The sequence below is a fragment of the Tasmannia lanceolata genome, unplaced genomic scaffold, assembly GCF_043159265.1.
Source record: "Tasmannia lanceolata isolate RefF3 unplaced genomic scaffold, GAP_Taslan_0.1 ptg000002l, whole genome shotgun sequence".
Taxonomy (NCBI): domain Eukaryota; kingdom Viridiplantae; phylum Streptophyta; class Magnoliopsida; order Canellales; family Winteraceae; genus Tasmannia; species Tasmannia lanceolata.
Genome location: NW_027518679.1, coordinates 24,772,794 through 24,844,570, shown reverse-complemented (window position 1 = coordinate 24,844,570; position 71,777 = coordinate 24,772,794). Strand labels below are relative to the sequence as shown.

Genomic DNA, 71,777 nt, shown 5'->3' with positions numbered 1-71,777 from the left:
CAAAATTATCCTTGATTTCTAAGAAATTTTTACTCTTGAACCTTGAAATTTCATTTTCCTTAGAATGTTTTTTCATGGAAAAAATTCTATTTCCAAGAAATATTTTATCACTACCCATAGGTCATGTTTGGATGCATTGATTCTATTGACTCGATACTTAGTTGACCTCATCTTTCACTAAGTCAATCCCATCTTCTAATGAGTCAACTCCATCTTTCACCGAGTTGACCTTAGTTGATGCTATCTTTTATCGAGTCAACCCAACTTCTATATTTTTGTTGTTGATTCTCTTTTATCCTACTTTTTCATTTTCTTTTCTAATTTTCAAGTGCCTTCCATTTTATTAGGCCTAGATTCTTCTTTTTCTTACCTTCTTTTCTTTTTCTTCATCTTCCTCTTCTTTTTCCATCACCTTTTTTCCTCTTTTACCTCTTCCCAGCGGCAATCAAGATGCAACAAAGGAGGTGGATATGAAAAAAAAAATTTGAAGGAGAAGAAGCGAGCAAAGTGGGCTTTTGGACTGTACGACACGCTATATGGGTGCAAAGAGTTGAAACCACCAGCTAACAATAAGGCCACGTTTGGATACCTCATGTTTTTGTATTTGGATTTGGATACTAAATACATTAATCATCGTCATGCTCATGTTGAGAGAGAGAGAGAGAGAGAGAGAGAGAGAGAGACATATGCTACTGTAGCAGGGTCGAAGAGCGGCGAGGGTGAAGGTAATTGCCACAAATATAGATTTCCAAATAATGTCTTGCAGAACAGATTTGAAAATCAATTTTTTTTCACTGTTGTAGCTGATTTGGAAATCTATGGATCTGATCCAGTTCCAAATCTCAACTGCAAATGTGAGAAAACCAATTCTAAATCTTGTGGGATCCAATATCCAAACATGGCCTAATTTCATACTCAAAGCACAATTAATTCGTATTCTAGCCTAACAAAAAAGGAAGGGAAATGATATCAGCACAACCTATTTTTAACAATTGCAACGTCCTGGCTTGTCTTTTCTTTTTTAATGGGCTTAGGTGAACTTTTTGGTTGTAATAAGCTTTTGACTCCTCTTTAAAAACTAAAAGACAATATGATTTAGTGGAAATATCATAACATGGTTGTTATGATATCATTTCCTAAAAGGAAAGGCTAGAGAAAATGATATTTAGGTGTTTTTACTGTGAAAATAGGGTGTTGGACTTATCTATGAAACACACACGATTCTTCAAAAATGGTCCATAAAAGACCCTAATGCCTTTCCTGACAGAATCAATACTTCTCATGATTCTCTTCGTAGCCACCTTTTTTTTTCTATTTTAGTATTGTCTTCGAGAGAAATTAGGGCTGCATTTAATGCATTTCACATCCCCTATTAATGTAGGGGACGCTGGAGTGCTGCACAAGGCCACCTTGGCTGTCATCCTGCCCTTTCTGACAGAATCAGTACTTCTCATGATTCTCTTCGTAGCCATCTTTTTTCTATTTTAGTATTGTCTTCAAGAGAAACTAGGGCTGCATTTAATGCATTTCACGTCCCACATTAATGCAGGGGACGCAGGCGTGCCGCACAAGGCCATCTTAGTTGTCATCCTTTGGTTCGTTTGAACTTGTGTTTGAACCCAAAAAAACCTTAGGTTCATTTTAATCTTCGCCCGCAATAAGCAGAGACGGGTGGATCCTTGACACTTGGACATATTTTGATGGAATAGTGGCGTCTTTCTTAACTGATGGCTTTGGTTTGGTTTGAACATGTGTTTGAACCCAGAAAATCTCGGGTTCATTTAAATCTTGGCTGTCACCCGTAAGTAGAGACCGTTGGATCCTTGACAAGTGGACATATTTTGTTGTACTTGAGATATTCCGGTGGCGTGCTCGAGATTCTGGCGGCGTACTCAAGATTCCGACGACATACTTGATATGTTTGAACCAAGAAATTCTGGCGGTATGCTTGATATGTTTGAACATGTGTTTGAACCCATAAATTCTAGCGGCGTATTTGATATTCTAGCATTACTCGAGATTCCGGCGGCATACCCGATGGCTTGACCCAAAGGAGTTAATACATAGACCGAATACCGCCAACGTTCCAGACAATCTTTAAAATTCGTGCGCGCTTTACGTAAGGGATACGTGATAACTGCATCGTCTATTTGAAAACGCCAGTGCTATCCCCGTTATTTAATGTGTATAGAGATAAGCGTGGAGATGAAGTGAGGATTACTTGTGCAATTCCGTCATCGTCCCATGCATTAACGGGGAACGAGATATGCAGTACACGCAGCTCCATTTCTCTCATTAAAAATACTAAAATAATGAAAAAGGGGCTGCAAATAGAATGATTGAGCTGTACCGCCTTGCACCAAATACGAGGAGGCTTCTTGGCTCTAATCCTATCAGGAAGGACTTCTTGAAGAATCATGTGTGTTTGGTTGATAAGATAAAAGGTATCCGCGTTCCTTACTGTGTTGCAATAAATATCCGGATGCCATGTTTTTCTCTTTTTTTTAACAGGTGGGCAACTTGTAATTTTGCCAAAGTTGCTTGGTACTTGTAATTTTTCCTCTAGTTTCCTTTCAACCCTACTCTACTTGTCTAAGTGCAGGGAAACTCTATCTTGAATATTTTTTTCCATAAAAATCTTACCTTAGGCTTTAGCTAACTCACGTTTCTATTTCTTTTCCCAAGGAATCTTTCTCACCTTAGAAATATTTTCTCACCATTCTTTCTTTTTCCCTGTCCAAGAAGCTTTTGGGTTCTCTGATTGACACAACAAGGTAGTGGAAAAAGAAAACCCTTTTCAAGTTCTTATATTTTTCTCCCTTGATTTTTCTAGAAAAGTTTTTTCTAAGCGGATAAACATTTCCCCCCTTTTTGTTAGAAAAATTCCAGCATCTGGAAATAAATATCGGCCTGTTCTAACTTCTAACCCCTTAGAATCTCCTTCATTTATTTTTTTTTTCTTTCCAGTTTTCTTGCTCTTTTCTTGAGAAAAATATGGTTTCTTTTGTTTTGAATTTAATCTGTTTCTGGTTAGTGGGTTTTGCAGATTGTTCAGTAGCTGAAGAAGAGAACTCTCAGAGTTTTCAGGTCAGTTACCATGTCATCTGTTATTGAGATTTATAGTTAGGGTTAGGGTTTTGTTGTTTCTTTATTTTATATCTCTTTATGGTTTCAAATTTAGGGTTTTGGCCCTCAATATCCTGACTCTTTATTTGTTTACCCTTCTTGTTGTGGCTTCTGTTTCATTGTTTTTTGGTTCCTATCTGCAGTTAGGGTTTGCTTGGCTGCATCCATTATTTTTTTGATTTAGAATGGATCTATAGAAGGGATGTTAAGAGTGAAAATGATGGGTAAAAATTATGGGTTTGGGTCCTAAAATAGGTGATTGCATTAAGAAAACATTTCTACGAGGTTTATGATATGTTTGTAGTGCTGCGGAATATGCAGGGAAGCTGTTGAAGGATCACGGGAGGGTGTAACATTAATATTGGGACAAAACAAAAGGGGCACGAGGCATGGATTAGTTTGAATGGTGTTTCTACTGTTGGGAATTTTTCTAATGGGTATTTTGGGTAGAAGATAGGTGAAAAATAATGCGAGAGGTTTTGGGTGAGGTTGATGGAGGTTTGGGATTCCTGAGAAGGTGTATTTATATATATATATATATATATATATATATATATATATATATATATATATATATAGAGAGAGAGAGAGAGAGAGAGAGAGAGAGAGAGAGAGAGAGAGAGAGAGAGTTGCTGCGCTCGAGCACAGAAACAGGGTGGGGCCACATTTTGGGTGGGATCCAAAGCATTCATTTGATGGGCCCTTTCATGGGTAGGGTGTCTACCAAAAATCAGCTCCATTGGATCACCTTAGGGTGTCCATTTGTGGGGCAAAAAATGGACAGATTTGTGGACAAATAGTATCTGTTCATTTGCGCAGAAACCCTTCTTTCATATATATATATATATATGAAAGAAGATTAGTAGAAGCAATGAATTAACCAAAGAAGAGGTAATCTATTTATCTCAATGCTTCACACCATGAGTTTCTTTGGAATCTAACCAAAGAAGAAGCTTTTTCTGCTAGAAGCCTCAAGGACTAAACTAATAGCAAATGAATGTAGTGTTCCTTTCTCACAAACCCAACATAAAAGTATTTATATCATACAAATAAAAAATCTCAAGGACTAAACTACCCCTTTCTAAGGACTTAAAGACTTGCTCCTACTTAAATTCCTGTAATACATGCATGGGGCTTAAGTTAAGCTATTTTGATGTAAAAAAAAAATTCTAATACCCCTAATATTAAAAAAAGGACTCTTATACCCCTACGACTTAAAAGACTTAAATGACACACTTAAAACTAAATAAGACACTTTTAACATCAATGAACTCGTTGCACCTAAAAAAAATCTGTGATTGCTTTCATGTAAGCACACCCCACGAATATATATCCTGTTTATACTATCTGTATTATTATTATTTTTTGTTGAAAACTATAGGGTTGTATTGGCGCCATAAATGGGACATGCATACATGCAAAAGTTGGTTTTTGAGAGCCGGTTTTATATCTTAATAGAAAAGGGTTTTCATCTCATAGAATGTTATGACTGCTTATTCATTAGAGCATAAGTGTCTTTAGCTGGTTGCAGGGGGGCGATGGCACATGAAAGGGAAGGGGGACAATTGCCCCCCTTAATTTTTGGGAAAAAAAAAATATACCTTATTTTTTAGAGGAATGCTAGCATCAAGCAGCTAATTAGCCGCTTGAATGTACTCTGGATCTGATTGGTTACAAATTCGCCAAGCTAGCATTTTTCTTGCAATAAAATCCGTCTCTTTAACTAGAGTTAAAGAAAAATCCGTAATTTGTCGCTTTCCCTCTTTTATCGGTTATCGATATGCTATTTTTTCGTGCCAATAAAGAATCCCTAATTACACGGTTTTCCTCTTTAATAAGTTAGTTTTAACGTCCATTTCAAAACAAAAAAAAAAGAGTTAGCTTTAACGTCGTTAAGGCAATTTTTTAGTTGTAATGCAGTGAGAGATTGATTGGAATAAGCTTTAACTACATCTTCGCTTGAGAGAGAAGATTGGGATTATCTTTACGGGATCCACCAACATCCAAACTAACATATAGCTTCTGGCCCCTCACCATGTGTAGTATGGGATTGGATCCATTGATCTGATCAGCTCACGAGTATGGCCCATTCCCGTTGCACCCACATTGATTGGATGATCCTGGCCCCTAGATCCATTAATCGTCAATTATCTTTAATCCAAGAAAAGTTAAACCACTGAATTTTTGTAAGCCGTATCTTATGGTTGAGATATCCTTTTGACATAGGACGAAGACACCTAAGAAAGTTCAAGGGAAGGACACCATGGAAATAATTGAAATGAAAGGGAGTCGGTCTTTATTGTAAATGATTGCAAAGGCTTAATTTTGTGTGTGGTCCCATGGATTCCCTTCCGGTACCCTTGACCAAAAAAATTACTATAATTTTTGCCCCCCTTGTGCAAAATTTCTGTCATCGCCCCTGGCTGGTTGGGAAGGGTCCGCATCAGATGAGTGGTGCTACATTTAGCGCTTCCAAGAGAGGACAAACTTATCATCCCTAGTAGATATTATATATTCCGTGTGCAATTTACATCAAATCCATTGCATACTATTAATGATATCCAATCTTTGTCTGTGTGGTGAAATACTATCTTGTTAATGCATGCTATGCTAATATGCCTATATCCCTTGCGCTTATCCGGTCACTCTTTACCACCCAAGTAAATATAGAACTAGAATTCCCATCATGATCAACGACGACTTTAATTATCAACACTCATTGCGAAATGTTATTAAACAAGGATTTGCAGTACTGAAAGGCTATGAATCTCAGTGGAGTATTGGAAGATCATTTCACAATATAAGGAACCGTTAAGTTACTCATGCAACACAAAAGTCAAGGTAGGTATAGCCTTTTGTGTCCTACATAATTACATCAAGATCGTGTCGGTTATGATGTTATCGACAATAATACTAAGTTAATCAATTAGGAAATCCTACACGATCTTATCGACAATAATACTAAGTTAATCAATTAGGAAATCCGACACTATCTTATCGACAATAATACTAGGTTAATCAATTAGGAAACATAGGACCCTTTGAAGGAAACCTAACCCAATTTAGCAAGATCCAGAATATAAGAAAGAATTTAGTGATCATACTTCCAGGATGGTATTCCTGAGAGACCGTGGGCAAAGATTACAATAGAAAATTGTACTTGATGCAATAAATTGTATTTTTTTGACCATATGATAAATTGTTATATTTGCATGATGTCCTACTATTCTATTGTGACTTTTAATCTAATCTTTCTTTTTCTTTCTTTTTTGGCAGGGTTTTTCTTTTTAGGTTACTATGTTTTACAAATTATTTAGTTTTGGCAGTATGTATTTATTGGTCTGTTACTATTATATGCATGTATTGGTTAGTTGTGGTTGATCTTCATGTGCCACATTTCAGAAATGGCTGGTGAAGTTTCCAACAGTCAAAGAAAAAGCTTCACATGGTCGCCTGACATGGACCACTCCTTTTGCGAAATATTAGTACGCCAGGTACAACTGGGGAAAAAGGGAGACCATGGTACATTCAGACCGGAGGTGTGGGATTTAATTGTTAAAGAGTTAAACATCTCATGCAACCGAAATGATATTAAGGTTGATTATTGCAAAAATCGACTAAAGACATTGAAGAAACACTATGGTGCTGTTAAGGACATGTTACAACTAAGTGGGTTCAGCTGGGATAGTGTAAGAAAGATGGTAATGGCTGATAGGCACATATGGGATGAGTATTTGAAGGTAAAAACCCTTAGAACTTGATGTACTTGTTATAACCTAGGTTTTAAATTTCGGGTGCGGTTTCGGTTTCAGACATAGCCGAAACTGAACTTTCGGCCCATAAAAAAAAGCAAATTTCAAAGTCACCGAAATTTCGGCCAAAATTACCGAAATTTACCAAATTCGGCCGACCAAATTTCGGCCGAAATTTGGGACTCATGGCTGAAATTTCGGTTCCATGTGGTTTCGGTTTCAGTCCCAATCGAAATCCGAAATTTCTATATTTCGGCTGAAATTTAAAACCATGGTTATAACATGCATAATATGATGGAATTGAACGTGATAGGACTTTTTATTTATTTGTAGGCTCATCCTGAGGCAAAATTCTACCGGAGGAATAGTGTGCCAAACTTCGAAGATTTGTGCATCATTATTGGTAATGATTTGACTGAAGGTAGAAGATCCAAAACTAGTGTTGACTTACAAATTGTCGATAACGTCCAGGGCTTGCTGCCTGGCCCAGACGACAAAATCAGGAATGATGGATTTGAAGAGGAGGATGATGATATGGGAGGTACGGGCTCTTCATCGATGGGTGATGGTTCCTCATTTTTACGAAGATCTCGTTCTGCTACGCAAGGCCCATCAAGATGGTCTAAAAAGAAACGAAAAACCACCAACGACATGTCTAAATCATTGGCCGCTTTGGTCGTTGCCATAAAAGAACTAATCTCTAATAAGGAAAGCCTAGTGAAGAGGGTAGTGGATGAGATTTTGAAGATTCCAGATGTCGACACTTCATTCTACGAGAGAGCTAGAAAGTTCTTGATGGCAGATGAGACTACGCCATTGTGGTTCTTGAGCCTCCCTGACGACATGAGGAGTATTTGGTTGAAGGATGCACTTGGTATTTGAAGGGAAAGGGTGCTCCCATGTCTTCTATATATTTTCTTTCTTTTTTAAGGTTGTGAAAGTATTATTTATAGATATGGACATGTTAAATGCATTTTACTTTTTCAAATACAACTTAAATTTGATGTGTGAGCGTGATTGATTTTATTAGATGGGGTTTGAAGATGTGATAAATCTTGCCTTTTATGGTTACAACAATTTATTACTCATATTTTTATATTTGTATATGTTATTATTGTTCTTTGCTTTTTATGTCAGGAGACCATGTATGGATATATTATGTGGGTAGATGATTGCTCCTTTATAAATATTCATTTCTATTGGTAAAATAGCATTGTGAGGTACACCTCATTGATGTGTGTTTGCAAAATCTCTTTTAGAGTCAATGCTCAGAACAAAATTTTATGTGCTTTTGTTGTCGTCTGGAGTGTATGCAATGTAAGAGTAATATCATTTACAAATAAATTAGTTTAGAGGAACTAGATGTAAGGCATGTCATACTCTACAAGATGCAGAGCATCATTTGGAAGATATAAACACATTGTTTACAAGAAGCCATTGATGGTAAATTTTATGTAGGCCATGGGTAATCCGTTGTGTTTCCCACTAATAATTTTTTTATTCCTTCATGTTTCCCAATAATATTTTATTATTATTTTATATTACTTCAGATTTCAAGTAAGGTAATGGGTGAAGAGTCAGTTGTTTGATAGAGATTTTAAGAATTTTGTAATTTAACTTGTTTTAATGATCAATTATCTGTTAACCAGTATTTTGACAGATTTTTTTTAATAGCAGTATTTTGACAGATTATACTGCATTAGATTTTACATACCATAAAGGGTTCTACCCATGAAATATTACTACTGGTATCTACCCGCACCCACCTTAATTTCCAATGGGCCCTATTGATAATCAATCCATTGTTTGAATGTGGGCCTACTTGGCCTATTTGAGTTTCTTTCAAGAATTCATAGATATAATTGAGCCAAACAATATGCGGGTTCTGGATGAATTTATTTCTTCCACGAGACTAATAAAGGATTGTATGCCTCCTTTTCCCATAATTGCAAATGTAAAAAATGACTAAGACATCAAAGAATTTTGACCAATTAGTTTGGTAAGTGAAGTCTATAAGATCATTTCCAAAGTTCTCTGAATGAGAGCAAAAAGGAAATGGCCAAGTTGGTAACCACAAATTAGTGGATTTGTAGGGGGACGACAAATCTTGCATGGTTATTGCAAATGAAATAATTGATTCTGTTAAATGATAATCAAACTTGATTTGGACAAAGCCTATGGTTGAGTAGAATGGCATATGTTGTTGCACAGCTTTGAATAAATGGGTTTTGGGGTTGAAATGGAGAAAATGGATCAAGTGGTGCTTATCTTCAATTCATTTCACGATCTTTATAAGTCCAATGTGGCCACTTTAAACCTTTGAGAGGTATGAGACATGGGAATCCTCTGTCTCTCTCTTTCCAAATTTATGTCCGGACAACGCTTTCTAAGGCATCTCCATCCAGCATTCCAAAAATATTACCTATCTTTGTTTTCAATAGCAGATTACACTTCCACTCCCGGGAACACATCAATTAACACCTCAATCCTACGTGAGCAACAAATTTCTGGAGCTAACTGAGAGTCTCAATGATAGCCAAATCCAGGCAGTGGGAGAGGCTGGTGAAATCAATAGATTTGCATTACTTGTCAATGTTAAAACTGAAACGGAATTTGAAGTTGTGAACCAATCTGAAGTTGCTGCAGTTCAACATCACATTGAGAAGCATTATGAATGAAAATAGAATCAGAAATTAATTGTTGATAAACAACAGGTTTATGATGATGGAACTCATAAAGTCCTAATGTCGATCGATAGTGTAGAGACTCAATCGACTGATTGTGGCTTCAATCGAGGGTTTGCGTTCTCAGATACTATAATATGAGGTTCCCTCTTTAGGACTTGATCAAGGCTTGATCTGGATCTTCTATTGTCTCCTGGCTGTATCATTATCAAACTTTAACATAAATAGTGTCTGAATTGAATCCGACTCTCTTTTGGCAACGAACATAATCAATGATGAATTCTCTTGCCCTTGAAAATCTAGTAATGTTGTGGCTGATATTAAGAAATGCATTGACAGTATTGGAAATTTTAGAATACTTGGAGAGAAGCAAACATGGCTGCAGATACTCCATCAAAAGAGGTTCTTTCCTTCCTATACACGACCTTTGTATTCCTTTTCCCTCCATTCCCAATGATCTTCCACTGATTATTTCATATGATTATAATGGGGTGGAATACACCAGATTGTAATTCTTCTTCTCTCTTTAATAAAATCCTGTAGGGGTCCTGAACACTAGCTTTTTTGTTAAAAACAAATTCTTTCACTGATATTTCGATATCTTGAACTTTTTTCTCTTAATCTCCCTAAATTTCAGGGTTGTTTCATCTGAAGTCTATCATACAGTTAAATTCTTTAATTCTAAATTCCTCAGAAATGTGAGATCACATACGTTACTTAAAATTTTTGGAAGGTTATACTCTTCAGATATTCTCCTACAACTGAAAAGCCTAGGTTTTAAAGTTGCAAGTTCTGAATTTTCAGCTTATGGTTAATCAGCTGATTCCCAGAATTTTCAGAATATTAAGATGGTTCAGAATTTTAAATTTTCTAACAAGATATTCAATGGTGTGGTGAGATTTCCTGGGATTTACGCTTTACAGCCCTTGCATCATCATCTCTCCTTGAATTAAATCCTCTACCAGAAATGGTTGTTGGTGGCTTTGGACTTTCTATCCTGATGATGGTGACAAGATTATGGAACACATTTGACGCCCCTGGTTGACTTTTTTGCTTAATTCTCTTCTATGGTACTCTTCTGCTGTAGTCAATGGTGATATGTCGCTTGAAACGATTGTTTCCACCTGTCGTTCACATCACGTTCTATATTAATAGTCACTATTTTTATGGCCTAAAATATTCATAGAAAGGATTAACTCTGACAAAACATGTCTTTTATCGAAAATTTTAGAGCTATTGGAGCTGGATTTGGATATCCAAGCCAGTTAATGTGGTTTGAATTGTAGGGATTATTTAAGAGTTTGATTGAATTATGATTTGTTTAGCAGTTGAAAAGTATGTACTTTCTCAGTTAAAATCAGAAACCAAGATTTCAGTTGTTCAGTTATATTAGGAAAGCTTAAACCTATCATATGTTAAATCACAGTTTGAGACTTAGTAGTAGTTTGAGTAGTGGTGCAAACTTGGTCTATATATGGATTCCAGTCACAGTTACTCTTCATGTTCTTCTAATATAGTTTTTAACTCTAATTTCCGTGCTTGTTTTATTTCTTCTCCCGTGCTTGTTTTATTTCCAATTCGTTTGAAGATACCAAGAAGAGCTCTATATCGGTAATTCGGGATGGGATTTTATTTGCAGAAACTTTCCAGATTCTGAAAATTTGTATGCTTTAATTTTCTGCAAGTGACTAATCAGCAGATTTCTAGAATTTTTGGAATAGTTAGAAGGTTTGAAATTCCAAAATTTTGAAACAAGGTTTTCAGCTAGGTGCTGAAATTTCATGGGATTTATTAGAGGCTTATGACTGTAAATTTGGTTTACAGGCCTTATTTGCAATCTTCAACTCTCCTTGAATTAAAAGTCTTACCAGAAATGGTTGCTGGGTATCATTGTGCTTTCTTTTCTTCTTTTCTAATCAACATATCAGAACAAGCTCAGAATTCCAGCAGCCCATCATTTCTTATGCTTGGATGTATGTTGATTTTTCCAGAATTTTATGAGAAACACTACAATCTCTATAGAACTCCTACAAGCATGTTCTGTATGGCATTCAATATGAATTGAGAGGTTTTATTCCCACAAAACAGGTTTTTATAGAAAAAAGAAGTCAATGTGATTAATGTTCTCAGGAGTTTTAAGAGTTTGATTGATTTATGAATTGTGTAGAGGATGAAAAATCTTTATATCCTGAGTTTTACCGGAAACTAAGAATTTTAGTTTTTAAGTTATATTTGGAAAACTTAAACAAGTAGATGGTATCAGTGGAAACTTTCTAATTGGATGAGAAGCTTACATCCCCAGTTCATAGTTAGTGGAAACTTTCTAATTGGATGAGAAGCTTACATCCCCAGAAACTCGCTTTGGAAGCTAAGTTCTCGCTTCCCAAATTTAGTCGCGGTTTTTTCCTCTCATCTTGGTTCAAATCATGATTAAATTGCTAACAACCACGTGGCGTTGTATTGGCTACACCATCTATTATGGTGTGGGGCCTACACTGGATGGATGGTCATGATATGATCATCACTTTAATTGGGTGGTCTTAAAATAGATAGTTGAAATGGGAAATGATCATCCTTGTAATGGGAATATACCATATATATATTTGTTAAAAAAGCTGATACTGCATTCTTATTGCCAGCGACCATTGCAGAAGGCATTTTGCGGATGGGCTGTTGCAGGTGAGAGTGGCCACCTTACTAATGAAGACAAAATCTGCTGAAAAGTGATCTGTGTGGCCGCTCTCACCTGAAGCAGCCCACCCGTGAAATGCCTTCTGCGATGGACCGTATGAAATTCACTTGTTATATATATTTTTTGTGAGGAATGATAGAATGAAGGGTACCCTTGAAAAATCAGCTCCAAAGCGTTCCTATTGGTTGATTTTCACACATTCCACTTTTTTCGGCGCTACACTTTGGAAAAATCAACCAATAGGGGCGACCTTGGAGGTGATTTTTGCAAGGGCGTGGCGCCCTTCATTCTATCATTACTCATTTTTTTTCCTGATGACATAGGGTATCCCTGCTCCATTTTAGGGCTGGACCCTTTGCTATATATTTTAACTGTACTCCCTTGATTTTTTTATGGCACATCACTTTATTAACCACTTCTCTAATTGGCAGTTGACAACTTCTAGTGATTATTAGCGGCGGGGTCTTGCCGCAAGACCCCGCCGCTAATAATCCGGCTATCGGAAACTACTTGAACCAAACAAAAACAAATAGCCTCCGGTAACCCATGGAATTTGCCCAAACGAGTATGTGCACAGATCAAGAGTGTATGGAAATAAAGAAAGAAAATAAGAGAGCAAGAGACACAAGAGATTTACGTGGTTTGGCACTTTGGCCTACTTTAGAGGCAATACGGCAAGTAAACTTCGCTATCAACAATGGGAAATTACAAACAAGGGTTAAAATCCTTACCTCTCCAACAATGGTGAAAACCACATCAACACCCTCTTCTTACAAATCAAGCAAAAACACAGGTCTCTCTTTACAATGTCTTCACAACCCAAAAACACCATAAAAGGAACCCCAATAACCTTGGATTACAGCCAAGAGAAGAAGAAGAAGAAACCCTTGGAGAGAGAAAACCCTTTTCTTGTAGAGAAAAGCCCCAAAATTCCTTCTTTAGAAGAATAACCCAATTAAAGATAAAACCCTCTTTAGTAGACATAATAAACACATTCCAAGAATGCCCCTCCAAAAGAAAATATTACCAAGTGATTTTATATCACTATTCCAACAATATGATTAGGAGAAGATTGATTTATTTTCCTATATCACCTATTTCAGTGATTTCATAGGGTTCCTCCCATTCCTTTCACTCCTTAAACAGAGGGCTGCCTAGAGGAAGATTCTCTTAAAAACAAACATGAACATGGTGAGTTCTCCATCTGGTTCTTGTCTTCCTTTTTTTTAATGTTTATATGCTTTCTGTTATGTTTTATTAACACAAAGGAATCAAACCCACATGGAGAATGGGAAGGGAGTTTTTGGTGTATGAGTTTTTAGTAACATTTAACCTACCCATTTTGTGCTATGAACTTTCTTTTTTGTAGCACTTTTGGGTTTATGCAAAATTATTTTTAATTTTTTTGGGAAATCAATTTCATGATTTTGGTTGACTTAGGGGCTGTTTGGATACACGGATTTTAGAATCCATGTTTCAATTTGAAAACAGTGTAAAAGAGGGTTCATGATCTGGCTGTTGTATGCTGTCCTAACCGCGTTTCTTGGATTTGAAGGTAAGATACCCAGGTTTTAGAAATCTCTCCCACATCCTGAGATTTCTAAAACCTGGAAATGTGGGATGATCTGCTAGGCTCTTGTTGACTGAAAAAGAGCAAGAAATCAGAAAATGACAGCTGGTCTTCTTCTTTGAAAAAATCCCGGATTCTAAAATCTGCATATCCAAACAACGGCCATTGTCTATGGGATTCCTTTTTTTCAAAATGAAAATTTATCTGTTTTCAAGTGAAATTACAGACTTACTAGACCCTTGATTTTTTTTACTTGGAATTTATTCTATATTTCTTCCCCACACCCAAGCACCCCATTTATATGGTTACTTGAAAGTAGAGTCCTGCAACATGGATTTTACACTCAATCAGTGGCCTTCCATTTTGAACTGTTGCTCCATTCAATGAAGATTAGAGGGATGGTTTAGTAATTGCCTGTATTATTAGGTACATAATCATAATATTCCCTTTAGATTATGGTTGTTAAAGTTACTGTATTATTAGTTTTATTTTCCAACTTGTGTTGCAAGGATTGTGTGGCATTCATGACATGTTAAATAATTGGGCTAGTTTAGTATGGGATTTGTGGATATTTTTGGGTTTTTTGTAATTACTTTTTGGGTTCTGTGGATGTTATCTCTTACTTGAGAATTCAGCACAAATTCAAGCTTAATGCTGCTCGAGAATTGGAAATGGAAAAAAATGGGGCTATTAGTAGTATCTCTCTTTCCATTATATCCATTCAATTGTTGGTTAAGGGTTTACACTCTACCACAAATGAACTGCTTGGGCCACCGAAAAGGTCTCAATCTATGATCTTGCAAAATCCCACATTTTTGGCTTTGTTTTTTGTTTCATTTCAGGCCCAAACTACAATGAAACATGTTGCAAATGACTACAAATCAATACATAACCAAGCCTTATCAACATCAAGCTGATAACAAATCATCTACCTTTGGACATACAGAAATTTAAGTCCGATTCCTCGGTTTCTTTCAGCCTTTCAAGGGGCATTAGATTTGTTTTGGTGCTAAGTAGACTAAAACAAAACACCCATGCACCAGGCCAGGTCGGTGCTACATGTAGCCATGTAGCGCACACATTTGTGTTCATACTACGTATCTTCAACCTAAGCCCCAAGTGGTTAAAGGTTCCCAAGCTAAGCTAGGCATGTAGTAATAGCAGAATACAATCTATAATGCCCAGTTTTGAGTGGAAAAATGACTGTAAAACTATCACAAGTAAAACTTTACAGCAGTAGACGAGGCAAGCGTAATCCATTCCAATTGCGGTAGAATAAAGCTTGATAGAGGTCATCAGTACCGTAGGGAGTAGCGTAGAGTAGTGGTAGATGAGGCAGACATAGTCATACTGAATATTCACAACAAATAACAACAGCAACAAATCGCCGATAACCAATCACTCTAAACAAAAAACAACCAACAACACCAACACCAACAAAATAGCCAACAACAAATCACGAACAAATCACCAACTAAACACCAACAAACAACCAACAGATCATTACGTGTTGAGGGAAGGGGCGACAATGAGAGATGGTGAGTAATACGTATAAGCAGTGTTATCTTTGTAATTTATCTATAAGATCATTACTATATTATCAAACACGATGTGTTGCGAGCGTCGAGAAAAAATGTGAGAAAGGCAGTCTTACAGAGCAAGAACACAATATTTACATGCTTTGGCAGTATGCCTACATTGGAGAAGAGTTTCACTATTTCAGTTTAGGGTTACAAAACTCTCCATTTTGATCAAGGAAACACAAAACAAGGGATGGAGGCATGGGCGGATCTAAGGGGGTCATGGGGGGCAATTGCCCCCCTAAAATTCTGATTTTTTTCGAAGTCTATAGGTTATTTACCGATTTTTCTTAAAGGTGCCCCTTGAGCCTACATTATAGGAATTAACCCTCCCAACGAGCCATCTCTTTCACTCTCTCTCACTTAAAATCTAAATAAATGGCTAAGATAACCCAGATACATAACTATGAGATTTTATATGTTTGGTGCAAGTATTTTTCAAAAAGTACAGCGGGCCCGCTTAATAAGACGATCCAAATTGTTCATTTGTTGGGTCATAACATACACAGGATGCATCGCGTAAATCATCTCCATAGGATGATCCTAACCCTTCAATCTATAATGGAATCACCTGTTCAATCTATAATGGGTGATTCCATGATTCCGTTATAGATTGAAGGGTTAGGATCATCCTATGGAGATGATTTATGCGGTGCAGAACATGAGATGTAAATAGTGGGCCCCACTACATTGAAATTGAAATATGAGGGGTAAAATTGTTGTCTCTACCTTAAGTGTGGGTTAGGGGGAGATGGTGGGCTCATCTATCAAAATTGGAAGTGCAAACCGGTGGACCCTAACATGCTTCAACAACCACTTTACGCCCCCCCTAATTTATGTTAAAGGGGGTGTATTCTTCTTTCCGCGCGGGGGTGGGGGATTAAGGGGTGAATTTATCACTGCCCATCTTCTATCTCATGATCTTATCTATAATTTTATCAAAAGAACTCAAAAAACCCAATGCATAGCATGTGTGGGACCTATCATTTTACAACATATATTTTGATAAGCTCCACCCTTCATTTTACACCGATTGTTAGCATGAGTGTGCGCACCATTTTACACCTCAGGTTTTGATATGGCAGGGCCCACCATCTCTACCCAAACCATGGTTTTAAATTTCGTCTGAAACCGAAACGTTCCAAAACCAAAATTGGCAAAGCATACCAAATTTCAGTCAACCCCAATTTAGGAAATTTTGTCTGGCGGAATTTGAAAAAATATATTAATTATTTATTCCTTTCCCAAATTTCGGCCCAAAAAGTCGACATTTCGTGTGTCTTTACCAAATTTCAATTGAAATTTCGGTTTCGGCTGGGTCTGAAATTTATGCCGAAACCGAAATTCCAAACCATGCCCAAAACACATGCATATAGTGTGGTACTGTTTTTAACTCATGAGTGGGTCCTCCATCTCCACCAAAGTAATCTTGTTTTTTCTTTTTTTTGGGGGGGGCGGGGGGAGGGGGGGGCACTATTTTTTACGCCATGTTTTGATTAGAGTGGGTCCCATCAACTCCACTCAATCCCGTGCAGTAGGTAGGTCCCACATTTTCAACCAGGTCCATGCATAGGGTGGGAGAGCCCACATTTTACACCTCATGTTTTGATGGGCGTGGGGTCTATTATTTAACGGCCAAGAATGCTAGTTTACAAATTACAAATAAGTACCAATTATGCTGGCACCTAAAAAAGATTTGTGTGCCTGTTTTGCGTTCAACAACCATTCAAGCCTTGGGCCATCTTTGGCAACCATGAAAAAACATTCCATGGATTATTTGTTGGGCTGCTTGTGAGAGATTGGCAAAAGAGGGAGCTACTTGAGAGGATGGGAGTGAGGGGATCATAAAAAGCTCCTAAAACAAGGAAAACAAAAACCCAGTTTTAAATAGGTAATTTTTTTTCAGCATTTTTCATGCTCTCTCCACTTCCACCCACTCAAACCTATCCCTTACTGTCCTTCCCCGCGGATCCGCCCCTCAGACTATTGGACCCACTAGTATTCCTTGGAATAATTTTTCATTGTTGCCAAACATGACCTTAGATTAATGCGCAGCGTCATGTGAATACACTACACCTCACTGATACACTTATCTAACTAGTTTCTTAAAGGATGTTAATAATCCCTAAAAGGTACTAGCTAGCAACAAATCAGAGAACCGTTCTATTTTGGATGACAATAATTTTATGGAAAAGTTTGGAAAGGAAAAATATTTCTAAAATTTCTTACTTTTTTTTTTTTACGCACGAAAAAGATAATTGGAGCCAACCCTATTCAAATTTTATATAGACGAACTTACCATTTATGATAATATTAGTCCAAATTAACCATAATCATAACATTTCCCTCTAAATTGGGGAAATAAAAAAATGTGTGATGATATTTCCACCCCTTGCATTACTTGCACGCTCCCCTCATAACCTGATTTGACATAAAGTTGCCCACTTTTCATGTCAAATCAGGTTATAAGGGGAGCGTGCATGTAATGCAGGGGAGTGAAAATATCATCTCCCTAAAAAAAATTCCCAAGAAAATTTTCCCCATCAGAAATTTTTTCCTTGCAATCCAAACAGAGCCAAAGGAGCGTGGAAATCACTTTCCCATAAATGAAGTTTCAGTGCAATACATTCTCCTTACCCATCAATTCCACTTTCCCAATGATCAGCAAAATCTTCTTATGTGTTACTACAGCAATAACAAGAACTCTTGTACTATCCGTTCCATCTTCAAACAAGTGCATGGGTGCCTGAACTTTTCACTTGTACCGCCTTTTTGTTTCGCCGTAAATAACAACCCCGATAACTGTCATCGAATATCCCACCATTCCAATAAGCGAAACGGGATTTCGAAAGATGAATATAGATATCACGACAGCCACAGCACCTTTTGCATTGCCCAACACCTGAAATGAAGGTGAGAGTTCAACTAAAGTGAGCAGTGAACACTATAATTTGAATTTTGAAACAAAAAATTTCATTGAATCAAATGTTTGATACACAGAGACACATTTATGAAGACGACATACATAAAATTGCAGGTTTACATACAAAATGAGTTCAAAAATAGATACTCAAGTAAATAAACAATAAAAAATGAAAAATCAAATTTTCAAAGAAGCATCTGATCTATATAGTATCCCCAGACAAATTAAAATATCTGAGCCATTATTGCATAACAAGATACACGCAAACAATGCAAGAGATATCAGACCTGTAGTGTTAGGGGACTCGTATGCTTAGTCACCAAGAAGTTTGACAAATTCACTGAATACGCCATTGCGGAATTCACTAGAAGAAGTGGCCACATGAACCTATTGCTTCTTCCCAGTGAAACAGTAACATCTAATACTGTGGGTTCCATTGCAAGTGTCGCAGGCAATAGAACTAGAACAGCAATTGGTGACATATACAGCAACAAATTCATAGAGTTCAACTTCTCCCTGTAATAAATAAGGTACAGTAAATATTTCCATGCAAAAGCCAGTTAATAACAGCAAAGCAAGTATAAGTCATGTGAGGGATTCAGAAATACATAAATATGATGCAACCTTTTCCAAAGAATATTATGTTACCGTGAATTTTGTACCTAAATAAATGTCACAAGAATAAAGGAACAAGTTACATCATACCTGACATAGATGATAGTAAATCCCCTAATAGCTAGAAAGCTAATGCATGGAATGCAACATGCACAAGCATGTCTTAGTGTGCAACATTACGAAGCAGAAGAAATTAAATGTCATATATATCTTCCATGGAAATTTCAGTGGAAATCCTGTAAAATCAAGGAAGCATATGTAAAAGAAAGAATTGAAAGATGAAGCTTCAAGAAGTGCTAAAAAAGCACAAATACGCACTTAGGAACCATCATATAAGAAAGACAATCATCCATAATGATTTAAAAATATTGAACACCTAGTAGGAGATGCACTGTCGAGCATGTCTGATAATGTAATACATACCAAATTTCAGATGAAATTCATATAAATATTTATAAATAATACATGCACCACATTTCACATGCATTACATATAAATATAATTACGTGATACATACTGATATAGTATACCACTGTTACACTTGTGATTTTGGTTTATGCATTCGGTTGTTTTGGTTTCGGTGGGGGATGAAAGGGGAACATTTCAGTCGTTTCATGTCGGTTTCAGTGGAAATTTAAAACAATGTCCATAATGACAACCCAAGTTTACAAATTACTCCTTTCAAGCTTGATGAGACTAATTACCTGGAATGGTCTTAATAAGCCAAATTGAATATTGCTAGTCGAGGTAAGATGGGATACTTGAATGGGCGGGGGATACAACCAGACAACTCAGATGCGTCCTATTATCAATGGGAAGCCGAAAACTCCACAATTATTGCTTGGTTATTGCACTCTATGAGACCCCAAATAAGTAGGAGGCATTTGTTCTTGAAGAAAGCCAAACAACTTTGGGACTTCGTTGCCCAAACTTTTTCACAACAAAAGACTCTTGCTACTGTACCAACTTCAACAAACTATCTCCCACTTAACTCAGGGGGGAAGACGCATGCTAACTAATTTGCTATCTTGTGAAGTATGTGGGAGGAATTAGACCACCATCAGCCATTTGAGTGGAAAAGTGATAAAGATGGAGCACATTTCAAAAATCATGTGGAACACCAACATAGTTTTAGTGATTGGCACACGGTTGGGTCCTGAATTTGAGCAAGCATGGGTCAGGGTCTTAGCAGAGATGAGCTTCCTCCTCTCAATACCATATATTAGTATATACAAAGTGAAGAGAGCCAAAGAATTGCCAACTGCCATCTTGAGGAGTCTCCCTTGATTGTAATATCACGTGGCCGAGTATGCTCCAACAGCGTAACACCATGAAGAAAAGTCTACCGCCTCGTTATAACCCTTTATTCTAATAGGTATTGAAAGGGCCCAAAATATTTCTATATATGCACTCCTAAAGAGACCTCTGACACCAGTTGAGCTGTAGTTACCAAAACTCGACTTGTCAAGTTTAGCTTCAACTTCCCAAGAGGTGGTTCCCTTTGAGTCTTGACCTTCCTTGCAACATTTGTTCAGCATCATCTCCTTTCAAGACCTATGGAAAGTAGTCATCAAGATTCCTCTAAAAGAAAAAGGGTTTGTTACCCACTAAACAATTACAAAGAAAATTTGTCTCTGCAACTATGCACTCCTTTTGATATACCTTTGAGAACTCTCCTGTTCTTTTCTTTCCATACAAGCCAATGTATTGCAGCAGAGAACAGACTCCAAAGAATCTTACCTTTATAAGGCCAATGGGCAAATACCCTTGTCTCAAAATGAGTAGTGACATGACCAAGGAGAACCAGACTAACTCTGAAGAGACCAAATAGTACGAAACTAAGCACATGAAGCTATAGTAGAGCAATAGATGGTCAAAAACTCAACATCAGCTAGGCATAACACACTATGATTAACAATAGCGGGTTAGCGAAAAGCCCTAAATTCATTTTCATGAAGATCATCGCACTAAGCATCTCTTGGGTTGTGTCCCTCCACAGCTTCAGGTTTGGCTCTGCCTATGATTTATGGAATGTTTAGAGATGATAATCTCCTAAGCCTGGGATCCTCATGGATACTTAAAGCTAAATTCTGACAGTTCAAGCTTAGGGAATCCTGGACCTGCTGGAGTAGGGGGTCTCCTTATAGATAAGAGTGGAGCAACGATATGGGCTTTCTCAGGCCCCCATTGGGATTGTAGACTCCAATGAGGCAGAGATTACAGCACTGCTTCAAGGCATAAGGTTTATGGAACCCACCATCCTGGATAAAGTGAGTGGAAGGAGATTCTCTCAACGTGATAAAATGGATGAAGGGAAGCCTACCCACGCCCCACCACCCCCGGCGATTACCACATTGGATTGATCAGATCATGGATCGGGTCAAGGGATCCTCCGTCACCTTCAACCATGTGAGAAGACCGGCGAATAGTGATGCCAATAGACTAGCTAGGGAAAGACTCGTGAGGCATGCTTTAGAGTTATTTGATTTTCTCCCACCTTGAGGGCCTCATTGCTTCATCGCTTTTTTGTGTTCTCATTTCTTATTTTCCTGCATGTATTGACCAGCTCGGTCGCATGGCTTCCCAAGGTGGGAGAATATATATATATATATATATATATATATATATATATATAGAGAGAGAGAGAGAGAGAGAGAGAGAGAGGAAAGTGTTCCTGAGCTCGAGCTCAGATAAGCTCAAAAACACATGTGGCCCCACATTTTTTGGGGCATCCAAAGAATTCATTTGGAAGGCCCTTCCATGTATAGGGTGTGTATCAAAAATCAGATCAATAGGATCATCCTAACCCAATCAAAGGTGGAGGGGAAAATGGACAGACACTGTGTGTCCATGTTTCTGTCCATTTTTTCCCTCCACAAATGGAAGGGTTAGGATGATCCTATAGGGCTGATTTTTGGTACACATCCTCTATCCATGGAAGGGCCTTCCAAGTGAATGCTTTGGATCACCAAAAAAATGTGGGGCCACATTGTTTAGATGATCCACAACATTCATTTGATAGGCCTTCATATAGATAGGGTGTGCCCAAAAAATCAGCTCCATAGGATCATCCCAACCTTACGATTTGTGGAGTAAAAAATGGACGTGTATAAACCTTCACAAATTTGTCCATATTTTGCCTCCACAGTTTGAAGGGTTAGGATGATCCCATGGAGCTGCTTATTTGGGCACACCCTATCTATATGAGGGCCTATCAAATGAATGCTTTGGATCATCCAAATAATGTGGCCCCCCTATGTTTGTGAGCTCTGCTCAGATAAGCTTATCTGAGCCGCTGCTCACAAACCATTTCCTCTCTCCCTCTACCCCATATATATATATATATATATATATATATATATATATATATATATATATATATAGAGGAAAGTGTCTCTAGTCTCTCCCCTAGATAAGCTTATCTACTCCTCCCTTTAAAAAAACACAATGGGCCCACGCTGTTTGGATGATCCAAAGCATTCATGTAAGAACCGGTAAAATATATATATATCTGTTACATACAAATAAAAAAAAATGGCCTCATAGGTGGGTAATCATCGGCCATTACTCATTTTTCCCCGAGTTAATCGGGCATGAGGACATCTGGCATAATGGGGCATACGCGATTCGAACCCAATCCTGAGCTAGGATTGAACGGCTTCCTACCACTAAGCCACCGCCCCAGATGTCAACTAAAAAGGCTTAGATATTTACATATATTAAAACTTACCAATAGTCACTATGCGTAATTACTATTCACAAAATCACTATGCAGAAATACTATGCAAGTTTACTATTGAGAAGTACTATGTAAAAGTACTATTCACAGTAGGACCCACCGAGTACTATTCACAAGCGGGTCCCACATAAGCGGGTCCCACATCAGCGGGCCCCACACAAGCGGGTCCCACATCAGCGGGCCCCACACAAGCGGGTCCTACCAACAGTAGGTCCCACAACAAGTAGGTCCCACACAATAATTCAAGTTACTATTCAAGCAAATAAACTAATAATATAATAATTCAAGTTACTGTTCATGCAAATAAAATAATAAATAAAATAATAATATAATAATTCAGGTTAATGCTATAAATAGAGGCTCGCAGACGAGGAGAAGGAAAAAAAAAAAAAAAAGAAATCTGAGAGAGGAGAAGGAAAAGGAAATCTGAGAGAGAAGAAGGAAAAGGAAATTAGAGAGAAGAAGGAAAAGGAAATCTGAGAGAGGAGAAGGAAAAAGAAATCTGAGAGAGGAGAAGGTAAATCTTTCAATAGTTAAAGTATTTCTTTTATATGCAAGTCTTATTTGAACGGTGAAATGCAAGCATAGTAACCGTAAAGTAAAGTAAATGGTTGGTTCTACCACCTATGTAAATATCCATCTATGTAAATCAGGATAAAACATGCATAAGAGGCGATAACTCGCTATAGATTATGCAAGTTTTACCCTCTTATTTGAACGGTGAAATGCTAGCATAGTAACCGTAAAGTAAAGTAAATGGTTGGTTCTACCACCTATGTAAATATCCATCTATGTAAATCAGGATAAAACATGCATAAGAGGCGATAACTCGCTATAGATTATGCAAGTTTTACCCTCTTATTTGAACGGTGAAATGCAAGCATAGTAACCGTAAGTAAACTTTCAGCACAGAAAGGCAAACTGTTAAGCATAGGCGAACTGCTAAGCATAGTAGCCAAGAAATAAACGAAATCAAAGAATGGTAAACCTGCTGAGCATAGTAACATGTGGGGTCCACATGAATAGTAACATGTGGGGTCCACATGAATGTAAAATGTGGGGTCCACATGAATAGTAACATGTGGGGTCCACATGAATAGTAACATGAGGGGTCCACATGAATAGTGCATGTGGGGTCCACATGATCTTAAAACATGACTTTGATACAAATTAGAATATTTACAGGTTATTCACTCCAAGGTGTAAGCTCAAACAAACCTGTGACCGGAAAACTATTGGTAAGGGTCGTAAGGGTTTTCTATCATTGATTCTCTTTTAAGTAAGGGTCCCCTATCATTGATTCTCTCATTGATTCTCTTTTGCTATATTTGAAGTAAGGAGTGTTCCTTTCATGTTTTTGAGGTAAGGGTTGCCTTATGTTTTTGAGGTAAGGGTTGCCTATCTATTAATTCTCTTTTGCTGATATAAAGGTTTTTCTTCTCCGAAACTTGTTTCAATGAGATATGTTTATGTTTAGGGTTTATCTTGTGATACCCTAATTCTGAATATGGACTGAGTTATGATATGATGACGGATGGACGCGTTATAGTCCTCCATGTGCACGTGGGTAATGACGACTCTAGAGAGTGTAAATCTAGAGGATTATGAGCCGAGGTATGGCTATGAATGAGCCGAGATATGGCTATGAATGAAAGCATCTATGCTTAATGAAGTCTATATATCTTGATATCAAGTTCTAAAAGTTTTCTCTATACGTTTGGAAAGCCTGTTGTGCTTATTCTTTCTTTCCATATGAGATGTCATATCTGCAAAATATCATGTTCTTATGAGCTTGACAATTCTACATCACTTGTTGTTTATACCCTACTGGGCTATTTGAGCTCACCCCCTTCTTTCCCTTGTTTTATGATTCCAAACCCCAGGTGAAGTATAGATGGAAGATGAGGAATGCTAGAGTTGAATGCAGAACTGTTCTAACGGACATTTATGTTTTAAGTGTGTATCAACTATGTTTTGAATTACAATGTAATAAGTTAGACCTAATTTCTGTAAATCCTCTAAATGTATTTGAGATCTTGGGAATAATGAAAGTGTTTGAGAATAATGAAAGTTTTTGAGAAAGATGATGTCATATTTTTATACGCACCGAGTTTGTATTTTCAAGAAAAACCGGGGCGTTACAATTCATTTGATAGGTCCTAACATAGATAGGGTGTGCCCAAAAAATCAGCACCAAAGGGTCATCCTAGAACTTCATTTTGTTGGGCACACCGTGTCCAAAATGGACGCATATAAACGTGGACGTTTATATGTGTCTATTCTGGGTACCACAAGGCACCACAAAATGAAGTTCTAGGATGACCCTTTGGTGCTGATTTTTTGGGCACACCCTATCTATGTTAGGACCTATCAAATGAATGCTTTGGATCATCCAAACAGCGTGGGCCCACTGTGTTTTTTTAAAGGGAGGAGTAGATAAGCTTATCTAGGGGAGAGACTAGAGACACTTTCCTCATATATATATATATATATATGGGAATTGTTGTGAACTTTGTATTGACCTGCTCTCTCATGCAACAACCAGTTGCGAAATGCCTTTCTGAGCAAATCCCTATGTGTGTGTGACCAAGGAACAACCCATTATGGGGTTTGATTAGTTTTCTCTCCAAACCTCTTTTCTCTCTGGTTTCTTCTCATTTTCTCTTCTCTTTGCACTGCTTGATCGTATACTAGGATTCAACTTTGAATCAGAGCAAGACTTGGATTTTTTCTGCAAAGAAAAAAATGATCTTTCTAGAGTGTCGTCCCCTGATGACATCACCGGGCCTTATGGTTGAAGTCAGCAGTTGTGTAACCATGACATAGGTTTGAAAACCTGTTCAAATCAGATCCTCAGCTCCTCCTCTCGATTATGATGGGTTTGCTAGAATATTTTGGGGTCTCTATGCTGTTTTCTAGGAAAAAATTTAAAAAATCCCTATTTTGGGTTTATGCAAGGAAACTCTCAGCCCTCATACTTATTAAGAGGGAAGATTTGACCTTTTTGGATCGTTTTTGGAGGAAGAACACATTTGCGGTGTCCTCATTTCGATCCGAGCACTTAAGAGGGTGTTCTCCCAATTATCGTGGTTTTTATTTTGGGGTTCATCCCTTATTTTGGGTGGTTATCTGAAATCTGGCAAGTTGAGAATCACCCTCTAAGGTTGTTTCATTTTTTTAATGGTTCCCTATGATGGATCTGAAGTGAGCTTCACAGTTGTCGGGACTCTGAGCAATGGATCTACTATCCCTGTATGTTCCTACAGGGAAACCCCAATGTGCAAATCACAACAGTAAAACTTGATGGAACCAAACTACAGGGAATGGGGTCAGTCTGCACAAATGTATACTGTTGGATGAGGCAAGTTGGGCTATGTTACTGGTCGGGTGTAGAAGAAACCCCGTCGACATATCTGAGATATGAGAAGTGTGAATAGGAAAACTTTAAGGTGATACCATGAGGTCCATGACTGCACCTTACACCCTCATCGTGTACATTGCGAACATTAGTCTGTTGAATCACTGCCAGAATACAAGATACCTACTCTACGTAATGTAATATGCACACAAGTTATAAGGGCCTTTTTGTCTTTGTATTTGAATGGTGCTTGCTTTTCTTTTTTATTATAAATACTATATTTTATGGATCATGGGTGATAACATACTCATGTTTTCCCTTGCCATCTCCCCCCCCCCCCCCAACACACACACACACACATAAAAAAAATCTCTCTTTCTCCTCTCTTCCCTCTATCTATCATATGCCAACAATCCAACATTTCCACTCAGGCAAACTCTTACGTGGATGTGTTTTAACTTTTTACAAAAACCAAGTCTTCTATGACTAAACCAACTGTTTTCTGTAGATGTAGGTTTGGCACCAAACCAACTCTAACAAAAACATCTGCAAATTTATGGAACCACATGATCCTTACTGGTGACTTCCTAGAAACATAGAGACAAAAGATAGAAAACATTACGAGAACAGAAAAAATCAGAAGAATAGAAAACATTAGCCAGCTAAAAGCATTTAAACTTCAAAGAATGACTACTCTAACATATCAGAACTCAGCCAAAAAATGATTTTCCAGATTATACAAATACTGCAGTATGTAGTTGCCATCAATAAAATGAATAAGGTATCTACTATACCAAAATAAAATAAATAAGGGATTTGCTAGGGTCCATCGCAAAAGGCATTTCTCAGCTTTTGTCTTCATTAACTGTGCTGCTGGTCTGACATGCGACAGACCAGCTGAGAAATGCCTTTTGCGATGGACCCTAGCAATTCCCAACAAATAAATATGAAAATCGGATGGAAGTGAATATTCAGTTTAACTCTGTGGAGCTAATGAGGACTATTTCAATATCACATTAGATGGTACAAAACTACCAAAATCTCAGTGACTATCCAGATGGGAAAGATAACTCGAGACTTATATGACCAAGTAGCAAAAGAAAATCTTAAAGCACTTACCCTTCAGAAGAAAGTAGGATACCCTGAAGAACAGACTTGAAGGCCCTCGCAGCAGTGGCACTGATGCACATAATAAATCCGTACAAGTGAAAACTTGGTTCTCCCTGCCACCACCAAGAGAATATCATAAATCCATTTAAGTTTCATAGCATATATGAGTAATATTCAAGGTTTCAAGTTTGAATTTCGGTTATGCTTTTCAGTCATGAAGGAAATGGGAAACATGACGCGTTCATATGGAAATTTTGGTGGAAATCCTGTATAATCATGAGAACATAGGGAGAGAAATGATGGATGTTTAAGATGAAACTTCAAAAAGGGACAGAATAAGTACAAAAACACACTCGAAACCATCAAATACACAAAAGAATCCACCCATAATGGTTTAACAACATCGAACACCTAGACCTAGTGACGTGATGGTTTAACAGCACATGATAAGTGATAATTCAGTATATACCAAATTTCACATGTAATCCATGTAAATATTTATACATAATTCATACAATATATTTCATATAAATATTTATGCATAATACATACAATACATTTCACAAGCAATTCATATAAAAATAATGTGTAACAAATATTGGTATAGTAAACCACTAATACACTTATGACTTTGGTTGTGGTGTGCGATTCGGTGAGGATGGAAACAAAACATTTAGGTCGCTTCGTGTAAGTTTTGGTGGAAATTTAAAACCAAGACAATATTTTGGAAAAGTAAATCCTATATTTCCAAACCCATATGCGGCATTTCATCAGTGACTACTCAAATAAGAAATAATAACATCCAGTATATTAGTAGAGGCTGGAATGCGAACAACATTAATATTAGTCAATAAAAAATATTGAAAAAGTCTGAAGGCATCGGCAATCAAGACAAAACTATTAAATAATAAAGAACAACAAAAATAAAAGAGACTGCAAAAAGAAAGACAAGATAACACAAATGATACCTAGTCTTGTTTTGAAGATATACAGCAACAACAAAAATTCCAGACTGCCATTCAAAAAAATTAAAAAATTAAAAAATCCAGACTTGTGATAACATCATTATGTCTCTATAATGTTGCACTAGCAACAGTGGAGGGGCCAACAGGCTTTTGATTGATCTGAAAAATATGAGTTCTGATCATTTTGATTTATCAATAGTTATGATTAACTTTATGTGATTTTTATAGATATTTTTTAGAAAGGGTTAGTAAGAAGGTTAGTTTCCTTCTTTAATAAGTTACTATGCTGTTTTCTGTTTCAGAAACTGTTATTAGGCTAGGAATGTGGTCAGGAATTAGAAGGTATGAAAGTTCCTTGAGAACACTGCCGACCCCAACTAGTTTGGGACAAAGGCTTAGTTGAGTTGAGTTGAGAAAGTTCTTTGAGAAAACTCAGATAATTGTTGTTCTGCACATGGAAAGAAAACTTTACATTGGTCAAATTTTCAGAAAATTGAAGAATATTGTCTGTTTGTGCCTCTAGAGGCTGTTCAAACAGCTGTAGTGGTGGTTTCTTTCTAGCCTTTTAATTTCCTTGTGGATCTATCATGTCTGGTGGCTAGTTAAGATAAATTGCAGGGAATCAACTGAAGTGATGCAGTGGGGAATATTGAAAAAAAAGTCTAGGATACCGAAATATGGATAGGGATAATGACACGAATCTGGAAGCGAAGATATGGTGGCATCTTTTCATAATCCAAGACATGGAAACAGATACACGTATTAGATAGCAAGAGATAAGACAAGACACACAAAAAAATTAGAAAATTGAATCGATCTAAGATACCAAAGAGAACCAATATTACGTTGATTATAGCGTCTACAAAACTCACATACTCAAAATGTGACTTTGCAAATATAAATAATGGATAAACAAGAATCATGACAGTTAAAAAGAGTTCCACACATTTGAAGCATGATTGTTAATTTGACAAGCTTAGATTGAAGGTACAAATAAGAAAGAATATGTTGGAAGGAAGTGGTTTCTCCAAATCCATTGAATCTTTGAGAAACAGATATGAATACTTTTGCAAAGGTTAGTTGAACTTATTTGATATTCTAGGAGTTCGAGTTAACAAGACGACAGTGGCAGCCTACCAATTCCTTTGCAACAATCAATTAACCACTAGGTAACAAGCTCATGGGAAGAGCTGTTAATAGGACATAATTGGACGCCAATTTCTGTGGTGGAAGTTGATTGACCATGGATAGAGAAATTCGTGGGGAAGAAGCGGATCAACCATGAATAGGGAAAAAAGAAACTCATATAAAAGTTCATATTACATATTTTGATGGGAAACTGCATGCCGAAGTCTTGGACCAGCTCAACTAAGATGAATGGCTGTTTGAATACTTAAAATTATTGAAGGAAAATGTCAAGATTGTTACCGTTGAAGCTCAAGGGAAATGCATCGGATAGGTGGGAGAATTTTGAGCCTAAGAGTGTTACGGAGGAACATAAACTAGGCACAAGTGAGAAGATACATAATATTCTACAAGGTAAGTTAGTTCTTTTAATTTATGAGCAGACATTTTTATCAGCAGTAACAATCGCTGAGGCAAGGAAGTTGAATGGTAAAGAAATATGCCGACAACTTCTACTTAACAGATTTGAATTGTATGTCCAGACTTTGAGAATCAACTTGTAGCTCAATGTGTCATACATGGTTTTAAATTTCTACTGAAACCGACATGAAATGAGAATTTCGAGTTGCAATCCTAAAATTAACCGACCGCAAGATTTCAAAACCAAAACAATTCAATCAACCTGCAATAAATTAAAAAGAACAAAACATACCACAATTTTATAATTAACCGATCACAAGATTTTAAAAGCAAAACAATTCAATCAACCTGAAATCAATTATACAGAACTAAACATACGCCACAAGCAATTAAATAAAATTAAACATATCCCAATTGAAATCTTATAAACCCACCACAAGATATCCAAACCAAGACAATTCAATCAAACTGCCATCAATTATACAGAACTAAACATACCCCACAAGCAATTAAATAAAAGTAAACATATCCCAATCACAATCTTACAATTAACCCACCACAAGATCTCAAAACCAAAACAACTCAATCAATTATAAAGAATTAAACATACCCCACTAGCAATTATCACCCCAGCAACAACAGGGACCAGCGCGGCATATGTCCCCCACATCTCTCTCTTGAAAGTCATAAAATATGCGAATAAAGCCGTAAAAAAGGGCGTTGTTGCCCCAACCGCCTGATTAAATGAAACAGGCAGGTACCTAAGGGAAATATGTAAAACTAAGATTCCATGATCAAATCATAACCATGTAATTGAACAAAATAAACGCGAGAAAAGATCAGGCATAAATACCTAAGGGAAATATTCCCTCCAACAACAGAAGTACAAAAGACTACACTCAATCCCGCGATTTTAAAGAACTGGGTCTTGGAATTAATCATTTGTAGAGGGACAATCTTCATCAAAACAATGGAGATGTAGCTAAAGAGAGCACAGGCTGACATGTGGCACATTGTGAGGAAGATTGGGAAGTGGAAACCATAATTGGAGAGTAAGAATTTGTTGAGGAGGAGGACACCAATGTTGGAGAAATACCATGAGAAGATGAGAGATGATATGAAGAGGGTTTCTTTCTTGAACATTTTGGGTTGTTTTGGGTTTGGGAAGGGATGATTTTGAGAGAGGAGATTGCATTTAAGCTCTAAGGATTAATGGGTTTTGTTGGTTTGCTCCCTTTTCATTTGTGTTTCAAATTTTTTTGCCTCTTTATGGTGAGAGGTGGGAGAAAATGCAGGGTTTGCAGAGGTTGAGATCTCCATCTCTCATGGAAATGGGTTTTTTTGGTTTTTGTATTTTGGGTTTTTGTTTTGTCTTTTTGCGTGGGTCTGATTTGTGGGAGAATAGAAAATTGTGTTGCTCTCTCTCTCTCTCCTCCCTCTTTAATCGGAGATGGGTCCTTTTTTAGGCCTATATTAACTTTATGTACCCAACGGATCTATTTGGTGCGGTATAAGGACAACAGAAGTTACACATTGATCTCCATCCAAAAAGGCCATCGATGTTGGCATTGATGTTTTGATAATTGCACTAACTCATTTTGTCTGTTGTTAATTAAACAGTTATCAAAAGTTGTTACAGTTCCCAAGAAGCTCAAGGAAGACTATTAAAAAAGAAAAGACAAGCTGGGTTTGTGCAATTATTGAAACTTGGTTGTGCCAATATCATTAGCCTCCAAAAAGATGCCATGTGTATGATCGGAAGAATCCTAAACAATGGTGTCCTTGCAAAAAAACAAGCTACATGGGCTCCCCTACTGGACCATCTCACCAAAGTGTGTATTATTCTCTTATCAGGCTCCATTTCGATGTAAAATGTTCTCAAAACAAATTGGAAAATGATAAATTCGCACCTCTTTACCATGAATTGGTGTAAAAAAATGTCAAAAGATGAGGGCATGTGGCAGACTTAGACCTTTTTGAAGTCGATTCACGTTAAAGGGTGCGAATTATCCTACAGCGAGTGCGAATATATCATCGCCCAACAAATTTTACACCCATTTTAAAAAAAACTTCTGGTCCGTTCCTTTTGACGTAAAATGGGCATAAAACAAATTTTACATCCCATCTTAAGTGGAAAAATGGGCATAAAATATGTTTTGCACCGATTTTGCATCGAAAGAAACACGGCTTTAATTTTATATTTTTCTGTGCCATTATAAAGGTACTTTGGTAAGATGGTCCAATAGAGGTAGCCTTGTAGCTGGTTTATTCAATGACACTCTTAGCATTCCCCTTGTATTATTGAAGTACTAATGACCACTGATGAGATATGATTGTATTTCAATCCAATGATGTTATCTTAGCGGTTGGATCAACGCACTTTATTTTGACAATCGGTTTGCACTTAAAAGGGGCTACCGATATTGTCTCAGGCCTTGTTTGTTTTAAATTTTGAGAAACAACTGTAAATCCAAAACTGATTATTGGACTCAAAACTCAACTCAACTAAGCCTTTGTTCCAGACTAGTTAGGGTCGGCTAATGAATCCTTTAGAAAATTTTCATGGAGAAGGTGAAAGAATCTACCCTGCTCAAATTGACCAAGTCTAATCATGACACTAGTTTGGTTCGTCTTCATGGATCATTTTCTTCCATTCTCCCCTATCGAAGGTCATATGTTCTCTGTTATGTTCCTAGCCATCACGTCTTTTTTCACTGTTTCTACCCAAGTTGTTTTCAGTCTGCTCCTGCCTCTTTTTAGTCCATCAACTTGGCACGAATCACTTCTTCTCACTAGAGCATCCAAAGGCCTATGTTGGATATGCCCAAACAATCTCATCTTCTCTTCAATTGGACTAAAAACTCAAAAATAAACAAGGCCTCTGCGGAAGTGGGCATCCCATCCGTAAGATGAAAGACTACAAAGATCAAACGTTTTGGAAGAACCCTAAGACAAGGCTAGTGGATCAAGGGGTGAGGATCACCCAATCAAGATGGGCTCAACGGCAATGAGTCAGGCTCGTAGACACCTGTGGAATAAACGGATCTGATCACATCTATTTCACACACATGGAGTCCCAACAGTAGCTGTTTCAAAAGAACTGGATAGCCAATGTCTTTCTAGCATTCTACCTTTTTCATTTGATTGGAGGATTAGGATTTAATATTTTTTAGCCAGAGGACCAACAAGATTAGTGGTCATCTAATAGTTTTTGGACACATTTGAAAGTGGGTCCCATCCTACCCTTGTAAGTTGTGACCCATAGGACATACTCGTCATTTTCGTGTGGTTTTTGTATGCTTTGTGTATGTCTAAAGGCGAATATCCCTAAGGCCTTCTTCGTTTAAGATTATGTCAACAGATTGTGAGTGCCAAACTGATTATTGAACTCAAATTACTTTTTAATTTGAAATCAATAATCGGTTTGTCACTTACAATCGGTTTTCATAATCTTAAATGAACATGGCCTAGCCATGTTTGTTTACTTACTGTCAGAAGGTATTACAATTCCAGATTAAACTCTCAACAGGCAATTAAAATGGAAAAGACCGCGTGAGTTTGTTTGATTTTCAAAACATGGTAGTGGGAATATCAATAGCCTATTTTAATTGTGTAAAATGTGGTAGGCCCTAGGAGGACGCTCTAATTCTTAACAACACATGACGACGACACGAAAAGTATGTTAGTAGGACTTATAACAACGCTCTGATTGACATGAAAAGCAAGATCTCAGGGACCCGACTAGGGGTGCAACTTTGGTCAGGTTGGCAGTCGGGGTGCAACTTGGGTCAGGTTGGAGGCCAACCTGACCCTGACCCGATATGAGGGAACCCTTTTTGCCAACCCGAACCCGACTCGAGATTTTAAGCTTAAAAAAAAAAATTATTAAAAATGTCGGGTTCACTCGGGTCGGCTTGCCCAAGCCCTCAACCCGATCCCAACCCGAACTCAACCCGGGTTAAGAAAACTCAACCCGAACCCTAACCGAACTCAACCCAACCAGAGTTTTTTTTGGGCTGAACCCGTCGGGTTCGGGTTGAGCCCGCCCGAGTTGCATCCCTAGACCCGACCAAGTAGGACACAACCGAATTAGGATTTAAATAGGGGAAATGATAATAGCCCTTTTTTGTTTTTACTACAGACGACCCCTCTAGTGTAAAAGAGTAATCATAAACACGGATTTAAATTTCGGTTTTGGTGATTTTTTTATTTTTTTTCAAATCTCAGTCATTTCGGCTGAATTTTTTACAATTACAGTCAAAATGACCAAATTTTGGCCGAAATCCGAAATTTTCAGATTTCGGTCACAACCGAAATCCTAAATTTTGGACTGAAATTTCATATTCCAGCCGAAATTTAAAACCATGGTCATAAATACACTAGAGGGGGCTACCCGAAATTTAAAAAAAGGACCAATATATCACATCCCTTTAAATAGATCATAACACTGACATAGGTAACCATTTAAAAAAAAAAAACAGTGAGATTATGGGTAGTTTTATTTTTTTATATTTTCATAATTTCTATCCAGCCCTGTTCATGTAAGATTATGGCAATCGATTGTTACAATCTGTTGCCATAATCTTAAACGAACATGGCCTTGATAATCGTAGCTCTTCGATTATGAGCGAATGATAGAGAATTCCAATTCTAAGTTTAAGCTTAATACTGGACAATAAAATCCTTGAATCCAATTGGGCCTTTGGGTTTTGTTTTTTCCCGAGTTCAAGTTTTTGTTATCATTTAATTGATATATTATAAAGAGGAATGATAGAATGAAGGGCACCCTTGTAAAAACAAGTTTCAAGGGCGCCCCCTTTTGCCTGATGGGGGCGCCCTTGAAACCGGCTTTTGGGAGGGCATTCTTCATTCTATCATTCCTCAATTAGAAATTATATGGTGCCTGCTAGAGTGCACCACGAAAAACAGTGGGGCCCACTTTTTTCAGTGATCCAAACTGTTTGTTTGTAGGGCCTGATGTAGATAGGGTGGGCCTAGAAAATCTTCTCAATAGGATGATCCTAACCCTTCGATCCCTGAAGTTTTATGTACTGTGCCATCCACTTTAAACCTTAACAAATCGAAGGGTTAGAGTTATTCTATGCAGAAGATTTTCGGTACCTACCCTATCTACATCGGGGCCCAACAAATGAACGGTTCAGATCACCCAAAAAATGTGTGCCCCACTATTTTTCGAGCGGGCACCATATAACTTCTTGAATTCTTCAAAAAGTTATTGAAAGTGTCACAAAATAAATCAATTCCAAGGGTTTCTGAGTAAATAATTTAGGACGATGATAAATTCGCACTCCCTGTGGGATAATTTGCACCCTTGTAACATGAAAAAACGTCAAACGTATGCCGAATCAATTCACGTTAAATGGTGCGAATTATCCTACAACGGGTGCGAATTTATCATCTTTATTGAGACGATTGAATTCCATTAGGCTCTGTTCACTTGTTTTCCCGGAAAATGAAAAGAAAAGGTTTCCCGGGAATCTAACATGGCATTAGGAAAAGAAATCCAGGGAAACTGTGAAGGAAATGGTTTCCCGCGCCTGTTCACTTGCGCATGAACTGTGCAGGAAAAGGTTTCCCGAGAAACTGCTTACCCACTTTTTTACACTAGTTTTCATGGGAAATGTGACATTTTTTAGGGCTGCAACTCGGGTCGGGCGGGTCGGGTTTTGGAGAACCCAACCCTACCTGAGAAATATCTCGGGTCGGGTCGGGTCGGTTCGGGTTTTTTCACGTTGACGCAATTTTTTAAGGAAAATTCTTGTTTGGCAAGGCAACTCAACTCATAGAAGCAGAAATTACACTCACATTGCACTTGAATCAAACAATGATGTAATTACACTCACATTACACTTGAATCAAACAATGCTGTAATCAAACAATGTTGTAATTACAATCAAACAATACTGAATCAAACACTAGAATCAACTCAACTCATAGAAGCAGAAATTACACTCACACGCAATAACAGTGGGTGCGTGGGTTTTCACTTTTAACTTTTAACTAACAATAGAAAAAAATGTACATACTATAACTTATGTAACTCGGGTCGGGTGGGTCGGGCCCCTTCAAATCCGGCTCGACCCGAAACCCATGAAACTTGAACCCAACCTGGGCTATTTTCGGGTCGGGTCGGGTAAAACCCGGCTCGAGTTGCAGCCCTAACATTTTTCACCTAGGTTCCTTCTAAATCCCGTGAAAACAAGTGAACATGCGAATTTTAGCTTTCTCGGGAAAAAAATGGGTGTTTTCCAGGGATTTGGTCTCCCGGAATGCGAGTGAACAGAGCCTTAGATTCAAATAACGGAGGAAAAAAAAAAGGGCGATGATTTTTTTTCACCCCCTGCAGTATGCATTCGCCCCGCTTGTAACGTGATTTGACGTCAAAAAGCGTCAAAGCTGCATACTGTTCACGTTCAAGTGGGGCGAATGCATACTGAAGAGGGGGGGATGAAAAAATATCTCCCAAAAAAAGGGCAAAAAGGCAACGTTTTTTTCCGGGATTGAGAGGGCGCCACGTAAACGAACCAAAAACAGCCACGTCACCGAGCAAACAATGTGCCACGTCATCATGTTATTTAGAAACTAGAAAAGGATAAACCCTTTGAAGAGCGAGGGAGAAGAAGACCAGAGACTAAAAGGAGGAAAATGGCGCCTATCTCCCTTCATATGAATTTGAATTTGAATTTGAATTTGAACCCTCCTCCTAGTCTTTTATCCTCACGTATGAAACTGAAAAACTCAGTGGCAGAAGGAAGAAAAGAAGTTCTTGAGATTCCCAATAAACTTGGAAAATTTTCTAGGGTTTTGATATTGGGAGGAACTGGAAGAGTAGGTGGTTCCACAGCCTCAGCTCTCTCTAACCTCTGCCCTAATCTTCAAATTCTCGTTGCGGGACGAAACAGGTTAGGTCAATCTCCCCACAAAAAAACTCAGTATTCCAATGTTCTAATATGATTGTTAATTAGTTTAGATTTGTGTAGCTTGTGAGTTTGCTATCTAGTTGTTTGGTAAGAGTAGCAGTCTTAGAGATAAGGGTTTTGGCTATAGGTTGGTTTGGGTAGAGGAGTTTTAAAGGGATTGGTTAGTAGTTGGAAAGTGGTTTTTGTGTTTAAAATGTAAGTAGTCTTTTTTCAAATCAATGAAGAAATTTATCCCAGAATTCCTATTTTTGCACACGAAGGAGGACTGACCCTTTTCTTGAAATGGGTTGAGAGGCTGATCTTCCCTCTAAGAAGATCAACCATGTTGTGAACCAATTCGGGTTCATAACATTTCCTCATTCTTGGAGACGCTAATATTTTTCCTTCCTCTGATGATTGTTCTGGTGAAAAAAAAATGAAAATCAAACCTTCAAAAGAAAAAGAGAAATCATAATTCAAATACCCCACATGAATGTATGTTATGATTGGCGAAGGATCATAATCCTCTGTTTTAAAATTTTAATTCGGGGAAATCCGGGCGTATGGCAGTACGACCCTTGATTCCCGGATTGCATATCTCGGAAGACTGTACGGCATCACATCAGCCGTCACATCGTCAAGCCGCGATCTACGGAAGGTCATACAAGCCATAACAACACCAAGCCGACCATTACATCGTTGACCCACGACTAGCGGAACCTCCGCCTATAAAAGGGAAACCCACACTCTGATTCGAAGGTAATGCTACCATTTTGGTACGCAAGATTGACCACTCATACCCCGAGCATTTCCTTTTCTGCTCAGCTCCCATCCGTTGTCTCGTCTGACTTGAGTGTCGAAGAGTTCCCTCGGAGTTCCGACTCCGGGCATTCCTTACCACTGCCTGTGAGAGCAGGACACAAAGACGAGTCGACCATCCTTCTATCACAGCTAGACCGAGAGGGACCCATCCGAGAACTAGGTTGGATTTGAGTAGCAACAGATTGGCGCCCACCATGGGGCTGAGTAGGTCCTCAAGAAAAAAGGAACTGAGGGTCATGGCACCAGTTACGAAGAAGAGCACACCCGGGGCAAGAAGCAGAAGCTGCAGTTTCCTCATCCCTAGCCAGGCTGACCACAACGGCTTCTCCACGTGCAACGGCATGACAACCGATCTACTCGATGGGGTCACGCGCCTCTTCAACGGCCGAGCTCTCTTCACGGCTCCGCCTCCTCTTCAACGGCCGATTTCTCTTCGCAACTCCCCCTCCTCTTCAATGGCCGAGCTCTCTTCGCGGCTTCACCTCTTCTTCAACAGCCAAGCCGACCACAATGGCTTTGCCACGTGCAACGACAAGATAACTAATCTGCTCGATGGGGTCACACGCCTCTTCAATGGCCGAGCTGTCTTCATAGCTCCACCTCTCCAACGGCTAAGTTCTCTTTGCGGCTCCGCCTCCTCTTCAACGGCCGTGCCCTCTCCAATGGCTTTGCATCTTCTTCATAGGCTGAGCCCTCCTCAACGGATCCGCCTCCTCTTCACAGGCTAAGCTCTCTTCAACGACTCTGCCTCCTCTTCACAGGCCGAGCTCTCTTCGCAGCTCTGCCTCCTCTTTAATGGTCGAGCTCTCTTCACATCTCTGCCTCCTCTTCACAGGCCGAGCCCTTTTCAACAGCTCCGCCTCCTTCGAGCCCTCTTCATAGGCTCCTCCTCCTTCGAGCCCTCTTCAAAGGCTCCGCCTCCTCCGAGCCCTCTTCAATGGCTCCGCCTCCTCTTCAATGGCCGAGCTCTCTTCACAGCATCGCCTTCTCTTCAATGGCTCCGCCTCCTCTTCAACGACCGAACTCTCTTCACAGCAATGCCTCATCTTCATAGGCTGAGCCTTTTCAATGGATCTACCCCCTCTTCAATGGCCAAGCTCTCTTCAAGCTCCGCCTCCTTTTCACAGGCTGAGTTCTTTTTTAATGGCTTTATCTCCACGGCTTCGCCTCCTTTTCACAGGCCTAGCCGACCACAATGGCTCTGCCTCCTCTTCAATGGCCGAGACGTTGCGGCTTCGCTGACTACAAGCCCGAGAAGTTCTTGGATGAGACAACTCTACAATGCAATCACACGACCGACCGTGAGGCGAGTTACAGAGCTCGGCCTCTTCAGACCCCCTTGAACACCAACAACCTAGTCCGCCCGAGAACCCGAACTTCGGCTCAGACGGTTCGACGACTACGAGATTATCACTTGAGGTCACCCCCAATCGGTGCTAAGTCCTTTTTAGGCTCAAGGGCAACGACTAAACCAAACTAGTCATCTACTCACCTTGAAACCTCTTAGACGTAGATCCGGATGGGGCCAGATATCTCGGGTTTGATCAACCCAAGGTCGTCTGGCTGACACTCTCCCACACGTAGAGGGACGCCAACGCAACCAACCCGTTCGGTTCGGGTACAACCCTCTCTGTCATTGAACAACCCCACATCGATCCAATTGGTTACACAGGTTTGACCGACACAAAAAGCCCTTTACTAAACAAAGGCAATGACAATAGAAAGAATAAATGCACTGACGAGACGACAAGAAACACTCCATCGGCTCCGCTCACCTCACATGCTGAGCACGGCCCTCTACGCTCCGTCGACCTACAATGGTGTTCGAGCTGACCTCATCAACACAATCACACACTTAAGGAGAGTACCCCCAAGAGACGAGCTGCCTCAGACGAGCTTGGAGTATATGCTTCAACTATTCACAACCCAACAAGCCGACCTGAGGGGAACGAGATAATGGACTACTTCCTTGGCCTGAAACGGCCCTACGAAGTGGGGGTAGCATGTTGGGGTAAAATCCAAGCCGACCTCCAACATTGGGTGAGAATGCCACACCAACAATGGTGGAGAAGACCACCAGTGTTGGCCGAGAAGACCACCAACATTGCCTGAGAGGAACCTCCTGTGGCCGAGCACCCAACCTGGGACAACCAGAGGCTACCACGTGGCATGCGGGAATTTTGGAACACTACGGAAATTCGGGCATACTGCAATATGACTTGGGATGCCCGGAACGCATATCCCGGAAGACCGCATGTCACATCAGCCATCACATTGCCAATCTGCGAATTTTGGAATGTCGTACGGGCCCCATATCGGCACCATGTCGACCATCACCTCGCCGACCTGCGACTACCGGAACCTTCGCCTATAAAAGGGAATCCCACACTCCAATTTGAAGGTAATGCTACCATTCTGGTATGCGAGACCGACTTTCCTTCTCTTCTCCGCTCTCATCTGTTGCCTTGTCTGACTTGAGTGTCGAAGGGTTTCCTTGGAGTTCTGACTCAGGACGTTCCTGACCATTGTCTGTGAGCCCAAGACACAGTGATGAGTCGACCACCCTACTACCACAGCTAGACTGAGAGGGACCCATCTGAGCACTTGGTCGTATCCGAGTAGTAACACTTTTGTTTCTCCTCCTGTCTCTCTCTTTGCAAGATTCATTTACTTGATCGAAAGAATGGAAAAAGAAGCTAATCTTTTGACCATATGCATTTCTATTTTTCTCCAATCTCCATTATGCATGTGGCACTCATACTTCGGTTATTCGGCGCCACATATGATAGGACAACCTCCCCAATCTTGCATCTGACCGAACAATCCTGCAAAAGGACTGTTACTGTTCCAACCGTCCTTTTGCAGGCCATTACTCAGATCGCGAGGACTTTCTGGTTTTTTGTGTTTATGGAGTAAGTAGCCCTTTCATGGTGGGCCCTGGCAGATAACCAGTTGCAGGCTGCTAAATTTTCAGTTAATTCAATGACCAATTTGGAGTATCCTACTCTCTTTGGGACTAATAGATTTCATGCTACGTCAATTCGAACTTGCTCGATCTGACACTATGCAATTTTAGATAAACTGCAGTTACCTGGGCAATAGTTCCTCAAATGCATCCTCACCTGGAGCTCTTTACACTGTATGATCCAGGCTTGAGAAAAAAATTGTGCTTGCATTGTGGATGTAAGGGAAAATGGTGTCTGTGACTCATGCCTCAAAAGAGGAAAGGAGATTTCTAAATGTAAAATGATGCTGAATTTCAACATTTCCAAGAGCTTGGAAAGGGGATCATGTTTGAGAAAAGATCTAGTTTTGTTTGCATAGTCTTCCTACCATTTCACATGTGAATCTATTGGGTTGGGAAGGCTAGTACTTTGAATTGTAGGTTACATGTTTCTTAGCTGAGGCAACATATTAAGCAGGCTATGCTATGGAAAGGTTACTAATCATTATTTCAACAGGACAGGCCTAATTGATGCTAATCTAAATAGGATTGAACCATTAGTTACTAGAAAGACTAAAATTAGTGTGCATTTGTATTTTGTCAGCTGTTATTTCGAATGAGATACTAAAATGTACAAACTTGATTTTCTGACAGGGAGAGGGGTGCTGCGCTAGTGTCCACACTTGGTGAAAACTCTGAGTTTGTTGAAGTCAACATTGATAATGCAAAGACACTGGAAGCAGCCTTAAATGGTGCATTATTCTTGGCCACTAAATATATTTTTGAAGCTTCAAATGCTAATAATTGAAATAAATCTCATATAGCTTCAATGTTTTCTGCTTAATTTTCACTTTTCCAAGGCGTAGGTATGCTTAGAAGTGGTGATAATATATGTACGGTACTGTGAATCTTTATCGCATAATCCGAACACCGATTGAATTGCATTTGGAATTAGCTTTTTGGCATCTAATATGCGGAAAAGTGTTGCTACTCGGTCTTGTAGCTAAGCTTATCTACTCGATCGGGTTAAAAAAAGTGGGGGCCCACATTGTTTGGGTGATCGAAACCATTCATTTGAAAGCCCCTTACCTAGATAGTGTGTCCACAAAAAATCAGATCCATAGGATCATCCTAACCCATCCAACAATGGAGGGAAAAATGGGAAAAAATGGACAGACACAGTTTGTCCACAAATCTGCCCATTTTTCCCTTCACTGTTGGATGGGTTAGGATCATCCTATGGGTCTGATTTTTTTGTGGACACCCTATCTAGGTAAGGGGCTTTCAAATGAATGGTTTGGATCACCCAAACAATGTGGGCCCCAACTGTATTTAACCCGACCGAGTAAATAAACTTAGCTACAAGACCGAGTAGCAACACTTCCCCTCCCCCCCACCACACACACACACACACACACACACACACACACACACATATATATATATATTGAATGGTTAGAGTCTAGGCTACATACGGTTTACAAAGTACTGGAAAGTTAATTTTAGTCTCCTGTTATAGGCTCTAGACTGTTGAAATAGAGAGATGCAAACTTATCTGTCTATGTAATCATCTTTTAAGTACTTAAAAATCAATCTCTTTAGTTACTACAAGTGGTAATAAGTGGGATGGGTGCAGAAGTGGGAGCAGCACCTGTGGAAACTATGCTACTTTAGGGCCTAAGTCTATAAGAAAGATGGAAGTTGAAGAAACACTACAACTAGAATATCATGCCGCTATAAAACACTCAACCATATAAATTAAGTTCATTATTATGTGAAACAACCAATTACTCCAAAAGCTTAAGCTATTGGAGATGGAGTTATTTAATCTTTTATACTTTAACACTCCCTCTCACGTGTGGCCCCTCTTTTTAGGGTTGGCCTACACATGGCACATGTTGCCCCTCTTTTGGGTTAGCCATTACATGTGGATTTTTAACAACAAGGAGTTTTGAACCACTTTTGCGCTGATACCAAGTGAAACAGCCAATTACTCCAAAAGCTTAAGCCGTCGGAGATGGCGTTATTTAATCTTTTATACTTTAACAATATGGTTTTCAGTTCTCAAACACTTTACCATTCTGCTTCAGATGTGGATCTTGTGGTTCATACCGCAGGACCCTTTCAACAGGCAGAGAAGTGTACCGTACTGGAAGCTGCAATCTCTACCAAGGTGAGGACTTTTCTGACTTTCGCTGTCTCGCCAATTTGGATGGATGAAAATGTATTTGTTAATTTTTTAATGGCATACTTGTTACTTAATTCAACTTCTTTTCTTCTGTGTTTATTATGCCGCTTTTATAAGTTTCACCCTTTTTATAACCCTTTCTTACGGCAAAAAATATTTATATGAATAATTTATGTTTTCAACAGACAGCATATTTGGATGTCTGTGATGATACGAGCTATGCCTTCCGTGCAAAATCCTTTCACCAGAAAGCAGTAGCTGCTGGTGTTCCAGCCATAACATCTGGTGGAATTTACCCTGGAGTGAGCAATGGTGATAAATCTTTTCACCTTATATAGTCTACATTGTCATAAGAATTCGATAGATGTCCTTAGTTTTATGTTTTTTTTTTTTTTTACCTGGAATTTATCTAGGAACCCGATCTGACACCTTAAATTTTACTCGTAGGGTAAAAAAAGTACAAGATGGGGGTTTATTACCTTACCTCAAAATCATGGTTTTAAATTTCCACCGAAACCTACATGAAACAATAGAAATGTTTCCATTCCTACCAAAACCTAAACAAAATGACCGAAATGCATAAACCAAAATCATAAGTGTAATAGTGGTATACTATATCAATATGTATTTATATCAATATGTATTATATATGGGAAATGATATATTCGCCCATTTTTCTTTGGACAGTCCCCTCTAGTGTAAAAGAGTAGTCATAAATACACCAGAGGGGCTGTCCCAAGTAAGAAAAGAGGGTGAATATATCACTTCCCATTATATAATTTTATTTATATGAATTGCGTGCAAAATGTGGTGCATGTATTATGTGTAAATACTTATGTGAACTACATGTGAAATTTGGAATATACTATCGAAATCAAAACATTCGGTGGCAACAGAATCCGAAACCGAAATTTAAAACTTTGCTCAAAACCCAAAACACAGAGAAACAAAAACTAAATCAAGAACCTTTCCTCCAATGCTAGAGATACCCAAAAAATCACATCTTATGGCCCCTCTAGCCAAAGTTGGAAGATCTCTCCACTGCCAAACCAAATCATTATTTTTACACTTACAAGCATAGTTAGCAAGGTGATCAGTGAGATGACCCTCTCTAAATTGATGAGTCATTCTAGGCTTCAAATCAAGTACGAGGGCCTAAAGATCCTGCCAAAAATATTTAATCGATCATGGAGGATCCTTTTCTAGGAGGAGAATTCGGACAACGACAACAATATTCCCTTTTAAGTGTTTACCAATGGATATGCTATTTTATTTAATGAATATAGCCCTAGTTTATGACCTGATTTAATACTTTATTTTATTTACTTATTTTGCAAATATTATCATGGGATTTAGCTGACATATGAATATATTATGGGAGGACTCTCTTTTTCGTAATTTAAATTATTGGGTCAAAATTTTAACTTTTTCTGGTGCCAATTCCTGAGTTCTCTCTACCATTGATAGGAAATTAGGAAGCCAACCTGTTTTTCTTCGTAGTGATTCAATTATCGAAAACCTTTTCCTGTCTATCACAGTGCTGTCTTCTTATTTAATGAAGTCCAATGCCTACTTTAATCATGACAGTGATGGCAGCTGAGCTGGTTCGCTTTGCCAGAAGTGAAAGCTTGGGTGAGCCTGAGAGGTTAAGGTAATTAAATCTATCATTGCTTGAACCTAGTATTAAGGTTTAAAATCTTTAATTTCCATAGGCAATGTGAAGTCTTTAAATCTAACATTGGGAATAGTGGCATTTTGTTCTTCATTTTGCGAATTGGTGACATTTTATGGTAAAAACTAAAAAGAATCTTTTCTGAAGCTGATTCTGATCTGCTTCCAATATTAGAAACTTGAATTTTCATTGGACATTGCGGAAAGCCAACATAGAACCGAGCTAAATGAATTCATGAAATTTCTTATGATCTACTTCTCTGCTCCCCATATTTCATCTACCATAACAACGCTTGTTAGCAGAAAACTAACAACTGAAGCCATAACTTCTTCCAGATTATAGGCATCAATAGCCACTGCGTTTGATGTAGAACAACAGTAATGATTATAGAACTGTCCTAGTTCTTTTTTATCATGTTCATTAAGCATGTAGAGGAGGCACAATAACTCTACCCATTTATCGAACCAGATCACAAACTTAAGAGGTTCTGTACCCTTGAATACTGAGAGAATCCAACGTGAGGCATGTCCTAAATGCAACCATGCAATTTGATTCCTTGGCATCCTCAACAACAACAACAAAAAAAAAATAAAAATCAAATTGTCAATTGAAGGACAAACCGATAGAATTAATTCAAAGTACTTAGCAAGGGCCCACAAACCTTGCTACTCCAATGGAGGAAACTAGCAAAGGATCACTAATAGTTCAATAGAAATTCGTAACTATGCCGGGGATCCCATAAAAGGCCTTGTAGAAGCATAACTACACAACAAAAATCCTCTTAAATGTTGGTTCGATCTTAATCATTGAACAAAACCTTTTTCACTTTAATCAAGTGCACCTAAAAGTAGCAAACTACTCACCATAACTAATAAAAATCCAAGGTAGAAAGAAACCTAATGCTAGTTGGCCATATGGCCTTTGGAAAACCATTCAATTGCAGCCTTGAATTCAAATACAAATATCCCAAAGCATCAAACTGAATACAACAAATTGTTTGTAGTTTCAACCCAAACAAAGAGTGTGGGCCTTATTGTTGACATCATGGTGACACGGCAATAGGGGCCGCAATATATGCCTTTCATATCTTTTTTAATTCTTCTTTTGTCAGTCCCCTTTAATTGACTGTTGGGGCCTTTGTAGGCATCATCCCCTCAACCCCTGTATGGAGAGAACTCACCCTCTTTGAAATTCTTTTTCAAGATCCAAGTACTATGGGAAACCAATCACCACGACATTTAATAAGATACCCCGATTTGTCGTCATCTTGATGTCCAAGACACCTGCAATTCATCTTCATGCTTCTTTGGGATTTAACCATCTAGGTCATCGCCAGCAATTTTTCTTGAATAGTAACCATGATATTAGAAGAGGTTCAAAAGATTGAATGTAGCAGAAGATCGGCTTCATATGCATTATTTTTTTCTTATTGTAAAATTTTCTATGTCCAGTCTTCTCGTGTTTCCAATTCTTGTAAATAGTTTCATTGGACATTTTTATCACAAGTGCCCAATCCTAATCTTCTTTCAAAGTTTCTCTTTAATGTACTACATCCTAGTATTTTGCATTGTTTTCTTTGATTTTATCTTTTACTTGAGTTGGAATATCTGTGATCTGTTCTGCTAAAGTTGCAGGTGTCATAACTATGTTTCCTATGCAATGGAAATGGAACCAAGTCTAAATCTTACTTAGGACCTTTCTTTAAAATAGTCTCGAAGGAGGACTTCCTCCTAGCTCGATTTATCAAAATGTTGTCAGAAAAATTTGTTTGGATTAAATCAAGGACCCATTAGAAGGATGGTCCTCCACATCACTCCTCAGCAAATTACGGAGGCTATGATTATTACCTCGATTTAGTTATCTATCTTTAGGTTAAAGACATGGAAATTGCTCATAATTTGTTATCTTGATTAAATGTTGTTAAAGTATAAAAGATTAATAACGCCTTTCTCCTACAGCTTACGCTTTTGGAGTGACTGGTAGTTTCACATGGTATCAGAGCAAATGCCTGGGTTCAAACCTCCTTGATAGCAAAAATCCACATGCAATGGCCAAACCCAAAAGAGGGGCCACATGTGCCACGTGTATGCCAACCCACCAACCCAAAGAAAAAGGGATCACACGTGAGGGGGAGTGTTGAAGTCTAAAATAATAAATAACGCCTTCTCCAACAGCTTAAGCTTTTGGAGTAACTGGTTGTTTCACATGTATCAGAGCAAATGCCTGGGTTCAAACCTCCTTGATAGCAAAAATCCACATGCAATGGCCAAACCCAAAAGAGGGGCCACATGTGCCACGTGTATGCCAACCCAAAGAAAGAGCGGTCACACATGAGGGGGAGTGTTAAAGTCTAAAATAATAAATAACACCTTTCTCCAACATCTTAAGCTTTTGGAGTGACTGGTTGTTTCACAGATGTAATGGTTTTTGGATACCATACAGACATACCACTTCTTTGTAGAAAGATTCACATTATGTGTTGCATCCTTAGATTTTTGCAATGAAAGGAATATGCCATTTGGAAAATCGATCAACCATCACAAATATAGTCCTTGCCTCTTTTTTTTGTTGTAAACTCGACACGATCCATGCTAATATTGATCCACAAAGCAGCTGACACCGACCTGTAATTGAAAATAGTTAGTGAATGTCCCTTTTGCAAGTTTAAAAGCATGAGATGATCAACGTACCTACCTACATCTCATCCCATGTGTTAATGTATGCCTCAGGGACATAGTGGCTATTTGTATATTCTATAGGGGCATAATTGTCCCTTTCAAGTTCATTTAATGAAATAAATACATGAGGAGGGCTAGTCGAATTTGTAACTGTTCTCTTCTTTTCTATTCTTCACTCTCTGTACATCCCTATCTGCCATTACATGGTATCAGGGCAAGTTCCATAGATTGCACATTGGAAGTTCTATCTATTCTTTTTTGTTTTCTTTACCCTCTTGTTCTTTGTTTTTCTCCATAGTCTAAGAAAGAAAGAAAATCCAAAACCTAACAAGACTAGTGACCACTTCTTAGGCATTGGTTCCCTTCTTGGTTCTTTGGTGGAAAATCCACCTGGTGTGATGTAAGCCACGTTTCTTGTGGGAGTGCTGAATCTCTCGTCTGTGTTTTTTTTTTTTTTTTTTTGAATGGTATCTCTGTATTTCTTCTTTATCCATGATTTGTCAAGTTTTTTCAAACTTCAATGCATTCCCCTCCCTCTTCGAGAGAAGAAAATATTTATAAAGAAACCGAAAATCAATTTTGGGCGGAACGTTTGATGATTACTGTTCAATTTGAATATCTTAATTTGCGATGTATCATTTGGGCTTAATACTTTTAGTAGTATACTTTATTATTTTGATGTGATGGGATCAAGGTGCTTTCTAATTGTGTACTTTCAAGTAGATTCATTCACCCAATCTTTGGGTTCTTCAGATTCTTTTATTACACGGCAGGTTCTGGTGGTGCTGGGCCAACAATATTAGCAACTAGTTTTTTGCTGCTTGGAGAAGATGTCATTGCTTATAATAAAGGTTGGTTTTTTCCAACATTTTCATTGGGTGTTTCTTTTTCAATGAATATCTATTGTCATGACTATTTAGGAATGATATTAACTGCAGCAGTTGACTCCTTAATCAGGAGAAAAAATCCAATTAAGGCCTTATAGTGGAGTCCTCAACATTGACTTTGGAAAAGGGATTGGGAAGAGAGACGTTTATTTGTTGTAAGTTCTATAAGATGATTCTCAAAGCATTTTTATCAGCTAACCTGGCATTAGTAAGTTTGTTTCCATCTTATAAGAGAATGCACTAGATTCTTCAACATTACACATATGGAGAAACTAAGTCAATAAGATATGCACATATGGAGGCTTGCACAAAATCTATGTTGCATCCAAGGTTTTAAATTTCGGTTTCAGTGTCAGTTTCGGCCACCAGTAAAAACGAAAATTCCAGCCGAAATCATGTAAAATTATGATAATAATTTCGATATTTTTAAAATTTCCGGAAATTTTGTAAAAAATAAAATGGTAAAAACGCCGAAATCTTGTAAGAAACTGATTTCCAGTGAATTTCATTTTGGCCTTGGCCGAAACAGAAAAATTTCGGCCAAAATTTAAAACCTTGGTTGCATCACAGGGATGTCTGTATCAATGTAACCTTAAATTTGTATATGTTCATTGATATCTTAACCTGCCACATTTCCTTTTGCTGCAGCTCTTCAAGGTAATGACATTTTAGATATTAATGTTCTGATTATTTCCTTAATTTGATTATCCTTGATAGGTAAGAAAATTAATCTAGAATAAAAGCAATATGCCACTACATGTATGAACGTAGTTCCAAACTTGACCAAGCCATGGATCGACCCATGTTCTCAAGTCAATTGGCAATGTGATCCTGAAAATCCTGAGCTTTCAAGAATTCAAGTTAGTGGGTTGAATGTTAATTTTATTCTTAATCACTTGTTTCTAAACATTGGACATTTCACTAGGGCAATAAAATAACATGCTGTCTTAGCAATATGCCACCAAAATTTGGGATTTCGGCTGGGACCGAAACCAAAATTTAGCCGAAACCAAAATTTATACCGAAATTTCATTTTTTGGCTGAGGCCGAAACCAAAATTTCAAACCTTGACTAGAATATTATACCATATATACAAGAAGGGTAGTATGAGCCATGAGGAAAAAGGTGAATTCATGTTCTTTCTCAGATTGATAGTTTTGTTGTGACTGAAAGTCTACTTTAGCAAGAGTTACAATCATTCTGTACTGATTTTCTTTGAACAGGGGGTCTTATATGGAGTTCCTCAGTTTTGACCTAGCATTGTGATATTAATGCACCATGCTACTAAGCTTATATCTTTGAATTACTTCATTACTCAAAAATTTTATTTGTCAGAAACCTACCTGAAGTAAGGAGTGCTCATGAGGTCTTAGGAGTGCCAACTGTCAGTGCTCGATTCGGTACTGCACCCTTCTTTTGGAATTGGGGAATGGAAGCTATAAGTCTTCTTCCTAAGGTATGCTACTATATTTTTCGAATTTGGTTATGGATTTTAATCGCAAGGATATGTAAAAATATTTTAAGGGATCTATTAGTGACATTTATATTTTGATTGGTATGTCAAATTTAGTATTGGATTTTCTCTAGGGACTCCATATTCTGTTTGCATTTTCATTTTAGTCGCCCATTAAAAAAAAGAAATCAAAATTATTAGACAGAGCTTACTTTAGCAAATGCATGAAGTTAAATTTTAGCACTATTCTCAAAATATATTCTTGTTGAGTAGCATCAATATGTGATGTTTGTGAGCTTCATGCAATACTATCAATTTAAAATGAAAATAATTGTTTTCCATTGAATCTCTTCATTTAAAACTGGTGTCTGTTACAAGCTATAATATTTATATGTAGCTAGTTAAAATCAATATACCTCTCTAAAAAGTCAAATTAATCCTGCAGGAAATTCTAAGAGACAAAAGCAAAGTCCAGAAGTTGGTTCAAATGTTTGACCCTGTCGTTCGAGCTTTTGATGGGATTGCGGGAGAGCGAGTTTCAATGAGGGTAAGTTATTGGAAACAAAGGCACACTAGGAAAATTCTTCCAGGGCATTATTGGGGTGCGTGTTTGTGAGCTTATATGTATGTGTATGTGTGAGGGGGAATTAGAGGGGAGGAACGCTTCATGCTATTCTACTTTTATATGTTGGACAGGTTGATTTAGAGTGCTCAAATGGGCGGAGTACTGTGAGTATATTCAGTCACAAAAGACTCTCTGTGTAAGTGTTAGCCTTCTAAACAGTTTTCTGGCATTGAAATATTGGCTTGTGCCTGATCTCATTTCTGACAAAAGACTCTCTGTTGTGTTCTTTTTTTCTGTCGTCCTACACTGCTTGATTTGATCTTTAGCTCGCCAACTCTTTCATGAAAAGTGTAACTAATGCCTTTTGCATTCAAATTTTTTTGCTTCCTCGCACTTCTTTATCGTTCAATTTCTTATGTATGCTGTCAATTTCTTATATTTATTTTTGCTTCCTCGAACTTCATTATCATTCTTGGTTTAACAAAATAGTTTTTGACAACCCTGATTGGATTTCGACTAGCGCTGCTCATCAGGCCGTTGAATTTGGCATGTCATTTTATTTTACGTTGTATACGTTTGATATTTACTCTTTTCTCTTTATTTTAAAATTCTCTCATTGGCTGTTGGTAAAATAAAGAGAGGAGTGCCAATATTTTAAAACAAGGGAGTGAGGAATATCCACTCCCTAATGAAAAATGTCTCAAGTTTCAACTATGTCAAACCAAAGCTTCAGTTCTTTATAATGTATGTCTACACGTGCAAATGTTCTTATATTTTTCTCGACTGGCGGAATACTAGAATCACTGCATAGATACTCCGATTTTGAATGCATATGCATTTATGATTACAGATCTGTTGGAGTTGCAACAGCTGCGTTTGCGCAGGCAATTCTTGAGGGAAGCACACAGCCTGGTGTTTGGTTTCCTGAGGAGGTAATTCAGTTGTTCGGAAAAATTGAGATACCAAAAAGTGAAAAATTTCACCATTGAATGAAAAAAAAACAGTGAAAAATCTATGGTCTGATTCGTCTGAACCCTGGTTTTTGCATTTACCACAGCCAGAAGGAATTGCAATTGAGGCAAGGGAAGTTCTTCTCGAACGTGCGGCACAAGGAACCATCAATTTTGTAATGAACAAGTAAACTTCTAACACAAAGTTCATACTTTACTTGGGGAAATGATATTAGCACAACCATGCTTTAATAATTGCACAAACGCAGCTTGTCTTTTCCTTTTTAATTGATTTGTAAAAGCTTTTTGGGAACTCTAGTAATCCTTGACAGCTCTTTAAATAATAAAAGACAGGATGGGTTAGTGCAATTATCAAAACATGGTTATGCTGATATCATTTCCCTTTACTTATTCCTGTTTTCCCGCTTCAATCCATTGGATTTTTCTCTGAACAGGGCTCCATGGATGGTGGAGACTGGTCCAAAAGAGGTCGGATTAGGAATATACGTATAAGGATGCTAGAATAAAAGTCTCAAGTACAGCTGAGTTTCTACTTTCGCGTCTGTTGTAATACAACTGGTAAAGTGCTAATGTTACTGTCAAGGTTTCTCTGTTGAAGAGTAACTTTCTAGTATATATCTGAGTGTGAGATTAACACTTATTTTGATCAGTTTGATATTCATCTTTTCAGTCGTCAAAAGCAGTGCGCAGATTGAAGGTTTAGACATTAACCATGTTCATTGCTTGTTCAGTTTGGATTGTAGAAAAACTGGGATATGGGTTATCTTGATTGGACAAGAATATCTTGTCCTACTCATGGATTATATCTAATTGTATTTGTAGCTGGATTGTATATCAATAAATCATTCAATTTTCAGCAACTAACCAATAAATCCATTGCCAGGTAACTCCCTGTGGAAAGTTGGTGAATGGTACTGTTTAGAGTTGTTCAGGGAATTTTTTACCCTAGATCCAAAAAAAACCTAAGTGAGCTTATACATATAGACAAGAACTTCCCTCACAGACCCACTCCATGCTACTGTAGACAGTGGTTGTTCTGGTGCTATTGGGTTGGTTCTCTTTCATTAAAGTATGAGTAATACTAGAATGAAGGGAGCGCTTGCAAAAAATGAGATGAAAGGGCTCTCCCATTGGCTGCACTTCACCAAAGTGCATTAACACTCGTTTACATTTTAGAGTGATGTGCAGCCAATGAGGGAGCCCTTTCATCTCATTTTTGCAAGGGCTCCCTTCAGTCTAGCATTCCTCTTAAAGTTTTGATGTAGCTTTTGATTTATGATTTGTTTGCTTCTTTTGAAAGGTAAACTGGGATTGAACTGGGGATAACAAACAAGGAGAAAACCGTTCCTACACACTTGTGTAGATAAGTTATCTACACAGTAGCTTAAAATACAGTGGGGGCCCACATTATTTGGGTGATCCACACCATTCATTTTAAAGGCCCTCACATAGATATGGTGTCCACAAAAAATTCAGATCAATAGGATCATCCCAGCCCTACGATTTGTGGAGGTGAAATGGACGTCTATAAACCTTCACAAATTAGTCCATTTTTGCTTGCCTCCACAGTTTGAATGGTTAGGATGATCCTATGGATCTGATTTTTTGTGGACACCCTATCTATGTGAGGGCCTTAAAATGAATGGTTTGGACCGCCCAAATAATGTGGCCCCACTGTATTTTAAGCTAGTGTGTAGATAACTTATCTACACAAGTGTGTATGAACTGTTTTCGGAACAAGTTAATGGGGCAGATTTTCTATTCTGATAAAAAATTCCATGGAAAATGAGTTGATAAATGCTGGAAAAGTAAGGGAAATTTTTTACCCTAGATCCAAAAAACCCAACTACCTGCTTCTAGGGATAACAGTTTAGAGAATAATGCAAACAAGAATTTCCCTCCAACAGACACTGATTTTTCTTAGCATTGTCAATAAAAAAACAAAAGGCAGAGCATGAACCTGCAAATTTTTTGTAATTCAATGATTTTGCATCCTACTCAGGTTCTTGAATTCTCCCTATGGGCTGAAATACCCACTCGAATTCTTTGTGGGTTCTTTGTTTAGTCTATTCACGCAGTCCAGAACAACTGACACAAGAATTTCTTGCTATATTAAGCAAATGCAGAAAGAACTACAAGATCCTTTTAAAAGCACACATGCAGATTAAAAATTGAACGAATAAAACACATTACAACAGAATTCATTCCCCTGACTGATGCGGCTCTCTGGAGTATGCGATGGTCAAGGTTGTCTCAGAAGTGATGGCATATAGAAAGCATGGCTGTGAGCCATTTCAATGCGATCGCGAGGATCGTTCATGGTTTCATCTCTTAATGCTTGAAGAATTGCCCCAGTTGAAAGCTCCCTGTAAATCCAAATCTAATACATCAGATGCTTCTTTGTCTGAATGATTGGGTTTATTAATAAAAGACAAACTACAGGCAAGATCTAGCTGGTCTCAAGGGAAAATACCAAAGTGAAAACAACCAAACCATAAGAAAACAGGAGAATAGGAATTTTGTAATTGCTGGGTCAAATGAATCAGGTTTAAAGTGTAGAAATCCAGTTAAACTGAAGGGTTTTGATTATTCAATTAATACTACCAGTAAAAGTTATCAGATAGATCTGATTTATCTGCTGTGTACATGCAAACAGTAACAGATATCTCCAACTTTTTCAGAATATTTAGTTTTCTCGCGGCATTTTGATGAAAGACAAAATCCCGAAATAATCCCGAGATTGTAGAAAATACCACATATTTTCATTTTTATCATTTACTGGGAAAAATATTGCGATAATTTTATGATATTTTTTATGTTTTCTTCAATTATATATTTTTAAATATTCCATTTTTTCTAGTTTTTCTTCCGATATAAACCCAAAAGTAACAAAAAAGAATTTTAAATCTTGCAAGATGCACACTTCCTGAGAAATTCCCAAGGCAAATATTTATGACAATGCTTGCAAGATAACCAATCATACTTATATCAGGCATAGTAAGAGTTGAAACCATAGTTACAAAGTTCAAGTTTGGTAATTATTCGGAGAGGCAAATGTTCAAAAACTTTGTAAAATGTTTGGAAACAGTAAAAATTTGGAAAAAAATGCATATTTTTATTATTTACATCATGAATGTATATGCCCATTTTCAAAATCAGAAACAGCAAGAAACATGAACGAATGGTGAAGTGCACGTGTTTGCTATATTAAGATGTGAATTCAATTTCAATACAATGCCTTTTTCAATAATTTTGAATTTCTCACAAGATTTACACATAATATATGAGAAAGCGATGGATTATTGGTCAAATTCGCATTTCATTAAGAAAAATTAGGTTTTAAATAGGAAAATTGACAATTAATTCAAAAAATGTGAGACTATTGAATTATTCGATATGCTTAAAGTTTAGAATGGGGCAACAGAAATTCAAAACATATAAAAAAATTCAACAAGTTTTCAATTATTCAGAGAGATGAAAAGTACGAGGGAATAAGCTGTGACCTTGTTATTAGAATTTTATATAGTGTCTTCAAAATGGGGCAAAGCTCCACCGGAGCAACGGGCTTCTTGCTTCCGGGATCTAAAATGCTTAAGCAGTTCTGACTGAGTAGCTCATAGAAAGCTCTCACGGCAGAGACACCCTGATAGAAAAAAGAGGCACAATAATATTAATTCTTAAGGAAGAAAGAGTTGACAGCAAATACCATTCAAAAAAAAAACTTGACAGCAAAAGAATATGAGAAATACACAGCCAGTCATTTATTAATAAATTTATATAACATGAGTCTGTTATGCATGAAAAAAATACAAAAGTTTGCATTCCCACATCACATTTGCTTGTGTAAGGTTGCCTACATAGATCAAAGACATGAGATTCATGACTGCCCTCTTCGTTGCTCAAGCTAAGACTGCTCAGTAAGTGGACTTAGTCAGAAACTTCTATTTCCTGGACTTTCTAAGTTATCACAGTAGGTGACCTGAGTCACGCAGTCACAAATATCTCCGATATTTTTCGACAAAATCGCAATTTTCTGAGATTTTTTGATAAAATGACAAAATCTTAAAATTTTGTCAAGATTCTGAAAAATCACTGGGATATCTTCATTTTTTGGCAAAAAATCATGAAAATATCCTGCTAAATTCATGATATTATTTGTTTTCCCATTTTCCCCATATAAACTCGGAAATAAAAAAATATTCAAAACATCCCGAGATACACCCTTCACGAGAAATTCCCAACACAAATATTTGTGACTATGGTCAACATACCACCAGGCCGAGTCCTTGGGTTGGCTGCAATGGAGTAGTTGAAACTCAAAAATACGCTTGCAAATGCATAGAAAATCAATTTCGATATAAAGAAGAGCCACACCTGAATCATTCCCTTTCCTTTGATGCTATCACCCATGTCTGGGCTCAGCTCTCCCTTAGCCAACATTTGGCCATACCATGCATTACGACCTTTCAATAGGGTTACATAAGTGTCTGCCAGCAAAGGGCCCGCAAGCTTCTCTGGTTCTTCTGCCAATAGGTGAGTAATGAATATCATTTCAGACGTACAGTGTGCAAAATATACTGATTTGCTAGTGGCACTTTCATTGGTTAGAGCTGCTACCATTCCTGCAGCAAAAATGACTTTGAATGAGAGCAGTTTGGAGTCATAAATTAATTATTTCAATAGAATTAAAGAATAAGATTGAATTTAAGTCCAACAGATACAAGTAGCTACTAAAGAATAGTCGGAAACTTCTCTTTAAGCGCTACATGAGGGGATGACCACATTATTTGCACAAAGGTACAGCAAGTCCAAATAATTATTATAAATTTTGCAGGCAATTTGGGAACTTTGGAATTCATGAATGGCAAAAAAAAAGATCAGGGCATTTTTTTTTCTTTTGATAATAAGAAATTTTATTAATGAAACCAAAAGAAAGAACTATAACACAGGTATAAAATGTGCAGTATAAAACTGTGTCCTAAAATCTTTCAAGAATGTAAAAGATGATGTTCAAGTGGTAATCCAAGGGGCTTGCACACGGTGTTTATGGCATCAAAACTTATCATTCCCGGTTTCTAAGATGTTTCTCCAAAGATGTCTTCAGTGTATTGGGATATGTTTATGGGGGCACTCAGATTGGAATATCGGTTGCCTCCAAGCATCTCCCAGAGCATAGCAACTCTTTCGATCTCCCAATCGAAAAAGTTCAGGTAAAAAAAAAACAACATATAAATTTCAGCAATATAGATTGTGTACAAGAATGATGGTCTTCCCTAAATAGATTCACATATACAGTCCAAACACCATATAAATTTCAACAATATAGATTGTCAGGTGTCCCGTTGTAGTACAAAACATTCTCTTTGGTTCTCTAGTTCTAATTCATTACTAATGTTTAAATGTTCTTAAAAAGCATTAACAAAATGAAATCATACCAGCACCGATAGCATAAACATTCTTCAAGCCACCCATAACTTCATGTGTGACAAGGTCGCTGTTATCCCACACAATGAAATGAGGTTGTCTCAAAAACTTTGCAAGAGGCTTCCTCCACTTTTCAGCTCCACATATTCGAGCATTAGCATACTCGTTGTTGTAAATCTCTGAAGCAATATTTGGTCCTCCAAGATAAAGAATGTTCTCTAAAGTAACTCCAGCTGGAAATCATATACTCGAGTTAGGGAAAAAAAAAAAACTTGCAAAGATTAAGAAACAAAGGGAAAAATACCTAAGTTTTAGGAAATCCCATTGAGCATGATGGCAATCAAAACAAAAAATAAGATAGGTTGATTGTCCATTCTATATTCCTCCAAATTAGAATCGCAATGTTAAAGATAAACAACATTTAACATTACCCAAAAGTTGAAGGGAAGATATGTTGGTTTCCTCCAAATTACAAACTTTCAAGTTTTTTTTTTTTTGGAATGGTTACAAGCTTTTAGTTTGTTCAACTGTTTATTTCTCAACTAGTTCAAGATATCAACAAGATAAGCATTTTAGTTACTTCTAGATAAACGCGAGATAAATGAAAGGAAATCAAGACAAGGAATTTCATAGTAAGCAATAAAGCCAACAACACTCATTCCCCAGAAATGAACTATAAATGATGGTATCATTTATATAAGTTACATAAGAAAACAGGCATAGAATATTAAAAAAAAAAAAAATGAACCCATAAATGACAATCTAGAAACCTTACTTGCACGATGAATCATCTGTGTAGGAGTAATCAAATGAGGAACAGGCACCAGCGCAGCTTCTATACCCTTTGCCAAAGAGATTATAATAGGAACACTAATCCTCTCCTTCCAATACCTACTGATCTCTTCAAACACCTCATGAGTTTCCGTTGATGGCAAACCATTCACCACAATATCAGCATCCCACACAGCCTCCTGCAAATTAGTCACAACTTTCATAGGGCAAAGAGGTGTATCAATCATGTTCAAGCAAAACCCATCTTTCAAAATCTCATCCGCGTACAAAGTCCTATCCCCTAATCTTGCCTCTACATACTTTAAATACGCACAACGCCTGATCAATCGCCTCAATATGTCCTCCCTCGAATTGATCACTTCAAATAGATGCTTGGCCGTGGCTCTATCGACTGATCTCCCAGCCCTTCTCCATATCCTAATCTGAATTTTTTCACGATGATGACCGTAACTGTCTTGTAACATAGCTGCAAAAACACTACCCCAAGCGCCTGCTCCAACCCCGACAATCTTTAGCGGGTCGCCTTCGGATTTTCCGAGAAGGCTTCGAAGCTCATCGAGCTTCTCCTCTGTACCATTTGCATTCTGAACAGACCCATTTGAATGAACATTACTAGGTACTATTGTACTGCTAACCATCTTCTTCCAAGCAAAATCACTAAAAATCCTTCAAGATACTGATAGTTCTGGAACTGGTTTTCTCCCAATACTCGAATACCTATAAAAGATCAACCCAAACCAACCCAAATCCTAACTACCGCGAAGGGGGAAAAAAAAACCTTTCTTCTGTATAGAAGACCTCTCTCTCTAAAGATTCAATTTCATTCAATTTTCGCAGATTTCGCAAAAACCGAATTGTTTCTATATGGATTTACCCCCCAATACTTAGAATCCTTCTAAATTTGTAGCTAAAGATTTTACCCTTTCTTCTGAACAAATCAATCACAAATCCTCGAAAACATCAAAACGATTGTATTTTTCTAAATGGGTCTTTCCCAAAAACCCAAACCAATTTTTCCAATCAAACTTTTATCTAGTGAAATTCTACAAACACCCCTTCATGGGTTTATATCAAATCTCTCAATTCCCCTCAAACCCTAACAAAACCCACACGCCAAATCATCAAAATTTTCAAACGTTACTTTGAAATTTCCGCTAAGAGTTGGCCAACTACTTAACTAAGATTTAAAAAAAATAAAATAACATAGAACTAACCTGCCGTATTAAGTACTCCAACACGTTGATTTCAACATGGGTTTTTTTGTTTTTTCTTCACTTTTTTCAGCCAAAACCGACCAAAAGCTTAGGGTTTTAATTCCAATCGCCGACATTATGGTTACAGTAGGAAACGTGTAAATGGGTTTTTAGAGAGATTGAAAAATCAATGTGGGTTTATGAAAAGGGGATGAATTCATATGAATGAGTAGGAGGAATTGATTGATTTTTCAAGTTTTTGGGTGGGTTGATGGCATTAAGTTTTGATGTTGAAGTCCTTCAAACAATCTTTAATGCTGCCTTTTGTATTAATATCTTTGGGTTTGATCTGATTTGAGGGTTTTTTATTCATTCTAATAACATCTGAAATAAGGGTTTTGGGGGCATTTGTTAGCAAAAAAACAAATTGAAATAAGGGATTTGCTAGGGACCATGACATAAGGAATTTTGCATGAGAGTGCAGTCACATCAGATGAATTAAGTGAATAAGACAAAATCTGTTGAAAAGTGAGCCTGTGTGTCTGCACTCTAATGCAACAGATGTTCCGTGGAATTCCTTCTGGGATGGTCCCTAGCAAATTCCTAATTAGATGTTGTTTCCTGTTTTTTGCCCTAATCATTGTGCTACCGACTAGAGGGGATATCAGGTCGGCAGACACTATTTATCCAGCGTATATTCTAGTTACTAACAAGTTTCAACCCATTTTACCTTTGGTTCCTTCCAATTGCATTCCAATGTTTTGTTTGGTTGCACTACCTAAATTCGGAGAGTAGTAGAATAAATAGTCAACTGAGGCATTGAATTTGCCTGGAATTACCTCTCAGAATAGTGTTAAGTAGTATTTGGTTGCAGAGTATAGACTTGGAGAACAGGGGAATAAGTAATGCTCTGTATGGTTGCCAGGTTTTTTTTGTTCCCGGGAGTTATGTGGGAGAAAAAAATATCCTGAGAGATAGGTGGGGAAAAAAAAGTCCTGGAAGTATCCTGGTAAAATAAAAATCCCATGTTTGGTTATGTGGGAGAAAAAAATACCCTGGGAGATATGGTGGGGAAAAAAAAACCTTTGTTTGGTTGCTTGAACTGTTGGGTAGAAAAAAAATTCTTCTCAAGCTTATTTTTGGTTCCTGAGTTTATTTTTGTTCCTGGGGTTATCATGGGATGGGATGAAAAGGCAATCATTACAAAAGTGGGATTAAAAAATTCACCCCACAAGTAATCATTACAAGAGTGGGATGAAAATAATGCTCTGTTTCGTTGCCGGGTTTTTTTTTGTTCGTGGGAGTTTTGTGGGAGAGTAAGTTAAATTTTGGTCCCATCCCATGTTTGGTTGCCTTTTAGCACTAGGTTTATTTTAATCCCACTCTTGTAATGATTACTTGTGGGGTGAATTTTTTAATCCCACTTTTGTAATGATTGCCTTTTCATCCCATCCCAAGATAACCCCAGGAACAAAAATAAACTCAGGAACCAAAAATAAGCTTGAGAAGAATTTTTTTCTACCCAACAGTTCAAGCAACCAAACAAAGGTTTTTTTTTTTCCCACCATATCTCCCAGGGTATTTTTTTCTCCCACATAACCAAACATGGGATTTTTATTTTACCAGAATACTTCCAGGACTTTTTTTCCCCCCACCTGTCTCCCAGGGTATTTTTTTCTCCCACATAACTCCCGGGAACAAAAAAAACCTGGCAACCATACAGAGCATTAAGGGTGTCGTTACCAATAGAGAGAAGGTACCATTCGCAAGGCTGTGTTTGGTTGCACAAAATTTTAGCAGCCATCGGAATTTTGTTTGATTTTGGGATATTATTCCTCGTATGGTTGCCAATATTGTATTGAACTCTCCAAAGAGTCCTTGGGATGTCTCCTAGGTTGAAAAATCTTATTGCATGTCTGCTTAGGTGGAATTCGTGTGCCTTATAACTTTAAAATTACATTCCACATTGTTCCATATACAATGTGGAATTTGGCTTGAAATATCTTTGGCATTGCTCTCTCTCTCTCTCTCTCTTCTCTTCATATTGGTAATGACACCCCTTACTTATTCCCCTACTCTCCAAGTCTATGCCATGCAAATGCCAGTACGCCACTTACCATTATTCTCGGAGATAATTCCAGGAAAATCCAATGTCTGTCTCCTCCCTGTTGACTTCTTACTCCACTATGCTCAGATTCTATACCAACAAACAGACTTTCGAAATGAGTAGGAAAAAAGAAAAGAACAGAAAATTAAGAAAAGAGAAAATGATTATTTTGTTGTTGGAAAAAGGAAAACCAGAAGAGAGAAAGAGAGAAGGTTGGCAATGATGGAAGTGAACTGGCTGCTTAAAGCTTGTTTCTTCGGATTTCCGATTTTGGAACGGAAGAGGAAGGGATTTGAGATTGGAAAAGAAAGTTAGGTCTGGTTTTTCATTCAAGAACTCCATTTCTCCATTGCAGAGAGAAAACACAGAAGAATGGATGTGATAGTACACTATATTCAAATCCACTTAAAGATGAGGAGATTTTATATGGTGTGGGACCATAGAGTCCAGTATCTTTCAAAAGGTAATGTATGACCTATTAGTGGAATTTTTTTGAAAATATCGAAATTAGAAGCTTCAAGGCACGTAATTGCTTTCCTTAAAATAATATTCACCCCCACCAGTTGTGTGCAAAGGGGATCCGCGAATTGCTTCCAAGATACAATAAAGCCTTGTGGGACGATCCTACAAATGTTTGATGACGCTTTGCACAAGCGGAATCAAACCCAAAACACCTTTCAAGAACTTTTAGCCTTAGAGAAAATCACTAAAATTGTTTCTGCAGAAAACAGTTTTTAGTATTTTGTTTTATGAACAAATTAACTAGAAAACAAGTGAGAGATAGATTGGTAGAGAGAGAAGAAGAAAGTACCGCAATAACTGTTTTTCATCTTTGAAAAGACTGATTTATGCTCTTTTTATAGAGCACTAGATGTCTATTCACTAAGAGAAGCATCTCTTCAAGACATCTCTTGGATTGGTTTGATTAATAACCATTCAATCATAACTATTGATGAATTAAGTGTTTTGGATCATCCACAAATTGTCCATTGTGTTTGAAAAACATCCATGACTGTAGGGAACCAAAAGACAAGAAGAAAGGTTGAAAACCGGAAGTGAAAAGCCATGTCTATTTTCTCCCAACGGATAGTTTTTCTAACATCCGCGGTCGACCGCCAACATGCTTCTATTCCTTTTTTTTTCTCCATCCAAAGAACCGCGGTCGACCACCCACACCTTTCTGGATATTATTTACGTTTCCAGAAACTAATCCGCGGTCGCCCGGGAACACCCCGGTCGACCGGACCTGTCTGAAAATTATTTTTATATTTAAAAATATAACTTGTGAAAATCATTTTAATTTTCAATATCATTTTGAAAATCTCTAACATGACCCACTTCAAATGACGATCCAAACCGTTTATTTGTTGGGCCACAACGTTAATAGGTTGCGCCCCAAAAATCATTTTCATAGGATCATCCTAACCCTCCAATCTATTAAGAGACCGCACATGAAGGAAACCTCTATATATCGGAGGGTTAGGATCATCCTATGGAAATGATTTTTGGGGCACAACCTATTTACGTTGTGGGCCGAACGGTTTGGATCATCATTTGAAGTGGTCCGTACAATACATTTTGAAAAATACTGGACTATACGTCCACACTCCACACCATATAAAATCTCAAAGTAATTGAATGATATGGATGGCGAGTCAAGGGAGAATATACCAACAGTTGTGGGTACCTCATTATCACTATCAATTTTTGTAGACACCCCATTTTGACCGAACCCTAATAAGCGTTGGTAGGATAGAAACCTTATCAAACTAGTGTTTTAGTGTCCCTAATTTGTTCCTAGAATAGTTTAGGGTCTCATTTAGGTCCCCGTAAATTTTCATCCGAATCTGTCTCAGTTTGCCTAGCAACGAGCGAAGTTTGTAGTGTGGTGTAGTGTAGGAATAAGGGTGACGATTTAGCCAGAAAAGGAGGTGCGCTGGAACTTGGAAAGCTAGTTCAAATTTACTGCGGTAGGCTGTCTATGGAGATATAGGGGTATGCGGATTAGTGTGTAACATAATTAGAGGGTGCATTATCCGAGAGCAGGGCAATTTTGTAATTAGTGAAGATGCTTTTCTTCCCCTCCAAGTCACCATTAAGCACTAAGCTAGGTTAGTGAAAGGGTTAGGACTAGGATTCGTTAGGAGGGACTATTGGGAAGCTTCCTAGGAGGTTAGAGGGTTTTGATCTCAACCCTTTGTTCATAAAGGCAATATGAAGGGCTGAGATCGGGCAAGGAGGAGGAGATATTTTCTTAATGTTTTCCCTTTTATTATTTACATGGGCACCTCCTGCCAGTATAAATTTTTTTTAAAAAAAAGTTCTAGAGGTGGGCTGTCCATGGAAAGGGAGGAGGGCAATCACATTATTTTTTAGCTTAGGCTTGTCTTACCTGAGACACCCCCCCCCCCGCCTTATGTGTTAAAAGGTAATCAAAATACACTATAGGTGGCTGTCCAGGCAGGGAGGAGGGGGTTTGAAACTATCATCTCCCTTTTTCTATTTTTTAAAAAAAACCTCATTTGCAAGGAAAGGAAGAAAAACAGAGAGAGAGAGAGAGAGTGAGGAGAAGAGAGAGAGAGAGATCGACCCCCAACCTTGTCCTCTCCGGCAACCCATCGGAATCCAGCCAAATCCGCATCACCATTTTTTTTTCTTCTTCTCCCAGCCACCACCCCATTTTCTCCAGTGGGCTTGCCGAAATCCGGCAAAGTCATCGGAGCCACTATCACCCCCCACTTCCCAAAACCCCTCTCCCACCTCCGGTCGACCCCCATCTCCGACCGCCCACTTTCGAGATCCAACATCCCAGCCACCTCTCATCTCCACCCTTTTAAACGCTTAAAACCCATTTTCTTCTTCGTTCTTCTTCCGGCCAATACTCATCTTATCCGGCCAATACCCATCTTCACCACCCCAACCACCATCCACCACCATCTTGCCTCATCTGCTCTACCCCATCTCCATTTCACCCAAGCCTTTCTACCACCATTAAACCCTTCTTCTCCGGTCGGATTCTCGCCGGAATCCGGCCACAACCCCCATTAAATCCGATCCTCCATCCATTACAACAACCATCTCATCTCTCAAACCCTCGACCATCTCCTTCCCTTTCACCTATACTTGAAACCCTCTTCTCCGACCAACCCTTGCCGGAATCCCACCACCGGTACCTCTATCATCTTCCACCTTCGGCAAAATCAAGACCCTCATCGGATTCTTCTCCATCTCCCCCTCCATTCTCTTCCATTCCTTTTTTTTAACCACCATTACCACCCGGATCTATCCCCATCAGCAGCCATTAAAGCCTTATCCACCTGTTTCCCTCTTTAAAATCCTAGCGAAATTAGAAGTTAGAGAGGGAAATCTGGGAAATAGAGATTCCAGAGAGGGGCCTTCATTTTCGATTAGAAAATTGTAGAGAGAGAGAGAGAGAGAATCTCTTTCTTCTCCGGCCATTTAGCCGGAGCTCCGGTGGACCATCATCGAACCCTAAGCAAACCCTCTTTTCCAAAATCCGTACCATCACAACCACCATCTCCTTCTTTGCACCAACACCTACACCTACTCCACCATTTTCTACCACGACCAGTCACTACCAAAGCCCTCTTCTCTGTCTCCTTTTTAACCTCATCTTCTCAAACCCCTGTTATTTTAACCCCATTAAAACCTGTAAACCCTTATTTCCAAACCCAAAATCTCAGGTTTAGCTGATCTTCTTTCTGTTTTACCCAAAGCCCTCTTCTACTCTTGTTTTAAAATTCGGCGGAGAGGGCTGAAGAGGAGATATTGAAGAGGGAAAGGCGGAGAAATCAAGAAGAGCACCATCTGCTCCGGTAATCTGGCCGGAATCCGGCAAATTCCATCATCGCCCGATTTCGATCGTCAGATCCGATCATCGCCATTTCATCACAGGTAATCCTTTCCTTCTTTGTCAATCTATGGTTCGAATGGAAATGATGCTACGATAGGGCGAGGTCTGCAATTTTCTTTCGTTTTCATAATGATGGACCATGTTTTCATTGAATTCACCGAATCAGGGCATTGCGAATATCAATAACTAGACTTGTATGAGTGCATCCCTTTAATTGTCTTTTCCTGACCTCCCTTTTTGGGTTATTTGGATTACTCCCCATGTCCTAATTCTAATTTCTATACAATCCAGTTAGTTCGGATAAGTATAATGGCATTGCATTCTGTCCTATGAGCATGATTGGATCTACAATGTTTTCTTCAGCTTAGTTGCTAATCTCAAGTAGTACCATGCTCATTTTTTTTATGCTGCATAAACTTCATGTTATGCCTGATTTTGAATCTCGTGGTGTCCTTTATGATTGGGTTGTTCTGCTTATCAAATATTTCTATCTTGATTGTTTTTCCAAAATAAAGAGTAACAATATGTGATGGGCTATATACTCAGTTCTTGATTCGGAGAAGATTTTCTTTCCTGAGGTTTTTAGCCTGCATTTTAGGGCCCTAATATGTGACAACCCTCAATACTTTTCGTGTTTTCATCTTTGAGGTTCCTATAATTTTGGTAAATGTTAATTTTAGCATTTGGATTTAAATAAGATCTGAAGCCTTAGTTAAATATTTCATATCGTGATCTTCTATTTTAGCACCCAAAAAGAAATTGGAATAGTGTTGGATTTCCAAATTTATTTTAGCTTTGATTTCAGGTTGATGGGTTGGTTTAAGAAGATGATAGATGTCTTTTTCTTTGTTTCTTCAGCTTACGATTTGTCATTTTTTATTTATTTATTTCAAAGAAGACAAAAATTGGGTTTAATCTCCTCATTTGGATTTGATTTGATGCTTCACACTTGATGTATGTATCGCAGAGAGATTAGAAATGAGTCGGTTTTTCTTTTGGAATATGTTCTCATTTGATTTCAAGGCAAAGTGGTGTTCATATGAGTGCCTTTAATCAGGTCCTTGATATCAGTGCTATCATGCTCTAACGATTGTTCTAAACCTGTTGCGTGAACTATAATGTTCTAATGATTGTCCTGAACCTGCTGTGTGAATAATAAGAAATGAAATGGGTCATCTGTGGTCATCAATATCAATTGGTGTTCATGTGCGGGTCTCTTATCAGGTTCTTAGTATCAATATTATCAGATTCCAAAAATTGTATTAACCTATCTCATCCTCATCATTCAATTAGTCTTTTATGTTTTAATTTTCCTAAAGGGAGTCAATATTTTCAGCTGCAATGATGAGGAGATATAATTATGGTCTGGACCTTACTCAAGTGTTGGCCTCGGAAAGCTTTAATGTGGGCGCTTGGGCCTCGCAAGTAGGGCTGCACATTTAACCGCCTAAACCGATAAACCGAACCGAACCGGGCCTTTCGGTTTGGTTCGGTTCGGGTTTTTGTGGCATCGGTTCGGTCACGGTTTCGGTTTTCCATAAGCTGTTTGGATCGGTTCAGTCACGGTCTAGGAAAAATTTCAACCGGAAAAACCGAACCGATAGACCGATGGTATTTTTGCCATTTTTTTATTTTTTGTTATAAATTATATATATATATATATATATATATATATATATATATATATATATATATATATATATATATATAGGGAAAGGTGTGCGTACTCGGTCGAGTAGATAAGCTTATCTACTCGGTCGGGTTAAAAACAGTGGGGGCTCACATTTTTGGGGTGATCCAAACCATTCATTTGAAAGCCCCTTACCTAGATAGGGTGTCCACAAAAAATCAGCCCCATAGGATCATCCTAACCCATCCAACAGCGGAGGGAAAAATGGGCAGATTTGTGGACAAGTTGTGTTTGTCCATTTTTCCCTCCACTGTTGCATGGGTTAGGATGATCCTATGGGGCTGATTTTTTGTGGACACCCTATCTAGGTAAGGGCCTTTCAATGAATGGTTTGGATCACCCCAAAAATGTGGGCCCCCACTGTTTTTAACCCGACCGAGTAGATAAGCTTATCTACTCGACCGAGTACGCACACCTTTCCCATATATATATATATATATATATATATATATATATATATATATATATATATATATATCAATTTTCTTTACTTGGCACACCCAAATCTAATGTATTTAACTAGAAAGAGAAGAGACCGGCCAAAATGGGTGGTTCCAAGTAAATAAATGGGCGGAAATATAACACCAAAGACCAAAAGAATAACTTAGGCAGCAATCCAACTCAAGGAAATCGGATAAACCGTGAACCGAACCGATCCGGTCAAGATCGGTTTGGTTCGGTTCGGTTTGACCCCCAAACGGTTCGGTTACAGTTTGGAAATTTTCCAAACCGATGGCATCGGTTCGGTTCAAGAAATCCCCCAAAATCGAACCGAACTGAACCATGTGCAGCCCTACTCGCAAGTTTAATTCGGAATTTCTTTTAAGTCCTATTTCTATCTTGATCTGTGACCCTTGCAGTATGCATTTAGGAAAATTGATAAGGTGTGGTCACCGTCTGCAGCCTGGTTCATTTTCGTCACTCCAAATGACACAAGCTTAAGGTGGGGAGGTTTAGTTCTGTTCCTTCCTTGATTCTTAACTCGATGTGCGTGTCTTAACAGGGCGAAAGGAAAGCCTTGGCTCCTCCCTTCCTGCTTTTCCCTAACCCAAAGCAGAGTATTTGGTTGTTCCCCTTAGTTCTGCTGGTGCTCTTCCTTGTGTACTGTCATTTGGGTCATTTTTATAAACAAATGCGAATAGCAACCTCATCTGTTTAGAAAGTGAATTGCATCCATCGAAGCTGGGTAGTCCCCATTCTTCCTCTTCAATTGGCAATATAGATGCAACCATATTAGTAAGCACCTGGACCTTACTCATACCTCCCTTTTGAAACAACTTGCAAAGCCTCTTCGGATTTGTGCTGCTCTTTGGCAACCCCCTATTTACATCATACTTCGCGTTACCCTTGCCCTTCCTCGTCTCATTCTGTGTTATAGGGTTCATATTGGGTAAAAGGGTTTTTTCTTCTTTCGAGTTCACTCTTCACGTTCCTGGGGATCCTCTTTGAGTCTCAAGATTCTGTCGATCATGGGAGCTTTTTCTTTGGGTCTGGGCAATGAAAGAGTTATCTAGAGCCCTCATTTTTAGGAGATCATCGTGGTCTCATAGTGGTAGTTCCCAACTTTAGGAGACATGCTTTGTCTCATTCAGGCAATCCTCCTTGGGAGACAAGCCTTATCGTTTAGGGCCTGTCCCTTAGGGAGTTGCCTTAGTTTGGTAGGGAGTTTATTCATAGGAGGCATGCATTGCCTTGTTTATAGAGCCCCTATTTGGAGGCGAGCCTTGTCTCGCTTAGAGAATTTTCCCTTTAGGAGGCTTATCTAGCCCCATGTTAGAGCTCCCCTATCTTTTAGAGAGTCCTTGACTCATTCTCGTCCTTTAGGTAGCATTAGTAGATAGTCTTTGATTTGTCTACTCATCCTCTTAGTATTAGCAGTTAGGAGTTTCCCCTTAGTGTTTTTTTTTTGAAAAGGAGTTTCCCCTTAGTGTTGTCATCGCTTTTATTCTTTAAAGACTATCACAGTCTCATTAGAGCCTTGCTTGTTAGGGATCTTAGATCGTTGTCTTTATCTTTCATAATTAGCTTATCTGGTTTAGGGGTTTCCCCTATTAGCCCTACGGTTTGGCCCTAGGGTGTTGCTTTGTGTATTCCCTTAGGTCTTTGACCAAAAGGGTGAAAACAATAAAAAATTTGAAATCCAAAAACATTAGAAAAGTTGTAAAATCCAAAAAAATATTGAAAACTTTAAAAATGTCAAAAACATTTGAAAACTTTAAAAATGTCAAAAACATTTGAAAACATTAAATACCTTAAATCTTTTGGAATGTTAGGTTTTAATTAGGAGAGTTCGTTTCGAACTACGTTGGCTTGATCCTCTTCCACGAGGTACGTAGTGCAGCTTGGGATCTGTATCCTAAGTCCAGCCAAACTTTTGTAAGTAGCGTTTTAAACCTTTTTGAATAAATAGCACATTGATTTCGAAAAGCTCTTCCTTTAGAGTGGAGTTTCACCTAGATAGAGAGTTTCTTTAGAGTTAGCGGGTTTATCCTTGATTTGCTGTGGTTGTTGTGTGCTTGTTTTAGAGTTAGGAGTTTGTCCTAGAGTTATAGGAGCGCCTCCGTCCGGTCAGTGGGCGATTCACATCGCCGACTGATGACTAGAATATGATGCGTTAGTCAACCCTTTGTTTTTCTTAGGAAACACAGCCTAGTTACACATAGGTTGTAAGAACCACCTGCATTAGCTTAGGGCTAACCTGCATTTAGTTAGGGCATATAGGGTGTCCTAAAATTCACAATCCATGGGAATATAAATAATCGCATAAGAAGCTTTAATAACTAGTCCGGTCTTTTAGATCGAGTCTAGGATAGAGGTCTAGATGTCTTAGGCATCATAGTTTAGAATAGGTGCGAAGAACTATGTTGCTCTGATTCTCGTGGAGGCGAGGATAAGTAGGCTTCCTTGGATGAACATCAGACCATCCAAGGACTCGGGCTCAATCGTTAGAGTCTTAGGATTTGTTGTGTTATTATGTTGTGTATTTTGTTGTATTATCTTACTTTCATGCGTATACCTTATACCTTTAGCTGTAGCATGCATGTGCTTGTCCACTAGAACTTAGACACCAATTAGGCATATCACTCAAAACCTAGCTATGCTTAGGTGACACTTTTTTCATTTATGTTGTGTTTGCTTATTATTTCATCCCGAGTCATGCATGATTAGTCAGACGTCTTCTCGGGGGTATTTCGTTCCCATTTCATATGATTTTCGCCCGAAACTCTTCGAGGTTAATAATAAATGGCATAAGAGACCAGGTGCTTGCACTCGGACGAATTTGGGGTGCTCTTCGGACCTTCCCCATTCGTAATCAGGCACAGACTTTTGTATCTCTGGTTATCCGTTGCAAACCAAACATTTGTTTAGGAAACATGTATAGAATCAAAGGATGAGACCATAATCTTGAATACGGGAATGCCATTTTGAGAAGCCTTAATAAGAAAATTGTAATCCAAGCTCATCTACATGATATTAGCGAGATCCAGACCCATCAATGGAACGATACAAATGACTTTATTCCAACATATACGTGATTGAACAACCTTCCATTGTTGCGGTTCGCCAATCACTGTTAGCACTTTCAGTAACCATATTTTTATCCCAAAACTAAACATTGAGTACTAGATTAGTAAGGATGTTTCTGGCACTGGCTTTAATTTAGGCATTTTTTCAGCTGATCACGTTACTGATAAATTTAGGAATGAGCAAAGAATCCAGTTTGCCCCAATGACACTAGACAATACGGGCAAAGCATTTTAAGGGAGTCGCTCGCTTCTTCATAAACTACCTGGCACATACATTAAGGGAGCTAGTGAAAGGTGACTGAAACACATGAAATGAGGACCAACCAAGATAGGGGCACTTGTGTATGTGATGTAAGTAGGAGATGGGAAACTCCAATGGACAGTCTGATTCGAAATAGATTGTAACCCAAATTCAGAAAATACAATCCGATTAGCACTCTAAAAGGATCCAATTGATAGGGGATCTGAACGAGCTGTGACACAAACGGATCTAATCCGAAGTGGATCCATCGACACAACTAATCATTTGATGATCTCAATCTCTAATTAGTAACTTGCAAATAGGTGGTTAAGAGAAAATGAGCAATGATCCCCATCCAATTTCTTCGCCGACGACAAGAATTGACCAATTGAAGTAGTTTTCACAGTTACAATCAACTAGGCAGGATCCTTTTGACAATAGATCTTATTGACATCCTGTTAGTAGGCCCAAGTCAAGCTACTCATGCACTTCTCATTATATCATTTCTCACGTTTTATCAACGGTTGCAACTAAAGTCAGGTGGGTCGGGTTTTCGAGAACCCTACCCTACACGATAAACGATCTTAAGTCGATTCTAGTAGGGTTTTTTATTGAAAAACTTAAGATTTATAAACCCGACTCTACCTTAGATAGTTTCTCAGATCATGTCACTTTTTTCCACTTAGACTCACTTTACCTTGAGAATGTATAACATGGATGATGTGCTATTAATCAATAGAGCAAGTGAGGATTCAACTAATTGTTTTGGGTTTGGAAATGGTTCTCCTATGAAGAGATATTTGATGAAACTAACGGATTTCACTTTGGAGCTAGGACAGTTGAATTGAAGAAGTGAGAAGTAGAGGGGATTTTTGTTGTTGTTGTTGTTGTTGTGTGTGCGCACCCAAGAGATTTTGCCTTTTTAAAAAAAAACTGGACCAGGCCCGAGATTGGATTGGATTTTTCAACCTAAGAATCGACCCAACCCAAGACAGATTATTTAGACCCAGAGTATTTTTGGGTCGGGTCAATGCAGGTTGGGCAAAACCCAATCCAAGTTGAAACCTTTAGTTGTATCTATTCTGTTCAGTAGGCATTACCCATATTTTCATTTTGGAATTTTGCCTATATTTCCTTAATCTTAATATTTTCCAATTAGTTGTTGAAATCGTGAAATGGCCAAAATATTTTGCCTTTCAAAAATTATTTTTAAAAGGTCCCTACCTAATATCGTACCACCCTTTTTTGTTATGGAATTGCTAGCGTCCATTTCAAAAGGGATTTCGCATATGGTCTATTGCATGTCAGACCAGCCACATCGTAAATGAAGACAAAAGCTGCTGAAAAGTGAGCATGTGTAACTGGTTTGACATGTAACAGACCATCTGCGAAATGCCTTTTACGATGGACGCTAACAAATCCCTTTTTTGTTAAAAATATATTTCAACAATTTCTAAAATTATGAATTTTTTGGCTAATTGTTTTTGGCTTAGCATGTTCTCATATTAAAAGAAGTAATAGTTCTTCATGACTATGACTATCCCTTTTTATATTGGTCATCCATTATTTTTTTAGGGAATAGGTAGTGAAAAGAAAAATGTTGCCTTTAATTTGATTTAAATGTGGCATGTAGGACAAAATAACGTGGGTATTATCTCGAAATTGGAGGTGTCTATAAAAGCCCTTTTGTCATATTATCATCTTAATTTTTATTTTTGACATAGGAAGTCATAAACTAAAGCAGCAACTTTCGTAGGTGGTGACCCACCGAGGCGTTGGCTCTTCTGCATAAAGTCACGGGTTTGTTCCCTGTTGACGAGTGTTCGAATCCCGCCCCCGACTTACCTGATACACGTGGTGAGCGGGTCGTTGCGTGTATCCGTAGGGACTAGTCCTACTCCCGAAGGGGGTGGGGACATCCTACGTTATCAAAAAAAAAAAAAAAAAAACTTTCGTAGGTGGTAAGTTCCAACATGATCTTTAAATAATACTAAGAAAAAGGAAGATATTTAAAGAAAAAGAAAGGAGAGAAGAAAACAGAAGAAAATCCGTCATCTACAATTGACCAAGCCAAACAGGTCGATGACAAGAGCGAATTTTGATGTTACTGGTGATGCATTAGCCTGCCTTGGGTGGCATTAAATGTAACATTCGAACTATCTAAGCTTTT

The 71,777-nt window shown here is 38.2% G+C and overlaps 4 protein-coding genes across 8 annotated transcripts; 2 read left to right on the top strand and 2 right to left on the bottom strand.

Annotated features, from left to right (window-relative positions):
* Positions 1-2,632: 2,632 nt before the first annotated feature.
* On the top strand, positions 2,633-7,895 carry LOC143892475 (uncharacterized). 2 transcript variants are annotated; one of them, XM_077397154.1, is made up of 4 exons: positions 2,633-2,774; positions 3,035-3,087; positions 6,529-6,866; positions 7,212-7,895. In XM_077397154.1, exons 3-4 carry the CDS (start codon positions 6,531-6,533, stop codon positions 7,758-7,760), a joined length of 885 nt encoding a protein of 294 aa, XP_077253269.1. In that variant the 5' UTR covers positions 2,633-2,774; positions 3,035-3,087; positions 6,529-6,530; the 3' UTR covers positions 7,761-7,895. The 2 variants fall into 2 exon arrangements, with proteins under 2 accessions (XP_077253269.1, XP_077253345.1); XM_077397230.1 differs by having other exon boundaries at positions 2,648-2,774; positions 3,047-3,087.
* A 10,081-nt stretch (positions 7,896-17,976) lies between these two features.
* Positions 17,977-31,101, bottom strand: LOC143892399 (UDP-URONIC ACID TRANSPORTER 1-like). Its single transcript, XM_077397036.1, has 5 exons — positions 30,513-31,101; positions 30,270-30,420; positions 27,159-27,262; positions 18,615-18,843; positions 17,977-18,306 (listed from the first exon to the last, which is right to left on the bottom strand). The coding sequence occupies exons 1-5, from the start codon at positions 30,800-30,802 to the stop codon at positions 18,160-18,162; spliced, it is 921 nt and encodes a 306-aa protein (XP_077253151.1). The 5' UTR covers positions 30,803-31,101; the 3' UTR covers positions 17,977-18,159.
* Positions 31,102-36,289: 5,188 nt separating this feature from the next.
* Positions 36,290-51,619, top strand: LOC143892221 (Saccharopine dehydrogenase). Of its 4 annotated transcripts, XR_013255469.1 has the most exons (14): positions 36,290-36,582; positions 41,000-41,097; positions 42,436-42,518; positions 42,719-42,845; positions 44,121-44,184; positions 47,607-47,734; positions 47,841-47,925; positions 49,106-49,226; positions 49,669-49,770; positions 49,920-49,984; positions 50,639-50,720; positions 50,846-50,925; positions 51,194-51,317; positions 51,430-51,619. XR_013255469.1 is itself a non-coding variant. In XM_077396840.1 (13 exons), the coding sequence occupies exons 1-13, from the start codon at positions 36,326-36,328 to the stop codon at positions 51,249-51,251; spliced, it is 1,320 nt and encodes a 439-aa protein (XP_077252955.1). In that variant the 5' UTR covers positions 36,290-36,325; the 3' UTR covers positions 51,252-51,619. The 4 variants fall into 4 exon arrangements, 3 of the variants coding, with proteins under 3 accessions (XP_077252955.1, XP_077252834.1, XP_077253034.1); XM_077396840.1 differs by having other exon boundaries at positions 47,637-47,734; positions 51,194-51,619; XM_077396719.1 differs by having other exon boundaries at positions 51,194-51,619.
* A 1,229-nt stretch (positions 51,620-52,848) lies between these two features.
* On the bottom strand, positions 52,849-58,527 carry GPDHC1 (6-phosphogluconate dehydrogenase family protein). Its single transcript, XM_077396612.1, has 6 exons — positions 58,190-58,527; positions 56,959-58,071; positions 56,195-56,416; positions 55,134-55,381; positions 54,263-54,402; positions 52,849-53,125 (listed from the first exon to the last, which is right to left on the bottom strand). Exons 2-6 carry the CDS (start codon positions 57,611-57,613, stop codon positions 53,002-53,004), a joined length of 1,389 nt encoding a protein of 462 aa, XP_077252727.1. The 5' UTR covers positions 57,614-58,071; positions 58,190-58,527; the 3' UTR covers positions 52,849-53,001.
* Between the last annotated feature and the right edge of the window lie 13,250 nt (positions 58,528-71,777).

Bases quoted from the DNA above. Each gene is read 5' to 3' on its own strand.
- LOC143892475 (XM_077397154.1), top strand. From the start codon at position 6,531: ATGGCTGGTGAAGTTTCCAACAGTCAAAGAAAAAGCTTCACATGGTCG. The intron at 6,867-7,211 runs GTAAAAACCCTT...ATTTATTTGTAG, and splicing joins TATGGGATGAGTATTTGAAG to GCTCATCCTGAGGCAAAATT.
- LOC143892399 (XM_077397036.1), bottom strand. From the start codon at position 30,802: ATGTTCAAGAAAGAAACCCTCTTCATATCATCTCTCATCTTCTCATGG. The intron at 27,263-30,269 runs GTATGTTTAATT...TGGTGGTGGCAG, and splicing joins GGGTGATAATTGCTAGTGGG to GGAGAACCAAGTTTTCACTT. The intron at 18,307-18,614 runs GTCTGATATCTC...CCTTCATTTCAG, and splicing joins CGAGTCCCCTAACACTACAG to GTGTTGGGCAATGCAAAAGG.
- LOC143892221 (XM_077396719.1), top strand. From the start codon at position 36,326: ATGGCGCCTATCTCCCTTCATATGAATTTGAATTTGAATTTGAATTTG. The intron at 36,583-40,999 runs GTTAGGTCAATC...ATTTTCTGACAG, and splicing joins CTCGTTGCGGGACGAAACAG to GGAGAGGGGTGCTGCGCTAG. The intron at 49,227-49,668 runs GTATGCTACTAT...TTAATCCTGCAG, and splicing joins CTATAAGTCTTCTTCCTAAG to GAAATTCTAAGAGACAAAAG.
- GPDHC1 (XM_077396612.1), bottom strand. From the start codon at position 57,613: ATGGTTAGCAGTACAATAGTACCTAGTAATGTTCATTCAAATGGGTCT. The intron at 54,403-55,133 runs GTGTGGCTCTTC...TTTTTCTATCAG, and splicing joins AAGGAAAGGGAATGATTCAG to GGTGTCTCTGCCGTGAGAGC. The intron at 53,126-54,262 runs GTCACAGCTTAT...TTGGATTTACAG, and splicing joins TATAAAATTCTAATAACAAG to GGAGCTTTCAACTGGGGCAA.